The sequence below is a fragment of the Tenrec ecaudatus genome, chromosome 14 (genome assembly GCF_050624435.1).
Source record: "Tenrec ecaudatus isolate mTenEca1 chromosome 14, mTenEca1.hap1, whole genome shotgun sequence".
Classification (NCBI taxonomy): Eukaryota; Metazoa; Chordata; class Mammalia; order Afrosoricida; family Tenrecidae; genus Tenrec; species Tenrec ecaudatus.
Window position 1 is genome coordinate 861,232 of NC_134543.1, and position 71,578 is coordinate 932,809.

The following is a 71,578-nucleotide window of genomic DNA, read 5'->3' on the forward strand; positions in this document are numbered from 1 at the left end:
CTTGATGGTCGGACGAGGGTACAGCTGCCTTAGCCAGTTCCATGCTTCAGCTTGCAAGGTTCCCTCTCTGCAAGATATTCCAAAGGAGAAGCCACATGGACCTACCCTGATGTAGCCTTGGGTGCTGGAGCAGCTGTGTGGAGACCCCTGCCAGCGCTGAGATGCTTACATGTTCACTGACTCGGCTTTCTTCCTGCAGTCGGCATCATAGTGTGTTTTGTGAGATGGAGGAGGACTTTGTGGATTGGTGTTGGACATATGGGCTAATGTTGGACTTGTGGTCTTGGACAGCACTGGGTTGGGATGTTTTCTTGATGTGCACTTACCCTTTATATAAAACTCTCTTATACATATGAGTTTCTGTGGATTTGTTTCTCTAATGTACCCAGACTAACACAAAGGTGCGATCAGCCATCCAAACAGATGAGTTTGAAAGATGTTTCCAAGAGTGGAATCCCAGATTTGACAAATATATTAAGTGTAATGGAGAGGTGATAAGGTTGCTTTGTTGAAATATGTAAAGCCATATACCCACTGTTGTATCAATTCCGCTCCACAGTGACCTCACAGGACAGAGCAGAACCATTTTGTAGAGCATCTGAGGTTGTGGATCGTTATGGTCACAGATGGCCTCTCTTTCTCCTGTGAAGCAGCTGTTGGGTTTGAACCACCAACCTTTCCGCTTGCCACCCAGTGTATCACCCAGTGTTATGACAGCCATTTATCATTTCTTCTTGAAAATGCTGCTGTCGATAAAATACATCGTCCTTTCATTCTTAATATCAGCTATTCATTTCTCTCACCTTTTGACCAGGCTTGCCAGCACCACTGGGCTTTGTGAGTCCAACCAAAGTCTGGCATTATTGCCCCTTTTAGGGGGTATATTTGTTGTCTTTTCATGAATTCCCGCTTTCCTGTGATGGTATGTTAGTCCAGGTTGACTAGAGAAACAAATCCAAGAATACTCATATATGTGTAGAGAGTTTTATATCAAACAAAGGCCAATCGCATATTGAGAAGACATCCCAGTCTATTCCAGATCAAGCCCATAAGTCCAATATTAGTCCATATATCTGATACTAGTCCATAAATTCCTCTTGAGACTTACATAGCCACTCGCAATGATGCTGAATGCAGGAAGATCACAGGCTGGTGGATGAAAAGTCGTGTGGATCCAGTGGTGGTGGAAGCATCTCAGCACTGGTGTGGGCCTCCACATGGCTCCTCCAGCTCCAGAGTCTTGGCTGCCATCAGCATGGCTCCATGTGGCTTGTCAACAGGAATGTGCAGCAGAGAAGAATCTGTGTCCCACCTCTAGGGAGGAAGACAGGAGTTCCCACAATCCTCAGGAGAAGGTCATGCCCACACAGAGGCCTCATTGACTCTGACCTGATTGACAGGCTAGACTCCACCCTTTCACTCAAGTTGACAGGAGATTGTGCAACTGCCACAGCTGGTCCTTCCCTCTTTCTCTGTCTGCCTTCCTGAGCTGGAGGCCTGGCATGCCTGTCACCAGACTGCTTTTATAACAAAGCCTCGAAACCCAGAGCTATCCCCTGAGCACGCATCCAGCTGCATCCCCTGCTTTGACTACAAGTCCTTCTTAGCCCCTCCAGTTCGGAGCATCTGTTTCTGCGATGGGCTCACTTGGGTGGGTGGGCTGCTCTGTTTCTGGAAGCCTGGGTTTCTCCAGCCACCGTTTTCTCGCTGAGCTGCCTGTGGTTACAGATGGAGCAATGGTCTGACCAGGCACAGCCTAGCTGCATGCCTGCTCTGCTGGTGAGCCCTGTGGTAGCCTCTGCTTGGTCTCAACCCGGGTGCGGGCTCCGCACGAGCACAGGGAAGTGCCCAAGCACCCCACTCTCAGCACAGCCGGACGCCTTTGCAGGTCTGTGATGCACAAGCTAACACCTGCCTGGAGCCTGCGCAGTCTTTAGCCAGATCTACCTGATGTCAGCAACCATGGTCCTCTTCTGCGCCCCGCCGCCTCTGCCCTGCTACCTGGGGCAGTGTCCCTCTGACTGATGTCCTTCTCCAAGGGTTCTGCCTGCCTGTGGGACAGTGCTGTTGGAGGTGGAGTGAGGGGACGGGACGGGGGCGGGGAGACCCTGGGACCTTCCTGTGTGGAGGCGCCAAGCAGCCCTGAGCAGGGCGTCCCTGCACAGTGCAGGCCGTGAGTACAGCTCAGATTGACCGTCATCATGACGGCCCTGCAGTGCCCAGTGCCTCCGACAGCACCCACCTGACCCTCGTTAGCCTCAAATAGACACCCCCACCCCCGCTCTCCGAAGAGACCATGGGGTGGTGCAGGTCACCTTGCTCCTCACACTGGGCAGAGGGGCCGGGGCAGGCAGCCAGAGACCCTGGGGTTCCTGCCTTCAGAGCAGGGAGAAGGCTGGGGTGGGTGGGGGCGGGAGGGCAGACTGTCTTCCCAGTTGGCTATTTCTTGGGGGACAGGAGTCATGACTCAAAGGGAAAAGGCAGGGCACCGAGGGTGGGGCACTGGGCTGTGAGCCAGCCCGGGTGGGTTTCAAGAACTGTCTGGGGAGAAGCCACGGTCTCCCCACGCAGGGTGGACAGGAAAGGGGACGACTGCAGGTAGATGTGTTCCTGGGATTGTGCTGGCGAGGAGCGCTGGAGCGCGTGCCGCCAGCACAAATGGGTCAGACTCTGAGTGACGTGCCAGATGCCCCTTGGGCTTGAGGCTGAGCTTTCCTGGGCAGGACATGTCATCAGGAAGGACCAGCTGCTGGGAAAGGGCATCTGGTGGGCAGCATGCAGCGAGCACAAGGAACACCTGACCAGAGACTGTGACCATGGCGCTTGCTCGGTTGGCCACGAGGTCGCGGTGAGTCAGCTGGTACATTGACAACCACACCAGCTCAGACAGAAGAGGCGCCTGCCTCCGGGTGGTGGGATGGAGTGTCCCATCCGATTGCCTGTCCTGTCTCCCCTCACAGGCTGGTGTCCAACAACCGGCTCTCAGTTGACTTTGCAAGTCCTGTTTCGGGGGCTCTGCTGGAAGGGTCCTTGTGTGCCCATGGGTGAGTCAGATGACTGAGCTCTGCACTTGAAGTCCCAGTGTCTCTGAGTCAGCAGGGACATGCTGGCAGGAGCCACACACCAAAATGGGAATGTGTGTGTGTGTGTGTGTGTGTGTGTGTGGTGTCAGGGAGGCGATGATTGGGAGTTTGTGGGGCCTGTGCTGGCAGGTGAAGGGCGGGGAGGGAGGAAACTGGCCTGACCATGGCCTGACCTTTGAGGACCTGGGAAGGACCAATGGACATGGACACACAAGGCCTAACTGCATGTGACCTGCATGGGAACGGAGACCGTGAATTCTGTAAGTGGAGCCTGGGGTGTGAGCTCAGGAGGGACCCAGGACATGCCCACCCACCCACCATTGGCCACAGTGACAGTGTCTGAGGGATGGGATGTGTGGGAGGGGCTCACCTCTCTCCTCTTCCCAGGGGGCTGTTCCCAGGACCCCCATAGCCGCAAAGTTTCCATGGAGCAGACTGCATGGCCGAAGGCAGACCTGCCCCGGCAGAGCCCCTGGAACACCAGCTGTGCCATGGCTCCACAGCTGGCAGGTCCCAGAGGACTGGGCATGATTAGGAAAGCCGATCATTCTGGGCTGGACATGGCACAGAGGTCCCCGCAGATCCATATCATTCTGTAGCCGGACATGGGAGCCTGTGGCCACAGGTCACATGAACTCACTGAGTCCACCCTCCCCTGGCGTGAAGTCAAATCCGCTATCCCTCCCCTGCCCCCCTGCCTCTGCCGATGGCGATGGCGCTGCTGGGAGCCCTTCCTTGGAGTTAACCTCCGAGTGGGCTGGGGGCGGCAGTGGGATGATCTGAGTGCAGGCTCAGGACCAGCACCTCAAGGACCCCAGGTGGCACACAGTTGGGCTGTGGGTTCCCTGACGCCCTACTCTTTGCTTGGCAAGCAGACAGGAGCCTCCATGTGGCTGAGGAGGAGAGCTCTGGGGAGGAGAGCTGTGTACACAGCCCAGGGGTGGCATGTGGGGGCGAACACCAGGACTCAGGCCCCTCCCTAATTTCTACCTGCCTTCTGGGACCCCCAGCTGGGAGCACAGGGACAGCATGGCCCATTGGCTCACCAATGGGGCGCACCAAGGGCCACTGGGGCACTCACCCCAGCACGCGCTCGTTAGACAGCGAGCCACCAGCTCCGTGGGCCCAGTGCATGGTCACTGGCAGCCTAACTGCCTGCTAATTGGAGCGGGCGGCCCAGGCTAATCCCCCAGGGCCCCTTGCCTGAGCTCTGCCAGCAGACCGGCCCATGGGTTCGCGCTGGCCATTTCTCTGTGTGTGTGCATGGTGTGTGTGTGTGTGTACATATGTATATATGTGTATGCATGCATGTTTGTGTGTTATGCCAGCCCCTCACCACCATCTTGGGGGGCACAGGCCAACCCTTGCTGAAGGACCTCTCCCTTGCCAAGAAAAAGGCCCCCATCTCCCCCCAGCCTGCTTGGAAGGGCAAGGTTGGCACCAGTGGGAGGGACAGCCCCCAGGTGGACTTGACAGGGAGGGGGCTACAAGCGGGAAAATGCGTACATGGTTTCCAAGGCTGTCATCCGAGCGGATGCCTCATCGCTCTCCTGTGGAACAGCTGGGGGTGGGGGTGGGGGTGCACTACTGATCTTTTAGGTAACAGCTGAGAGCTTAGCCACTTGGTCGCTGGGCTCCTTGGACAGGCCATGTGTTGGGGCCACTGCGTTGGGGTGGCGGCTTCCTTATAGGCTGAGGGAGTGAGGAGGGGAGGCATGAGCTCCTGCTGGCTTGGCTCTGGGTCCAGGGCAGGGGCAGGAGACAGGCCCCTGGAGGCAGTGATCCCGGAGGGCCCCAGCCCGGAGCACAGAGGGAGCATTCCAGCTGAGACTTTTCAGAACAAGCACTCCCTGTCCCGTCCCCAGAGACCCAGTGCACCCCTGCGGTCCAAGGATCCAGTGCGCTCCCCCACCTTGGCCTCTTCAAACATGGCCTCCCCCTGGCCTGGAACAGACACCGCAGCTCTGACAGTGCCCTGGAAGTGTCCCCAGGCAGCCTTAGTGGGGGGAGTCAACCCTAACTGGACGGAGTGGTCAGTTCATTAAATGACTGCTGGCCAGGTCATTAGACTCTCTTTACAGTGGTGCCGACATGGCTCTCTGGGAATGCCTGGGCCTCCTCTCATGAGGCCCGCAGCTCCTTCAGGTCTGGACGCTGGTCCCCAGGGAGGGTGGGCTGGGGGCCCTCACCACTAGGTGCTGAGTGCCGGTGTCCAGCCCAAGGCTCCAGGCGCACCTCCTGACCACAGGTGGCACTGCAGGAATCCCCTCCCTGCCTCGAGGGCCACGCCAGCTTCTGCCCTCAGCCTCGCTGGTCTTATTCTCTCCTCCCCTCCTCTCCATCCCTCTCTTTATATCCTTGATTTGAATTGAGCGCTTTTCACTCCTGATATTTCATTTTTATTGGGTTGGACGTTATTTGCCATCTTTTAGTGGTCATCCCTTAATTTTGAAAACAGTGGTAAATCACATGCATGTTTGTAAAGGCTGCTGTCTGAACATCTCTACATCTCTCCCCAGCTGCCTGTCCACCTCACCTGGGAGCCGCCCAGAGCCCAGCCGACCAGGAATGAGGGGAGACCTTGCTGCTGGCAGCTGACTTGTGTCTGGATCAGTGATCCCGACCGCAGTCCTGGTAGTGATTCGGATTGACACGCGTGCCCAGCACATTCAGCATTGGGATACGACATCGCAAAGTCACATTGTGCCGACAGGCCAAGCACGCTCTGTTCAAAGGGCAGGATTTAAATGCCCCTTCCAAGAGCAGCGCATGCCTGGGGGTGGGGGAGGCAGGGAGACCAGGGTGGGAGACGATGGAAGGAGACCTGAGAAGCCACAAGACTGGCCGTCAGCTGATCCCAGGAGAGCTAAGGGGCCAAGGATCCTCTGTGGGGAGCTTCCCAAACCGATTTGAAATGCAAACAGGAGAGGGGACGTCAAGGTGAGAGGGATAGGCCTGAAGAGGAGGAGGATGCCAGCAGACATGAGCCGAGAGTCAGGCTTAAAGGCGTCAAGATCAGAGGGCGGAGGCCACCCAGTGTGAGAAGGGCGTGGGAGAGGCCGGGCCACAGGCGCCCCACACTGAGCCTGTCCCTGCCTCTGCTCACGTCATGGCGACGCTGCACACCCGGGCACCCGGGCAGCTGCATTTTCTACACACGGAAGGCTGTGGCGGCACATGGTCCAGCACCACCTCCAGGGCCATTCTCCCAGCGCGTGGTCACTCCGTGTCACTCACACGCTGGCCTTTCTCACGCTGTTTCAGACGTTTCTGGTGCACAACTAAGCCCACAGAAGGGCGTGCACAGCACTGGTGTGCACTGGGAAGCGTGAAGACGTCCGTGACCTCCTTATGGCCACCATGGTCTGGCTCTGAGGCCTTGGTCCCTGAGGCCACAGCTGACGCCACTGCCACCACCACTGGCAGGAGGGGGACTTTCACGAGCAGACATTGACCTTCCCACAGTGTCTGAGGCCGGGAGTCCAAAGCTCCAGCGGAAGATCTCTCTCTACTGGCTCTGGGAGAGGGCCCTGGCCCTTCCTGCTGGTTTCCTGGGTCCTTGGCCGGCTCTGTGTGACCTGCCATGTCTCCTCCCACCGCCAGCCCCACCTCTGCTTTCTGTCTTGTAAGAAAATTGTGTAAGGCACACTCTCTGCTCCTCTCTAATGAATGTAACAGAGACAGCTGATTCCCTACTGAGATTGTATCCACTGAGGTTAGGCTTGACAGCACCCATTTTAGGGTGAGGAGCCCGGTTACTAACTACAAGGTCAGCAGTTTGAAACCACCAACCGCTCCCCGGGAGCACGATGAGGCTTTCTACTCCCCTAAAGAGTTACCATCTCAGAGACCGACGTGGGCAGTTCTAGTCTGCCCTAGAGGGTCACTGTGAGTTGAAACGGACCCAGTGGCGGTGAGTTTTCTTTCAGGGTGAGATGGGTGCTGCCGAAAAGCAAAGGTGGCGGCCTGCAGCGTGGGTTACAGCTCGGAGTCAAGAAAGCCCAGTCCTCCCAGCTGGCCCGCAATGGATGGAAGAAAGAGGATTCCATCCTGCACGGAGCCGCAGTCAGTGCTCATGGGAGCAGCAGTCGGGAGCTCTGGGTAAGCCAGTGGTACAAGACCTTTAAAGTGAAAACAACGGATGTCCATTTGCGGACTCGGTGCGCCTTCCCCGAGCCAGGGTATTTTCCAGTGCCTCGTGTGCATGTGAAAGTTGAGCATTGAATAAGGAAGCCTGAAGAAAAATGGATACATTGAAGCATGGTTGCTGGAAAAGAATACTGAAGGGACCGCGGACCGCCAAGAGAGCCAACACATTGCCTGGAAGACGCGCGGCCAGGGTGCTGAGACCCTCTCACGTACGTTTGCGGGGTTTTCGGGAGAGTCCAGTCGCTGGAGGAAGCTAGTGCGCTTGGTAGAGTCATGGGCAGTGACAAAGAGGAAGGCTCGGCAGGGTGCATGGACACACTGGCCGCGGTAATGGGCTCAAGCACACGAACAATCAGGAGGATGGTGCGGACCGGGCAGTGGTTCATTCTGCTGTGTGTGTGGTCTCTCGAGGCACGCTACGACAACACCGCCGAGAGATGACGACAGATCCTCAGCAGACGACAGTGAGACGCTCACCTGCTAGTGGAACTCAGCCAATGACTGACGGCAGAGCAGGCGGCCACATCGGTGTGAAAGGAACAAGGTGCTTTGTAAAGGACAACCTGTCTACTCTTATAAAAACACTGAGAGGGAATCCTTACCTCACGCCATACTTGGAAACAAGCCCCCAGGGATTAGAGGTGTAAAAAAACCACAAAACCAAAACTGCAGGAAAGAAAAGGGTTTCTCAAACAAGAGAAGAGCAAGCCTTAGAGGAGAAGTCAGGACAGGCTCCACCTCCTGACAGTGAAGAAATTCAGTCACTAAGGAATCATACATCACCGACTGCCCCAGAAAGAGTACTGGCCCGTTGTGGGTAGAGTGAGCGAAACGGTGGAACTGAACTCACAAGGACGGAGACTGTGGGGACCCCAGACTATGACCCTTACCTTCAAGTCTGAAACTGAGCTCACCCCATGTTAGAATCACCCCAGCCTTTTATGATCACAAGGGCAATATCTGCCCCAGGCTGAAGTTGAGAGGGTGAGGGAAGCAGGAGGCAGGAGGCAGGAAACAGGGAGGACGTGGGGTGAGGGAGGATGCCCGGAGGGGAACATGGCCCGGAGGAGTCCGAGCGTGTGTAAAAGTGCGGCCTGATCCATGAACTGTCACCTAACTCCCAATGACAAAGGTAGAAGTCAGGAAAGGGAACCATGAAACAAGTGAAAGGCCACGTCGGGCTGGAGAACCACTGCTTGAGGTTGGGCAGCAAACAAGGGTCACCGAGCAGATGTGCCGAGAGCGCCCACAGGCGGGTCCAGAAACAGGCAAACCCCACTGCCCAAAGGCGGCTCTGGCTCACAGGGACCCTCAGTGGGCTCTCCAAGGCTGCCAGTCATCACAGGCACAGGCAGCCTCATCTGTCTCCCGCAGAGCAGCTGGTGGATTTGAACCACCGACCTTCTGGTTGATAGTCTAATGCTTACCAGACAGCACCACTTTGCATGGGGCTTCTGTCTCTCTGTGCAACAGGCCAAGGGCGCTTGCGGCCACTGCTGGGCCCTTTCCAGAGGGTCCCCGTGGAACATTGAGAACACAGGAGAGGTCAGGTGAGACGCTGAGGGGCAGCCAATCCCGTGGACAGTGGAGTTCCTGCTGATCAACAAAACCAAGACCCAATGCTGCCCCCAAGGCACAAGGTGAAAGCGATTATAAATTTCATTCCACTTTTCAATAAGCATTCTTCCCTGAAGCCACGCGCCTTGGCCTCATATGGCCCCAGTTAACGCAGGTGGCCTCACTGACTGCTGGCGATTGACTTTGGGACAGCCCATCTATGGCGTCCAGCTACATGGAGTCCGGCGTCCAGTTACCCAGAGCCCAGCAGTCCAGATACGTGGGGCTCGGTGTCCAGCCACACGGAGCCCAGCGTCCAGTATCCCACCACACTGCAGCCCGCAGAGCCCAGTGGTTACATGACATGGTACAGCCCACAGAGCCTGGGGCTGACCCAGTTGGCCTGCGAAGTAATGGTGAGGATAGTGCTGTCTAAAAGCAGTGCTGGCTGAGGCTCTGTGCCTGATCCCCCTTAAAATGAGGGGTCTGGAAGGGACAGCCGCTACCTGGGCTGTCCCACCACCTGCCAAGTGCCACAGGTGCCTGGGTCATGTCCCACCATGGACTGAGGGGAGGATGGAGGCAGTCTGGCTAGACCCAGCCTGGTAAGCACAACAGAGCCCCCTGTCCATCGCCCGGGCCTGAGCAGCCCCCTTGGCCACAAGCCCTCACAATCGTTAGGTGCCGCTGAGAAGGTACCTGCTCCCAGTGACCTGGTGCACAACAGGACAGAGCCACCCCCACCAGCGCTGCAGCCACGGTGTCCCCCCTCCTCACGGGAGCTGCCTCGGTGTTCCCAAGTTTGATGTCCTCCTCCAGGGGCTGGCCCTTCTGACCAGTCCCACCCCAAGTACACAAGATGAAGTCTCACCCTGCTCTCCTCTGAGAGTGTCTGGCTGTGGCTCTTTGGCTTCTCCCCGCCACACGTCATTCAGAGGCCTCGGCCTTTCCCTGGTCTCTGTCTCAGCGTCCAGCTCTCACACACACGTGAGGTGGTGGAAACTTCCGCGGCTGGGGTCAGGTCTAAGTGGCATCTTTGCTTTTTGAGTTTTTGCCTAATCACTCAGTCAGGGAGGTTATGGAGCAGACTGGTGCCCCGCTCACCAACTTACACAGGCTTCGTTTCAACATGTGAATCGAAGCCCCTCGTGTCCCACCTCCTGCCTTTTCCTGACCCATTGGAGGCCTGTCCTGGGGTCAGTGCTGCCCTTTGATCTCCAAACCAAACATCCACACTCACTGCCATGGAGTCGAAGCCGGCTCACAGCGACCCTGTAGGACAATGGAGGTTGTGGGTCTCCGGGACGGTGACCCTGTTCAGGAGTTGAAGGCCTCGTCTTTTTCCGGTGCAGCGGTGGGTGGTTTTGCACCGCTGACCTTGCAGCCAGCAGCCTGGTGCATAACTGCTCAGCCACCAGGGGCGCCGATCTTGGGTGGCTTTTGGATCTCCCGGCGACATCCTGTCTCCATAAGGCTTTAAGCCGGCCCTCAGCAGTTCTGCCCGTCTGGGATTGTGGATCCAAGTGAGAAATGGACATGTTGGGGTTGCCTTGAATCTGCGTCTATCTGTGCTTCAAAGACTAGTCCCAGGGGGTGGTGGGGGTGGGGGGAGACAGCTGGGCCCAACTGAGGAGCACACTCACCCCCTCCCTTCATGGGGCCTCTGGGATCAGGTAGGATGCCTTCCCAGTGTCAGGAGCCTTGTCCTAACTGTAGACTGACCACTCCAGTGCCCCACCCCCAGTCCCACTGCAGCGATCGAGCATCACCTGGGGAGGGAGTGGGGGCTGCTCTGGTCTCAGCCCAACCAAGTCTGATGCTGGACACCAGAGCCCTGGGAGCCCGATGGGCCAGCAGTGGGAGGCATGCATTCAGGGTTCAGCCCGCTGCTGGGGCTCAGACACACTCTAATACATGCACACACACATGCCGGGAGCAGCATCCATGGGCAAGCACGCACACACACACACACACACACACACACACACTCCTGGTAAGAGTTGCAGCTAAGAGTCCCAGCTCTGCCGGGCACTGGAAGGTGAGGACCGGGCTGAGAGCAGTCTGACAGAGGAGGTAAGAGAAAGGAGCTGGGAATCAAACACTGGGAATTAACAGCCCCTCGCCTCCCTTACAGTAAAACTCCCTCTTGAAGTGCATTGGGAAGGACATTCTAATTCAAGTTCAGGCAAGCACATCTTTCTGAACAAGCAGGGTCATCAGACAAGCAACAGAGCCTGCGACCTCAGGGAGCAGCAGACCCCAGCTGCCACCCATCCCAGTGAGCCAGGCCCTAGTCCAATTGCCAAATTCATCGTAGCCAACCTGTGATCACCTCCTGTGACCTGCCACTTAGCTGGCGGAGGGTCTATACCTTGCTTGTTCTCTCAGCTTGGAGGCAGCAAACCCTCCGCTGCCTCGTGCAGAACAAACTTGGAATTTCTCCAGCCAACCTGGCCTCTGGCCTCGGCTGAGACAGCACCCGTTCCGGCCTGGGCAGGGTATGTTGCACCTCCAGTCAGGTAAGAAGAGGGGTGCCTTTGGAGGGGTCACACGGATGTGGGGAACCATGAGGTCACCTCGAGGCATGTGGGGAGGGGCATGGTGAGCAGCTCCAGGGTGGGGCCATGAGGAAGAGCCCCTAAGGGGCCACATGGAAGGACTAAGGTGTGGGGGGGGGGGCCACATGGGGCCCATGGGGGTGGGTCACAGGGCAGTGGGGGGGACCATAGGTGTGGTCCACGGGGAGGGTGCCGATCCTCAGGGTGCAGCTGCAGCCTGAGCTATAACAGTGGGGTCCAGTGAGGGGGGGGTCACTGGGACAGCACATGTGCATGAGAGGAGGGTCCCTGGGGTAACCCAGGGCTCCCAGTTCGGTGCAGACTCCCAGCTCGGTGCAGACCCCTAGCAATGTCATCTCCCATAGAAAACCAGGGCATCCGGTGGTTGCTTAGCAGCCAATCTCTGAAAGGGCAGAGTCAGAAGCAGCAGTGCTGGGCTCAGACGCCAGGACCTCCCCTCAAAACCTGCTGCTCTCTCAGTCCTGGCAATGCTCAGTCTCCTGCCTTGCCCCCGCACCCCTCGCTGTCCCTGACCCCTGTCCCCAGGTCTTGCCTGACTCCTGGGCCCTCCCTCGGGAGTCCCACAGGTCACCACTGGAGTCTGCTCAGATTTCGCTGTGTCGGCCATGAAGAACCGGTTTGAACTGGCTCAAACCCTACTCTAATGGCTGTTCCACTATGTAATGTAATATAATCGCATTCTGTAATGCAATAATCTAATATCATTAAACAATCAGTCAGCTAGAGGGGAGGGTCTGGGTGGGGCCTGCCTTCAGGTCAGAAATAAGTGTTCTGGTTGTCTCTCCTGCCCCTTCTCCATCTTCCTCCCTCCCCTCCCCTCCCCCCGCTCCACTCTGCATGATCTCATCACCTGACCTAGGGATGTGGGGACCCAGGCTTGCAGAAACCCCAGTCCAATACCTGACCTACCTGTTACTTACCTGCGAGTCCCACAACTTCCTGAACCAGTTCCTCTCTCTATGCATCTATTGTATCTTAACAATTGATCTACAGACAGAGGGAGGGAGCTATTGTATCTTTCACTGTAGATGAATAGCCTGGCCACCACCCCACCACACCCGGGCAGGGGGACAATTGTGAGGCTAGCACAGGACTGTTGTGTTCTGTTGTCACTACGGGTCAGCACTGACTCAATGGCACCTAACAACAAACAACGTCTCTGTCCGACAGGGACATATATATACACATTATATATATACATACATATACACATTATATATATGGAAACAGTATATCTGTCTCTCTGACTCTGTATTTTGTCTTTGCCTGTGTGTCTCTCTTCTCTGTCTTTCCATCCACATATGGAGGTGAAGAGAGAGGGAGAGAGAGACAGCAGGGGAGAGAGAGAGACAGCAGGGGCAGCGAGGGAGAGAGCTGTCTTTGTGTGTGTCCAGAGATGTCTGACGGATTTAAATACAAAGCAATGAGCTTGGACCAATGGTGCAGCGGAGTCCAGAAAGGGGTGGGAGTGCTCTCAGTCACCACTGTCCTCTTGTGCTCTGACACCCCTGCACCTCCATTGTCCTCTTCCCTGACCCCCTTCCCCAGGATGGACCCTGAGCCCTATCTCCTGGCAGGATGAGCCCAGTTGGTCCCCCTCTGGGCCTGAAGAGAGTGACCAGGAGCCTCGGGTGTGCCCACCGTGATGCCCACAGGGATGGCCAGGGACTAGAATGCAGCGGGGACCCTGGGGGGCTGTCTGAGCCAAGGCACAGGCTGTGCCAGGGTTGACAGCGCAGCTCCCGCTGATTTAGCGGCAGTATCATAAAGCGCAAACCTGGTTGCTATGTAATTAACTCGAAATGTAATGAGCAATAAAAGTACAATTAAGCTCCTGTAATACATTAAAACCCCTGCTTCCTCCATTCACTTAAACAGCCTTGCAAGTGCCCGGGAGGCGGCTCTCTGTAAACACAGCCCTGGGGCAGGACCACCTCACCTGCCGGTCCTCTTGGTCCCCACAACAGGGACTGAGCCTGGCTCACACAGGGAGCTGGCCTCCAGGAGTGGCCCGAGGGCCTGACCCCTGTCAGGAGAGAGCTCTCCTGAGGGGTTCCATGGGGTCTCCCAAGTGGAATCCCCCAGTTGACAAAGAGGTGGCCAGCTGTGTGCTCAGCAGTCTAATCAGATAAACATCCAGAAACCCGGGACCAGCCACGTCCATTCTGACACATACCACCCCATGGGCAGAGTGGACGCCCCGTGGCTCTCCTGGCTCAAGTGGGCAGAGTGGATGCCCTGTGGGTGTCCTGGTTGCTGGCTCACATGGCCACACTCCATGATGTCCTTCTCCATGGACGTGCAAAGAATGTGAGACAAAGTCTCTCCATCCCTGCTCCGGGGGAGCCCTGTTTCTTCCATGACTGGCTCGTCTGTCCTGTCCTTTCTGGACTCTTCGCTGGCACCCTCGTCCAAATGCGTTGATTCTCCATCCGTCTTGTTATTCATTGTTCTCTCTCTCTCTCTCTCTCTCTCTCTCTCTCTCTCTCTCTCTCTCTCTCTCTCTCTTTCTGACACACACACACACACACACACACACACACACACACACACACAGCGACCCCCTGTGGGTTTCTGCGGTGGTAAACCTTCACAGGAGTACAAAGCCATGGCCGGGCTGCCGTGAACTCGCACCAGGGTTCCTGAGGAGCAGCATGGCACAGCCCCCACCCCCCACCCCAGAGGACTCTAGGCAGGCAGTGGGCTGGGACTGGTACCCAGGCAGGCTCAGCCCTCCCTCCAAGGTCACTGAGTCCTGTGGCTTTACAGCTGGGGTGGGAGGGTTCATTATTGCATTTTAAGAGGTGTTATTACCGCTGCAGCAGACACTGCAGAAACACTCCGAGAAGTCCCAGGGCAGCTGTGCCGGCCGCGCCCCCAGGACGGGGGCTGCAGGATGGGCTGGGGGCGGAGGCGGTGGAATGCTTAGTGCCCTTGGGACAAGGGCCTGCTCGACTTGGACCCCGCAGGTTGGGGGGATGCTCAGCGTGGACCCCCAGAAGGGTACTGCACCCTCCGGCCTCCCAGGTATGCCCAGCCTGTCCCTGTCCCCCAGGACAGAGAACATGCCGGGGTCACACCTCCTCATCTGCCTGCATACCTCTGTGGCACCATGGCACTAGCCTACCTGTGATGCCCCCCGACCAAGGGTCAGCCAGCCTGTCCCTGCCCAGGCCGGACTCTATTCCTGCTGGGCAAGACCAGCCCTGTGCCTACAGCCTGGGTGGGGCGCCCAGCCTGGCCCTAGGAGACACAGGGTGGGGGCACTGCAGCCTGCATGAGGAGGCGAGAGCCAGTGACAGGATGCATGGAGCCACAGGGGATGGTGACAAGCTGTGCCCTGTCAGACCTCCCTCCAAGCACCTGGCTTCCAGAGAGTTTTTCTCTTATATTTTATTTGCAATTAAAGATTATCCTTGACAAATGTCCCCAGTAAAAAGGCTCCACTAATTTAAAAATCGCTCCTGTCTCCGTGTGCAGAGAGAGGGGGAGTTATGAGGCAGTGGGGGGTGGATGGGGGCTGGGGGCTGCCTGCTTGCTCAGGGAACGTAACTGGCACAGGGGTCCCAGAGACAGGGAATGTCGTGCCCTCGTCCCCCAGCCCCCACCCACTCTCGGGATTGTCTGGAGTAAATCTGAGCCCGAAGGTAGAGTTGGCACTGGGACCAGGCTGGGACTGAGGGGGGCCACCTGCTGACCGCCCAGCCTTTTTGGGTCTGGAGACAGGTTGGGAGAGGGGCGGGCACACTGCATGCCCAGGGAAAGCCAGCACCCTGCTGGGCATGGCCCTGCTGAGCTGCTCCCTGCAGATGAAGAGATGGACAGACAGACGATGGACGGAGGGCCCCCCCCCGCCCCCGCCCCCGCCCCCGCCCCCACTCACTGGGCACGTACCCAGGGACCTGCATGTGTGTCCACAGACCTCTGCCCTTGGACACACAAGCTCTGTCGCCCATGGGTTCTACCCGGCCCTGAAGACCACTCCCCACAGCTGCTAAACGCAGGCCAGGTCGGGGTTTGGGGCAGCTCTGTGAGTCTGAGGGTCAAAAGGCAAAGTGGGTGAGGGCAGGGGTCTCCTTGTCTGGGACCCCAGGGTGGGCAGGCCTTCTCTACTTCCATCACTGCCCTCCAGGCTATGGCTGGGCCTCCCAGAGCTCTGGCCATGGAAGCTTCTGGAATTCCTGGGTGGGGGAAGTCCACGGCTTGGTCCTCTCCCCCAGCAGCCCCCACCCCTGCTAAGGTAGCTTTGTGTCCCTGGTCGCTGAGGATGAGGTGTCCTTGGCAGCAGGCAGTAGGTTCCACTCCACCAGCCCCCACCCCCACCCCTGGCCACCCCTCCACCTGTCAGGTCTCAGTACCTAACCCGGCCAGCATTGGGCCCGTTGCCCCTCCACCTGTGCTGTGGGGCAGCCTGACTCAGCAGAGGTCCGCTGGGGTGTGGTCGCAGGGACCACCTATAGACGGATGTCAAAAAGCCCAACCTATGGGGAGAGCAGGCCCGCAGGCCCGCAGCCCCAGGAGAGACACGCCAGGGTGCCCACAGTCAGGGCCTGGGTGTCAGCAGCCAGGGTCACCGGGGACCTAGACCTAGTAGCTCACTGAGCTCCCCTCCCCACCACAGGTGCCTGAAGGACACGACTCCTCTCTCTGTGGGGGCTCTCAGGTCACGTGGGCTTTGCCTCCTCAGCTCTGGGGGTCTCCGTGCTCCCAGCCAGTCTGCATCTGCCCCCCACACGGAGGCCCCACCCGTATCTGCTCCACTGTTACGCAAGGCTCCCAGGGAGCGGGCAGGATAGAGTCCACCCACATCCCACAGAACCCAGATTCACCAGCAGAGGCACAGTCACGGACGGGGGGAACCCACGTGCCTTTGGTGGGGTGGGGAACACAATTCCATCCACAGCACCCCTGGGAGAGGGGGTGGCAAGGGCTTGTCCAGGCAGAAAGAGAAACAAAGTAACCAAACCCACTGCTGCTCACAGCGCCCCCTACAGGACAGAGGGAACAGCTGCTGTGGGGTCCCAGACTGGAGCTCTGACCTGTCTCCCTACACGCGGCTGGTGGTTTTGAGCAAATGAGACGCTGAACCCATTCTGTGTCCTGGGTCTCCTCGTGGATGGGAAAGACCACAGAGCTGGGGCCCCTCACCACAGCCCCCAACCCCACGGAGGCCGAGCAGTGGCCCCAGGCCTGCTCAAGAGGCACCGCTCACCCCAGAAAGCCTCGCTGTGTGAGCAGTGGACAGAGGCCCCAGGACTGGGAGGTCCAGGCCTGAGCCGCTGTCCGCTGGGATGGGAGTGGTGATCTCAGGGCCATGGCTGAGAGTCTGTCTGTGGGTACTATTTTTTTTAATTTTTTAACATTTTATTAGGGACTCATACAACTCTTATCATAATCCATACATACACATACATCAATTGTATAAAGCACATCTGTACATTCTTTGCCCTAATCATTTTCAAAGCATTTGCTCTCCACTTAAGCCCTTTGCATCAAGTCATCTTTTTCCCCCTCTCTCCCCTCTCCCCACTCCCTCATAAGCCCTAGATAATTTATAAATTATTATTTTGTCATATCTTGCCCTATCCGGCGTCTCCCTTCACCCCTTTTCTGTTGTCGGTCCCGCAGGGAGGAGGTCACATGTAGATCCTTGTAATCGGTTTCCCCTTTCCAACCCACTCACCCTCTACCCTCCCAGTATCGCCCCTCACGCCCCTGGTTCTGAAGGTATCATCCAGTGGGTACTATTCTTGCATGGAGGTCCTGCTGGGTCCAGCAGCTCCCCGCCAGGCGTCCCCGGAGCACCTGCTCCTGCAGAGGCCCAGGGGCTATGACAAAGGACCAGCCCAGCCCAGGCCCGTGGCTACGCTGCATCCCCCAGTGTCACGCAGAAAGGCCTCCCTGTCCCTCCCGTCCTTTCTCCCTGGCCCCCTGGCAGCCACTGGTCTTCTCAGCACGATGGACCTCAGGCCCCCCGGAAGAAGGAAGTCATCTGTCCTGGAGGAAGCGCCCCAGATGTGGTTCCTCAGAGGTGAGCAGGTGAGGCTTGGTGTGTTCATCTGGGTAGACCAGCGAGAGAAGACCAGAGACACTCACGGGTATAAGAAACCTTTATGTGAAGAGTAATTGTATATTAAGAAAACATTCCAACCCAGTCCAATAGAGGTCATAAGTCTGATACCAGTCTATAATTTCCACTTCAGACTCACACAACCATGCGATGATACTGAATGCAGGAAGATCACAGGCCAGTGGGTGGAAAGTCTGTGGATCCAGTGGCAGTGGAAGCATCTCAGCGCTGGTGTGGGTCTCGACGTGGCTCCTCCAGCTCCAAAGGCTGGCTCCATCAGCGCAGCTCCATGTGGCTTGTCAGTGGGAATGTCAAGCAGAGTCTGGGTCTGGCCTCCAGTGAGCTAGTCATCTCCTTAGCACCTCCTAATGATGTCCTCGAACTGTGACCTGATTGGCAGGCTAGGCTCCACCCCTTCACAAATCTACAGGAAATGATGCAATGGCCACACCTGGTCCCATGCACCTTGGACAAGTCCTCAGGAGGGACCAGTCCTTGAGAAGGACATAGTGATGGTAAAGTGGAGGGGCGGCGACCAAGAGGATGACCAGCCTTGGTGAGATGGACGGACATGGTGGCCACAACAATGGGCTCAGACTCAGGAGCCGTGGTGAGGATGGCGCAGGACCGGCGGTGTTTCCTTCTGCCGTGCACGGGTCGCTGTGGGTCTGCATGGCTTGATGGCATGTCCCGCACGCACCGTCCTCATGGTCATCGGCTGCAGCTGCTGTCCACTGGGCGGGTCCTCCAGCCCAGGGCCTTGCACAGAAAGGGCTTTGTGGCATGTGGCCTTCATGCTGGAAACAAGTCATCAAGCCTTTCCTCCTGGTCCCCTTCAGTGGACGCTCTGCTGAAACTTGCCAGGCCTGGGTGACCCTGCGGTATTTGAACTTGCAGTGGCAGAGCTTCCACCATGTTGGCCACCGCAGTGTGACACGTGGAAGGACAGATGGACAGACGCAGGCCAACTCTGCCCCCCTGCATCCCCCAGCATTTCGGAGAGCTGGGACTGCAGCACAGGGTGGCTTTGACGCCTTCATGACACACGTGTCACGGAGCCACGGAGCCCGCCCACCAATATCGGGAGTCAGACCCTCCAGAAGATGAGGCTGCTGCTCCTGTGAAGACGCGCAGCCTGGGGACCCCGGGGCGGGGCAGGGCAGGCCTGTCCCAGGCAGCGGGGTGGCTCGGGACGCAGTGGGGGACAGGCTGCAGGGACTGGGGGCTCTGCTTAACAGCTAGAGCAACCTGTTTGCCTCCGTTTCCCAGAGCTGCCGCTACCACAGACAGAGAATGCGGGGTGGTGTCTCAAAGATCAGAAATGGGTTTCCTGGACACTGGGGCCGGAAGTCCCAGGGCGGGCTTCCTTGATGCCCGGAGGCCCAATTCCTGCCTCTGTCCCTTTGTCTCTCTCTCTCTCTCTCTCAATCACTAGCTCTCTATCCTTGTCTGCCTCTCACGTGTCTCTGTGTCTCCCCACTTCTCTCCTTGTCTCTCTGTCTCACTGCTTCACTTGCCTGGGCAGCTCCATGCGGCATTTGTCTCCGTCAGTCACTCAGTTCCTTATACCACTGAGACACCCTTAGGACTCACACGCACCCTGCAGTGGAGTGGCCTCACCCACAGGGCCCCTCCCCACTGGTCCCCGACAGGGTGGGGGTTCCCAACACCTTCAGCCAAGACAGCTTCCCAGAGCAGCCAACGCTGAGGGCTGGGCACCCTGTCGAGTCCTAAGCTTGGAAAACAAGCCCCAGACAGTGCCAAGCGCGCCGGGCACTCGGGCCTGTGGTGGAGGGCCCTTCTCCTCCGAGGGTCCAGCCTTCCCCTGGCCCTGCCCCCCAACCCCCAGCCAGATGAGGGATCAGAGGGGGCGGCAGATCGCAGGGCCCTCTCAGGCAGCGCAGGTTGGCGGCATCTTCTCTGCTCCTCAGAGAGCCTCCTCCTTGGCTTATAATTTGCTTTGCAAATAACCTTGAATTAAAAACCATATACATCTATTTTTAAAAACCCAGTCCTTTACTTCCTTAATTAAATTTCCACAAGATATTTTTCCCTAGGAAAATTCAATTAGGTTTTAATTTTAGTCATCAAAGAGGCACTGGTGCTTTGAGTATTTGATTTTTAATTTAAGCCCCTGACAGGGCATTCCAATTAAAACCTCCGGGCACCACTGGACCGTGACCAGTGCCGTGCACAGCTGCTGAAGACCCCTTGGCCGGTGGCAGACGGCAGGGCCCAGGGCCGGCCTTCTGTTCCACAGCTCTGACCACACTATCCCTGTTAGATCCTCAGCTCAGTGTCCAGGATGAGACCCCCACTCAGTGTGTGTGGGGGCTCATGAAGCCAGATGGTGAGTGCCCAGAGGCCCAGCCCACTGGCCTCTGCCCAGCACTCCCGTTCCCACCCAGCCAGACACCTAGTCCCCCCTGCAAGCGGGCTGAGGCTGAAGCACGGGTCTGCGGTGAGGCCAGCTTAGCTGGGGAGGGAGTCCTGGGCCTGGCCCAATCTCGGGGCCTCTCTCCACCCCCAGCAGAAGACCACCTACAGGCAGAGAGTGGACAGGCAGTGGTGTGACCTTGAGAAATGCACTGTGTCCTGTCTCGAGCCGGGACACCGGAGTCCACCCCTTGCAAGGCAGACAGGAGCAGCCCTGGGCACTGGGAGTGCAACTGAGGAAGCCCAGCCTGTCAGAAGGACTGGAGGCGCTGTGGCCAGTGCCCGGGGCCCCACGGGGCAGGCTGGGCCTGAGCTCCTGGGATTGTCTGTGTCTGAGCTTTGTTCCCCATGCTTTTCCTCTGAGTTGCCTGCGGGGACTTGAACCCACAACCTCTGTTTGCAGACGGGCCGTCCCAACTGCACCATGCAGGGCTGCCCGGCAATGAGGCCACACTCCCTCCCTTTCTGCTGCCCCCACCCCCACCCCACCATTGGGCAGAGGGAGGGCAGGGAAAAGGGGTGGGGGGCCTCAGGGAGCAATCCAGCTTGGGGCGGGGGAAGGGTCTTTGTTAGTTGTTTCTATTGCTTTACTTTTGATTAATTGCTCCTCGTATGTGAGCACCATTAAAGGTCAACAGGCCCCAGGGGACAGCAGGCAGCCCCTGTCCCCATGTCCCCATGTCCCCGCCCTGCACGAGTGAACACTGATGGAGAGCCGTCCATCTATGACAGGTCCCCTGGGGTCACCCTTCTGTAGCCCCCTACTCCCTCCTGTCTCTGCCTCTGCAGCCCCCCAAGAGTGGGTACCCCAATGGAACCCGCAGCTCCATCCAGAATTCAGCCCAAGAAACCCCTCCAGGCGGCAGGCTGTTGACCACAGCTCTGGCTCACTTCCTTCATCACATTGACAGGAAGGAGCAGTGGCTGGAGTGGAGTTCTAGAGGGTCCTTGAACTTGAGGGGAGCTCAGGGAGATGGACTGACAGCAACCCCAAGATGAGCCCAGACCACACAGCAGTTGTAAAGATGGCCCAAGGCCAGGCGGGCTGTCACTGTTACACTGCAGGCTGAGTGGGGGCAGGGCCACCTCAATGGGAGCTAATGACCTCAGGCCATCTTTGTCTGGGCCACTGTGGCTATGCAGCTCTCACCCTTCGCACACTGGCCCGGCTGCCTATTGTGCCGTGTGTCACTGTGATGCCGGAAGCCAGGCCATCAGGCTGCTGAAGACCAGGGACACCCAGGGCGGGGACAAGAACTGTCCAGGAAGAAGGACACGTGACCGATTGCTACAGAAACCGGCCAGTGGGACCCTCGGGAGCAGCATCCGAACACCGCCTGGTACAGATGCCAAATCAGAACTCCTTCCAGGTGGACGGCGATCACAAAAAGACTGGGGTAGAGCCGCCCCCTTGAAGGAGAGTCGGCCTTAAGGATGTGGGCCCCGGCCTTTTACAGGATGCTGCCCAGGAACTTACCAGCCACTGTCAGGAGAGCTGAACCCGAAACCCAGCCTCACTGCCATCAGCTGGACGCCGACTCATTGTGACCTGGTGGCCTCGTGGTACAACCTCAAGATCAGTAGTTCAAAACCACCAGCCGCTCCTCGGGAGAAAGATGAAGCTCTCCAGTCCCATGAAGAGTTAGTCTCAGAAACCCCCAAGGGCAGTCTGCCATGTCCCATGGGGTCACTCTGAGCCACAGAACTAAGAGCCACTTTGAAACGTGCAGGCAGCGTCGGAGGAAGACTGCCCGTCCCCAAACCTGGGAACAAGACTTCCTGCGTCCCAGCCGGACCCGAAGAAAGAGTTGGAGCTTGGACTCCTAACCACGGCTTCTTCTTCCTCGCATGCCGGTCGGCCTCTTCCCTGTGAAAGCCCGGTTAAGTCTTCCACTTTTCTAACAGTTCCTTCTGAGGCTTGGAGGGGAAAATGCAGTTATTAAATTAACCCAGTCAGTAACTAATGCCAGCAATTATCGCTCTAGCTTTCCTTTTAATTACCAACACCCCCCGCTGCTCCTGAATAAACAGCCCTGTGTACAAAGAGCCGTCAGGAGGCTGCTCAGTGGCATTCTCTTCCCCATGACTCCTCATGCAGCCGGGGATGCAGAAGCCGTAGATCCTGGCGCAGAGAGGCTTTGCAACTAGGTGCTCACGACTCACGGCCCTGGGAACAAGCATGGCCATAATCAACCATTGCTTGAAATGTAAAACGATGTCGTGCTGCAAGCCAGACGCAGTGCAGTGGCGTTGATTCGGGCTGGAAGCCACCCTGTAGGACAGAGCAGGACTGTCCTGGGGGGCTTGCTGAGGCTGTGGATTTTCACAGGAGCAGAAAGCCTCTGCTTTCTCCCCTAGAGCAGTTGGTAGGTTTGAACTGGTGGCTTTGCACTTAGTAGCTCCTTGCATAACCCATTACACCAAAGCAAAAGACCAATTCAATGCCTATGAAGAGAATTACGTACGTAGATGAGGCCCATTTCCCAAATGGGCTGGGGCTCACGACCTGAGCCAACCTCTCACACCGTCCAGCTGTGCCTCGAACTTGCCATCACCCCACACAGACCCCTCATCTCAGATCACGCGGCTGCATGCTGGGTGGGTGGTATCAGGGCAGCCCAGCTGCGTGCCGGGCGGTATCAGACGGTGCCAACCCCTAAGTTAAACAGTGATGCCAAGGATCTTAAAGGCTTATCTAAGAAAGAAACCATTCCTGGGGTGGTGTTTCGTCATCTCAAGCCCCAAAGAAGAAAGGATTCACATATGAGTGATCAGCAGATGGTAATACATCCTTTACCAAAAGGAGGGAATGTGCCAGAGTTCCAAAGGTGAGAGACCCTGACTTATATCAAAATGATCGGCATGATCTGAACCTCAGACTCATCTTAGTGTTGGCTTATTGCTCTTCCAACCATCAAACCCTGGGCGGACTTAACTATATAAGAAAGTTTCGATAAGCCTTTCATTTTAACAGCTGTGGGTTCTCACGCGCTGACAATGACTGCCGTCGTCGGAGGAGACAGCCAATGAGCTGTCACTGTCGCCATCCTCATGAGCGCCGTCCTCATGAGGACGTAGTGGGTGGGTTGTCACTGGGTGGGCAATTCTGAGTCTGCCCACTGTGACCCTGTCCAGGACCACTAAGACAGAGAGCCAGGTGGGGTGCAGAGGGCGCTCTCATTTCACGTCACAGGAACGAAACCGTGGGGTGGATTGCCTTCCACAACTGCTCGCCGAGGCCTGGTGGGGCCTTTACCGGGAGGAGACAGGCAACGAGCATCGCAGCGGCGGCTCGGGCACAAGTCAGACAGCAGAGCTGACGCATATTTTAGGGTGACGTTTCAGCACCCCTTTAAGGAGGAAGTTAGCCATATTCCTTCAAGGGCTGGTTGGGCCTCCTCCTGCAGGCGGAGAATTAAATCTGCATGAAGGACATGATGAAGCTAAGGTCACACAGCAATTCAGGTTCTGGGTGGTTCTTTCTGCTGGTGCAGGCTGGGTGTCAGCTGTCCTGGAAGTGGTTTTAAAACTGTTATGGGGATGCTAAGGTTAGAAAACCAACCTTGGACAGACATGCTCAGCGTATATAAAATGGACAGAAGTAAAGAAAAAAACCCAAGCCTTGAGTTGCAACATTGAAAGACTCTGTGGGCAAAAATATTGAGGGATCAGAGAAGCGTCCAAAGAAGATGGAAAGAGTACACAGAGTCACTGGAGCAAAAAGAACAAGCTGACATTCAACTGCTTCAAGAGATAACACGTGAGCAAGAACCAATGGAGCTGAAGAAGCTCACGCTGCACTGAAAGCGTTAGCCAAAAACAAAGCTCCAGAAGTTGCTGGAATCCCAATGGAAATGTCTCAACAAGCTGGCGAAGCATGGGGAGCCAGGAAATTTGAAAGTTAAATAGTCCACTGGCTAGAAGGGATCCCTATTTGTGCCCATTCCAAAGAAAGGTGACCCAATAAAATGCTTAAACTGTAGAACGGCATCATTGATGTCACATGCAAATAAAACTTTGCTGAAGATCATCCCACAACAGTTGGAGCAGTGCGTGGGCAGGGAGCAGCCAGAGACTCAGGACGGCAGCAGACGAGGACGTGGAAGAACAGATATCATTGCTGGTGTCAGATGGCTCTTGGCTGAAAGCAGAGAATCTCAGGGAGGTTTCCTGGGGTCTCGCTGACTAGGTAGATCATACCCCCTGTGCATAGCCTTGAGAAGGATGGCAGCCCCAGGCCGCCCCGTGAGCTCCTGCAGAACCTGTCCGTGGAGCAAGCGGCAGCTGTGCAAACAGAACAGGGGGGTGCTGCCTGGTTTAAAGCCAGGAAGGGTGGGCGGCGTCAGGCCTGAATCCTCCGCCATACTTGTTCAACGTGTCTGCAGAGCAACCCCTCAGAGAAGCTGGATTGTGGGAAGAAGAATGGGCCTCGGGATTGGAGGAGGGCTTATTAACCCCCTGCCATATGCAGAGGACACAGCCTTGCTTGTGAGAGTGAGGAGGACTTGAGGCGCTTGCTGATGAGGATCGAGGATGGACACTTTCACTATGGCTGACGACTCAATGTCAAGACCAAACTCCGCCCCACTGGACCCATGGTGATGTCATAAGACATTGAGAAGAGATTGACATTGCCGAGCATTTCGTCTTGCTTGGATCTCAAGGGTGCTCTTGGGAGCAACGGCGAGAGATGGAGCAGCACAGTGCAGTGGGTCAGTCACTGACACGCAAGGCCGTTGCATGAAGACGAAGGTGCCCTGGCCAGGCCAAGGTCTTTTCAGTCGCCTCATCTGCATGTGAAAGGTGGACGCTGACTCAGGAAGAAGGAGCGAAGACCCGTGCATTGGGACCACAGTGCTGGCAAAGGGCACTGAAAGTACCCTGGGCGCCAGAGAAGGGCAGACCTGCTTGGAAAGCAGTATGGCTGGAAGGCCCTTTAGAGGCGTGATGGCCAGACTTGGTCGCACGTGCTTTGGACATGTTGTCAGAAGGGACTGGCTTCCGGACAAGGACATCGTGCTTGGTAAAGGGGAGGGGCAGCGAAGAGGCCAGATGGATGGATGGATGCCTGGGTTCAAATGTAACAACTGTGAGGATGTCACAGGACGGGTGGCGTTTCGCTGTGGCATCCAGGGTGGCTATGCAACACAGCAACAAGGGGAGCTGTTTTTCTGCCACATCTCGACCGTCACCGCCCCTGTCAGCACCATCAGAGAAGGCTGGGCTCCAGCCAAGACCTGCCTTCGCCACTGAGCCCCTTACACATGTCCACTCTGTCCTCCCAGCCTCTGGACTCGGCGTGGGCAGCCTCCTGGTCAGCCCGAGGCAAGCTTAGAGGGAGTAAGGGGACCGGCCTGCAGGGCGAGTCCCCGCCAGCCATCCACACTGATGCACATCTCCGTGGGCGACAGTCAACATTTGCCATTTAAATTTCATCTCTGCAGAAACCAGCACCCCAGCTGAGCTGCCCCCGGAGGCGCTGGGTCAGTAGTTAAAAGCAAAAGGTCACTGTGGCCTCTCAGTCGCTTTTTAATCAGACCAGGCGTCTTCCGGCTTCCCGCCATCACCAGGCAGGGCTGGGGGCCTCATTAATGTCGACGAGGGAGGGAGATGACATCATTTACATTTAATTGTCTTGTTTATCCACCGTATCTCCATGGTTGTTTTAATAAAGGGCAGAGACAGATAAAGGCTACATTTGCATCCTGGAAGGAGACCCAGTCAGGGATGTCTGTTTGTTGACATTTATTGTTTGCAAATGAGATAATCCAATAATGGGAGTTAGGAGGAGGGGAGGGTGCTCCCTGCCAAGGGCTCCGAATACAGGCGGAGCCCACCAGGTTCACTGGCAGGAGGCGGGGTGATCAGGGCATGGTGAGGGTGCCCTTTAACCAGGCCCTCTCAGTGGTGGGTGCTGGGCTGACGCACCTCAGTCCCTCTGTTGGGCACTTGTCTGAAGAGTTATGGGGCAGGGGACCAGGGATGGAGAGATGGGTGGAGGGATGGAAGGAGAGATGGGCAGAGGGATAGATGGATGGGTGGGTCGGTGGACGAATGGACAGGTGGATGAGTGGATGGAAAGAGGGAGGGAGGGAGGGAGGGAGAGAGGGAGGGTGGCGACGGGTGAGTGGGTAGGTGAATGAGTGAATGTAAAGATGGGTGGATAGACAGAGGGAGGGATGGGGAGATGAGTGGATGAAAGGGTAGAGGGAGAGATAGGATTGATGGCAGGAGTGAGAGATGGAGAGAGATGAGCGAGGGGTGGGTGGATGGAGGGTGGAGGGATGGAGAGAGGAGAAGGGAGGGAGGAGTGGACAGACAGAGGGGTGGCGTCCTCCAGGGTTTTATTGGACACGAAGTTGAGAAAGGCCCAGGGCTGGCCCATGAGCTCATTCAGTTGATTGCAGTGCCCGCGGGGAGAGGCGCCCAAGGAGGACGTCAGGACATTCCTTCAGCACTAGACAGTCAGAATTAATGGTTCCAATTGCAATGCTGCTCCGATAGCCAGAGGCTAGGTCTTTAGACTTCGGGAGGTTACCTGCCACCAGTGGTCTTGAGAGGAAGGTTTGTCCACAACCTGATCTCAGTGGAGGCCTCTGAAAGCTGGGCTCTGAGGTCACTAGGGGCGGGTCTGGGGTGGGTGGGGCAGCGTCAGCAAATCCCTTTGTCTCTGCTCCCTCCCAGAGGATGAACGGAAGACTGGGCTCACCTGTGATGGTCTCACCTTGGCCCCAACAATGAGGACCTGTGTGCCGTCAAAGACACTTCTGCCCAAGACACCTGTTATATCTGCTGTGCCGGCCTGGGGTCAGGGAGGCCCGGTACACCTGACCCATGTCCCAAGGCTGCCTGAGCGAGATCAGTCAGCTCTGTGTTCTAGTCTTTCATGACCGCAGGAAGGGGCAACCTCAACTTCAAGGTCATGGTTTTCCCGGTTTTCCCACCCTTCGACCTTCCTGGATCTGAAGTTGGGAATTGCCTTCTGGCAGTTGCAGTTGTCTAATGACCAAGAGGGGGCTGTGGGATGGAAACGTGTACTGCTGTGGTGTATACAGTGTGGAACCCAGACAGGTGGGAAGATGGGTGGATGAGTGGCCTTGGAGCAGAGGTGGGTGAGGATCTTCGAACACAGCCATCAGCTGGCTCCATCCACCCACACTTGTCAGCGGCCGTCCGTCTGGGTCCTGGTGCTCCCACTGCATACAAGACACAGAAGGTGCCTGGCCTTGCACCAGCCCCCAGATACTGACCAGACCAAGTGTGGGGCCTCATAGGGCATTCACTGGCTGGTCTTCAGCTGACCACTGTGGTAGTTAGATAGTCTGTTGTCAATTTGAGACTTAAGAATGAAGGGGCAGAGGTTAGCCTGTCAATCAGGTCGCAGCTTGATGACCTCATTTGGAGGCGCTAAGGAGATCAATAGATCGCTGGAGGCAGGACACACGTTCATTCTCTTCAAGACATTACGGCGATCCTGATAGAGCCACGCTGATGCAGCCAGAGCTCTGGAGCCGGAGGAGCCATGTGCAGACCCCTGCCAGCGCCCCGTGGATGGATGGGTGGATGGTTGGGTGGAGGGTGGGAGGAATGGGAATAGATGGAGAGATGGATGTAGGGATGGGTGGATGGATGATGGATGGACAGATAGGTCTATGGCCAAGTGGGTGGTAGACAGACAGACAAGTGGTCTCTAGCCACCGCCGCTCGTCAGTCTTCAGTACTGGGTCTGGGTGCTTAGAAGACTCCTGAACAAGGAGGCCACACCCCTTTAGCTGGCAGAGGATAGGAGTGGAGAAGCCCAGGGCAGCAGTGCCACACAAGGACGCAGCCTCCGTCCTTGAGCTGGCTTCCGTCCCAGGCCGGGGCTCTGGGCAAACACTGGGGCCTGGGCTTCCTTACTCCTGCCTGGCTCCTCTTCCCCGAGTGCCCTGTGGGACCCCATCCAGCCGTGCCATTACTGAGCCCAGACTGGCCAGGCCTGGGGCATTGCCAGGGAGCTGGGTTTCCACCCCAGCTTGCCTGGTTCTGCTGATGACAGGCAGGAGCCAGACAGGGCAGGGCAGCCCAGGGTGCGGTGCCGGAAGGCTGGGGTCAGGCTGGACCCTCGTCCCTGCAGGGCGTCTGCCTAGCGCTATCCAGTCCTGAGGCCCCAGCCAGGGGTCTCCACATACCACTCCAAAGATCCCCCGCCCCCAAAGCCCCCACCCTTCTGGAAGAGAAAGCATTTCTTCCAGACGGGCGTCCTTCATGGAAGATGAGGAGCAAGGGCTGGCCAAGGCTGGGACCAGCAAGGAGACGCCCCCCTGCCACAGCCCATCCCCCAGTCTCCCTGTCCCACCTGGAGTGACAGGGGCAGAAGGTGGGGGTGGCCCCTGAGCGGGGTTGCTGCAAAGACCTCCATCCCCAGAGATCCCCCTAAAGACTGGGTCGACAGAGACTCGATTCCCTCCTGGCCTCCCTCTTCAGCCTCCGGCTGGCCCCGCCTTCCCGAGAGCGTAACACAGTACCCTGGGGCCTGAGGTCCAGGTGTTCAGCTGGCCCTGCTGTCCTCCTGGCACTGTGGGTCCCACCTCCGAGTGTCCCAGACCCCCAAGCCCAGTCATATGTCTGTGAGATGATTCTGACCCCCCATCTGTGTGGGGGCAGATGAGGCTGTGGGTGGACACGTTCCCAGAATGCTCCAAGGCTAAATAAAGGCCACCTGTCCTCCCGCCCAGGTCAGGCCCTCCACACGCCCCCACCCCGGCCAGCCTGCCCACCCCCGCCGGACACGATGACTCCACATCTCCCTGAGACGGCCCATTTCCCCTCGGAAGGGGCAACTAATTCCTCCAAGGCCAAGAATTAGTCATGGGCCAAATGAGATTAAATGCCCTCAAAATGGAATTAAAGTGACGTCACCAGGCAGCCAAGCAGAGCCTCCTGCTTTAACCCCTTCCTGCTCAGAGCGAGGGCGCTGATCCATCCTCTCTTGCCCCCACCTAAGACATGGAGGCTGCCAGGGGGAACCTCCTGAATACCCCTCCTGTGGGGAAGGGCCACAGCTGTGTCCGGGGCAGAGGCAAGGACCTGGGTCCTGGGTCACCAGCCTCATGGTGGCCTCAGAGCTGGAGTGGGAAGAGCCAGGGGAGCTGGATCCGATGGCCATGTGCTGACTGCCAGCTGACTGCTCAGGCCTGTGGGTTGACTGCTGGTTACATGCTCCTTCATCTTGGTCACCAGGGGCCAAGGACTCACCTGTACTTCCCCGAGCCCCTCCCTTCACAGGGGCGGGTGACCGAAGGGAGATGGCCACAGTGACGCTTCACCCACACTCGCCTCCCAGCCGGCCATCCCCTCCCCAGGCTGGGAGCAGGAGCTCTGTCCAGATGGGCCCCTGGGCTCTGGGCATCTCAGGGCCACTTGGGAACAGGAGCAGGCAGGGACTTGATGGGCTGCAGGGCCAGGGCAAGAGGCCGGGGCCCCATGGGGAGGTGGCAGTGGACTCCCTCGGCCCCCCACAGAGACCAGTGCGGTGGAAGGAGGTGAGTCCCTGAGCTGTCACTCAGCACAGCGGCACGCTGCTGCCGGCGGCGTGGCTGTAGCTGAGGAGATTTATGAGGGAGAGCTGAAGCTAGTTGAGCAGGGTGTGGGGGAGGTAGGTGGGGGACTCTCTCTGTGCCAGAGGAGGAGGACAGGTGGGGACCAGAGGACAGGGAGAGGGACAGGAGGCCCGGGGAGGGAGGATTGGGGCCCCCACCCCAGAAGCCAGCTTTGAACCCATTGAGTCTTGGGGGCCAGCTTCCAGCCATCAGCCCCCCACCACCTGTGGAGCCAGGATGCTGCCTGGTTGGGCTCCAGGTGTGGGCCTTCAGCCCAATCACCTTGGGCCTGGGGGCTGTGGACAGATCCCGAGGCTAGGCTGCCTCAAAGCTGCACACACTCGGCCAGAGTTGGACTGGGCAGTGAGGAGGGGCGCTCAGGCCAGCCTCTGCCCAGGACTGCCAGATTCAGGGCCCCCGCACCCTCAGACCTGCTACTGAGGAGTTGGGGGCTTTTGGTGATGTGCCCCTCCTTGCCAAGGGTGTCTTTGTCCAGCCAGGTCCCATAAGAAGGAGTCAGACTGGGTCCCTCTGATGCAGAGAGGTCTCAGAGGCTCCCAGGGGTCCTGAGCCCATGTCCCTCCTGGTATCTCTGCTCCCTTAGCCCCGTGATGCCAGGCCTGGAGGGAGGGGGTGGTCCTGTGTCCCCCATCAGAGGCCACTCTGCTCTCCAGGTCCTGGGTCTCACTGTGTGTAGGGGGTCTCTCTGTGTTAAGGGCACTGTGCACAGGGGTGTGGGGGGACACTGTGTGTCCAGGGAACCCCTGACACCTCTTAGTGACCACACTGACGGGTTCTGTAGTCAAGGAGGCCAATGACAGAGAGGTGAAGACCCCTGGACAGGCAGGGAAGAGGCCAGCCAATCCCCAGGGCTCAGACCACCCCTGGACTGCCTCTGCTGGGTCACCAAACCTGGGTCTGTGGCGCTAGGGTGTGGGTGGGGTGGAGGCTGCTGCCTCAGACAGCAGCTGCACTCAGATTAGGAGGCAGTGCCCTTGTCTGACAGCCCCTCTCACATCGGGGGGGTGGGGGGGTTCAGGCACCCCTCCCCCATGACAGTACAACAGGGGACCTATATCCAGCGGCCACACTAAGCCCTGTCAATAGTGGCCCCCCCTTGGTCCCCACTGAGCACAGCCACTTGGCCCTCCCTGAGACCCTCCTTCCCCGAGTGGGCCAATGGCTCCCCCGGGCCTCCAGGGGCCACTGCTGCCGCTTGCAGTGACCGCTCCTCTGAGGAGCCAGGACGCTGAGCGGCTGGTGGAGCCGCAGACAATGGCCGGGGGAGCGGAGCAACAAAGGAGGCCGCTGCTTTGCTGTTTCTGGCAGATTGCTTTCTCAACGAGCCTCTCACAGGACACCTTGTCCCAGCCAGGAGCCCACCCACCCACCACCCACCACCCAGAACGACAGCCCTGCCTGAAGCTGTTGCAGTGTCCCCAAGTGGGTGATGGAGGCAGGGCACCCCTGCCCTGACGCCCCCTTCCTGCAGGCAGCCTCTCTGGAGGCCGGCAGGTCTGCTGCCCATGCCAGCCCCATTGGCGGCACACCTTGGCACCTGGAGGGAGCACAGGGGAGGCGGGGAGAGCAACACATCGACTAGGGGCCAGACCCCAGGTTAGGTGACCAGTCAGAGAGGGGCCGTGAGTGACTGATGGCGAAGCGTGGCCTCTTGTAGCTCCCTGGGCCTGGTCACCATGTCCGTCCAGGCTGTCTCTCTGACACTCAGATCCTGTCCGTCGGAGCCCGGAGAGCCAGCACCTGCTTCCAGGTTTACGAGCCCTGCAAGGCCTCCCGCCCAGACTCAGGCGCACACCACTTGTGGACCCCACTTAAAGCCCACCAAGAAGCCGCCCCGCTGGCTGCACAAGGGGACCCACTCTCAACCTGGAGACCTGGCCCACTGCCCAACTTGCTGCCCACCACGCTGCTCACTGCCTGACGGCCTGCCAGCTGCTGGGCCTTCACAGAATCGAGTTTCTCTGATGATTTTCTCAGCCTGCAGATGGAATCAGTATGGTGACCGGGTACAACCTGACCCACACCTTCCCTGATTTTACGCCACGCAGCACTCCCCTGTTCCGTTGCCGCTGGATCCACGACGGGCTGTTGGGGAATTTCCGTTCTGCTCAAGGCGGTCCGTATTTCACAGTCTATTGCCTTTGCACTGTCGATAAAACACAAGCGGACATCGTTCTAGCAGTCTCTGCTTGCAGCCAGGCTCCATCTGATGTTGGCAATGATAGCTAGCCCTTGTTCCACATCCTCTTCTGAATCCGGCCTGACCGTCTGGCAGCTCCCTGTCCACATGCTGCTGCTGCACCGTCCTTGGATGGCGTGACCGTTGGAAGCAGGCCCTTACTCACATCCGATATCCCTGAGATGGTTAAACACATCCCCGTCCTGCGGGCCCACAAACGCGGCTCTCTCCCAGTCGGATGGCCCAGTAGTTCCTTCTGAATTTCCTGGCGTAGACAGGTGAGTGCTTCCTGAGCTGCCTGAAGCATTTTGGTTAGTTTCCCATCAATTCCTGGGCCTTCCTGCTCTCTGCCACCTCCTGACATGGTGAGGTGCTGGCCGGTTCTTTGTGGTTCCGTGACTCTGCTGCTCATCCCAGCTTCTCTTGAAGCTGCCTGCATCGTTCAATATTGCCCAGGGAAGCTTTCGATATTGCAACTTGAGTGTTTTCTTCAATTCTTTCAGCAAATTCATCCTTTATGACACTTAACCCCGGGCCTCTGCCCCTTTCTCTATAATTTCCTAGCTTGTCTTCTCAAATATTAACATTTCCAGTTTGGCTCTTTGACTACATCACGCCTTTGGTTTGCCTTCACCGTTCGATGCTCAAGAGCATGTTTGCAACACCCAGTTCGTGTGGGATGGTCTTGATGTCACCCCACAGCATGTCAGGTCTCCTGCCGTTCGAGTTCCGCGCGTCTTCTGATGGTCTCCAAATTCAAGCAGGATGTATTCAAGGTTGTATTTCGGCTCTAGGGGACGGATTTTCATTTCTTTCCACTTCAACTTGAACTTTCTGTGAGCACTTAATAGCCTGCTCCGCAGGCCGCCCCTGACCTTGTGCTGGCTGCTAATATTGAGTTTCTCCATCGCACCTGACAAGGCCCTGGTGTTGAGTCTCCGTGTATGTTGTTAAAGTGTATTTGCCGTGAAGAAGTCATTGGTCTTGCAACACTCTATCACGTGACCTCGGGCTCCATTTCCCATCACCACCCTCCCCTCCCCTCAACTTGAGTTTCCAGTCACTCGGGATTCTCATCTTGACCGCTGTGTGTCCATTTCAGACGGGAGAACTGGGTAAAACCCTGGCATTTCTTTACCATGAATTGGCTTTAGTGGCTAGTGCATAAATTTGAGTACACCTTGTGGGTGTACAAATATTAGCCTATCACAGGCATCATAAAAGAGTTCTCATATAACCTAAGAAAAACTATATTTAATCTGTTTAAAACGATATGTTGATCACATATTGTCCTGTGATTAAAATTGGTGATACACATGACTGCAGGAGCAGGCCGGTTGATAGGGATGAGGACGGTGACCCAGGAGTTAATGGAATGGGGTGACACCAAGCCCTGTCATGCCACTGCGAGTCCTGCCTGCAACCCTGTCCCTCACCATGCCCACTGGTGCCACAGCCCCTCCCTTGGCACACATCCCACCTCCAGGTCCTTGAGATGGGAACATCCGTATCTGGCTCCCTGAAGACTTCGCAGCTCGCTCCCTCTCCCTCTCTTTCTGCTCGCTGTCTGTCTCTTTCTTCATCTCTCTGTTGGTCCCTCTGTCTCTGTGTCGCTCCCTCTACCCTGCGGCCTCTCTCTCTGTCTTCTGTCTGTCTCTCTTTCCTCCTCTCCCTGTTCCTCTGTCTGTCTTGTCTCTTTTCCCCTCTCTCCTCACCCGTCTCTCTCTCTCCAACAAGCCAAGCATCTTTCTTCCACTAATTATTGGAGAACATATTTTCCCCCCAAAAAAATAATTAGGCAATTTAAATCATGCGCTCTTTCCTGGAGAACTATATTTAACCCCGATTTGAATGCAATTTACACATCGCAGCTCCCTTAAGCGGTTCTGGAAGCCAAAACATGGATCAAATATTTCTTCGGTGTCAGGCGCTGCTTAATTGTGGATTGCACTGAGTTTGTTTGTACAGAGAAGCGTTTGATCTCCTACTTCCCTCTCCTTCCAAAGCAATTTTTCCTTAATCAATATGACACCCCGGTTCTCTAGGCACTGGGGGCTAATGTCATACAGGAGAGTCTCTGAAATTTGTGAAGTATTTTAAAAGATGAATATTCAGATTGAAGTAGAAAAGACAGACCAAAAAGGTGTGGGGTGAGACTGCCCTGCCTGCTGGTCCCAGAACTGCTGACCATTCCCCACACTGCATGACCACCTCTGGGCCCCCAGACAGCCACCCACCAGCCAGCCAGGTCTGCTGCAGTGCCCGTGGCCCTCTCCCTTCTCCATCAGAAAGGGGTTGCGTCGCCGTTGCTCCATTCTGGTCCACTGCAACCCTGTAAGGTGGGCTGGCCTTTGGAAGTTGGACCTTGAATAGGGAAGGTCGAAGGCCAAGTGAGGCGTTTTCATTCTGGGGCTAGAGAAGAATATTGACAGTGTCACTGACGGCTGGAAGGACAAATGGATCTGTGTTGGAAGAAGTAAGGCCAGAATGCTCCTTAGAGGCGAGGATGGCAAGACTTTGCCTCACATCCTTGGGACATGTTGTCAGGAGAGACCAGTCCCTGGAGAAGGACATTGTGCTGGGTAAAGGGGAGGGGCAGCCAAAAAGAGGAAGGCTTCTAACGAAATGGACGGACACAGTGGCTGCCACCAGGGCCGAGGGTTAGGAACCATTGTGAGGCTGGCGCAGGTCATGGGCATGTCATCCTGTTGTACACGGGGTCGCCATGGGTCAGAGCTGACCCAAGGGCACCTAACAACATCACAGAGTAGAGCTGCCCCGTGGGCCTTCTGTGCTGGGCTCCTGTCCAGACGGGAAGTCAGCAGTTCGATCCCACCAGCTGCTCCGTGGGAGAAAGTGAGGCTGCCGCCTGCATAGAGCCTGGGAAACGCTGGGCACAGTTCGACTCTGGCCTGCAAGGTCACTATGAGTTGGGCTCAGCTAGGTGGCAGTGGGTCTTAGTCTTCACAGGAGCAGCTCACCGAATCTTTTCTCCCAAGGAGTGGCTGAAGGGTGCAAGAACCAACCTTTCCATTAGCAGCCAGGGGCCCACAGACGGGGGTGCCTCACAGCCCTGACCCAATACTAGCCGCGCTGTTCCTTCTGAGAGCTCTGCCAGGGCTTCCCAGCTCCCGGGCTCCAGGTGCCCTCTGACTGCAGCTGCAGCAGCACAGCCTCCTTCCTCTGAGCCCTGTCTCCATGTCTCAGCTCCGCTAATAGACAGGGGATGGATGGATGGATGGATGGTTAATTATGGATGATAGATAGATGAGAAGAAAGAAATGAAGGAAAGAAGAAGAAGAGAGGTAAAAGATGGATGGGTGTGTGGGTGATGGATGGCTCGATAGAGAGAGAGACAGACAGACTGAGGATGCATGGACGGCAGACAGACTGAGAGCTGTCATTGAGTCAATTCTGCCTGGTGGCACTTTTGGATGGGATCAAATGAGTGAGAGACAAAGAAGTCAATTCGCCATGACCTCTTGCAGAGGATGGAAACAGTGGGGAGAGTCCCTACCTTATTTTATGAAGCTGACATCACCTGAACACCCAAACCAGGAGAGACAATGGTGGTGGTGGTGGTGGTGGTGGTGGTGGTGGTGGTGGTGGTGGTGGTGGTGGTGGTAGTGGTAGTGGTGGTGGTGGTAGTGGTGGTGGTGGTGGTGATGGTGGTGGTGGTCATGGTGGTGGTGGTCATGGTGGTGGTGGTGGTGGTCATGGTGGTGGTGGTCATGGTGATGGTGGTCATGGTGGTGGTGGTAGTGGTGATGGTGGTGGTGGTCATGGTGGTGGTGATAGTGGTGATGGTGGTGGTGGTCATGGTGATGGTGGTGGTGGTGGTCATGGTGGTGGTGGTAGTGGTGATGGTGGTGGTGGTCATGGTGGTGGTGATAGTGGTGATGGTGGTGGTGGTCATGGTGATGGTGGTGGTGGTGGTCATGGTGGTGGTGGTGGTGATGGTGGTCATGGTGGTCATGGTGGTGGTCATGGTGGTGGTGGTGGTGATGTTGGTGGTGGTGGTCATGGTGGTGGTGGTGGTCATGGTGGTGGTGGTGGTCATGGTGGTGGTGGTGGTGATGTTGGTGGTGGTGGTGATGTTGGTGGTGGTGGTCATGGTGGTGGTGGTGGTCATGGTGGTGGTGGTGGTCATGGTGGTGGTGGTGGTCATAGTGGTGGTGGTGGTGATGTTGGTAGTGGTGGTCATGGTGGTGGTGGTGGTGATGTTGGTGGTGGTGGTCATGGTGATGGTGGTGGTGATGTTGGTGGTGGTGGTCATGGTGGTGGTGGTGGTGGTCATGGTGGTGGTGGTGGTCGTGGTAGTGGTGGTAGTGGTGATGGTGGTGGTGGTCATGGTGGTGGTGATAGTGGTGATGGTGGTGGTGGTCATGGTGATGGTGGTGGTGGTGGTCATGGTGGTGGTGGTGGTGATGGTGGTCATGGTGGTCATGGTGGTGGTGGTGGTCATGGTGGTGGTGGTGGTGATGTTGGTGGTGGTGGTCATGGTGGTGGTGGTGGTCATGGTGGTGGTGGTGGTCATGGTGGTGGTGGTGGTCATGGTGGTGGTGGTGGTCATGGTGGTGGTGGTGATGATGTTGGTGGTGGTGGTGATGTTGGTGGTGGTGGTCATGGTGGTGGTGGTGGTCATGGTGGTGGTGGTGGTCATGGTGGTGGTGGTGGTCATGGTGGTGGTGGTGGTCATGGTGGTGGTGGTGGTGGTGATGTTGGTAGTGGTGGTCATGGTGGTGGTGGTGGTGATGTTGGTGGTGGTGGTCATGGTGATGGTGGTGGTGATGTTGGTGGTGGTGGTCATGGTGGTGGTGGTGGTGGTCATGGTGGTGGTGGTGGTCGTGGTGGTGGTAGTGGTGGTGGTCATGGTGGTCATGGCGGTGATGGTGGTCATGGTGGTGGTGGTGGTCATGGTGGTGGTGGTGGTGGTGGTGGTGGTCATGGTGGTGGTGGTGGTAGTGGTGGTGGTGATGTTGGTGGTGGTGGTCATGGTGGTCATGGTGGTGGTGGTCATGGTGGTGGTGGTCATAGTGGTGGTGATGGTGATGTTGGTGGTGGTGGTCATGGTGGTAATGTTGGTCATGGTGGTGGTGGTGGTGATGTTGGTGGTGGTGGTCATGGTGGTGGTGGTGGGTTATGAGGCACAAACACAGATGAGCTTGGAGCATCCTGCAGCGGCAGCCAGGCAGAAGTGCTCAGAACCCAGCTACGTCACGAGGAGGAGGTCAAAGGACAAAAGGACACTCAGCAGTGTTTCGAGAGTCTAAGCCCACGTGTAAAACGCACACCTGCTCTCCTGCTGACACAATTGAGTGAGTGAATCAATGAGAAGGTGTGAGCGCCCTCCGTGCAGAAGTCCAAGGAGCAGGTGTGGACTATCAGAGTGACTCTCCCCGCCCCTCGCCCCAGAGGACAGGACAGGACATTGGCAGGATAAAGAGTCCCTCCCTTCAGGGCAGAGAAGTCTGGCAAACTTTTCTTCAATTGAGTGCCCAGGTCTCCTACGACTGTGATGCATGGCGCTGACGGCAGGCACCTCTTCCATCTCCGGCATGAGCAATGAGAGCATCAGTCTCTGAGGCCCTCCTTGAGAGCCAGGGCTCAGCCAGCCCTCCTCCAAATGGTCATCAGCGAGGACCGAGGACCGCCACAGCCAAGCGGAGGCGGTGGAGATCGGAACTCAGGGTAAAGCATGGCCCTGCCAGTGATGGGGCACTGGGGGGAAGTTAGGCAGTTGGAGGGAAGCATGGGATGCAGCTAACGGGTCAGGAGGGGCCAGGGGCCGCATGCTCACGCACTGGCCCCGCTTTGCAAGTGTCCCATAAATCTTAGCTAGCTTTCCGAGAAAGGAACTCGGGTTGCTGCTCCCACTCAGACCTCAGCACAATAGGTTTTCTCGGTCTGGGGAGTGTGATTTCCCTGCTCTGCATCTGGGACTGAGAGCGAGGAAAGTGACACAGGAATCCTCCCTGAGGCTGAGGGCGTGGCTCGGGAGGAGACCCTTAGGGAGTGGTGGGGAAACTGAGGCAGGGAGACACAGAGAACACACAGGCAGAGATAAGGGCAACTCAGCCTCCCTGCCCCCAACCTTCCCCATGGGGGGGGGGGGGAGATGGCCCTGGAGTGAAAGACGGTGAATCAGGGAGATGCCCAGGCTGCGGCAGCCCCACATCCCATATGTCCAGCAGACCTGGCGTGCAGGCCTCATCCCCGGGAGCTGGTTTCCACGGAGGGAGCGGAGCTAGAAGTGCCCAGCACCGGGGGCTGCAGACTGTGTGCCTGACATGGTGACAATATGCAGCCTCTCCGAGAGTGCCGCCTATCACATGAGTGGCCTGAGGCCGGGCAGGGTGGACACGGAGTTGGTGCAGCCCCTGTCCCTCCAAAACACTTGGCGTTAAGTGTAATGGGTTTTAGGGAATTTATTTTGCCAATTTTAGAACCCACCATAAAGAAGAAATATGAAAGGGTTTTATGAGGTGTACTGTATATCTTTAATACTCGTATTTTTTTCTCGAAATGCTGAGAATATCAATTACATTTATGGCTACATGAGGAGCTACTGCAGCCCCCGGGGGAAATGCAGGGTAGCAGAAGTTAATCGGTAGTGGGTGCAGGGAACCCCAAGGGGCCTGGGGCCTGGGATGTGTGGGCACATCTGACCGTGTCAGATGCTTCAGGTTTGGGGAGGGCATGCATGCATGTGTGTGAGTGTGTGCGTGTTTTGTGTGCATGATTGTGTATGTATGTATTTGTATGCATGATGTGCCTGTGTGTCTTTGGGTACATGGGGGGGGGTTGTGTGTGTGTGCACGCATACACATTTGGGACGCTACCTGAGTGTGTGTATCTGTGTAAGTATGGGGGCATGTTGTGAGCGTGTGCACACACATGTATCTTTCTTTCTAAGCAGGGCTGTTCTGGGGGAGAAATGAGGAAAACCACACACAGCAGCAGTAGGTCCCACCCACCCTGCCCCTGGGAACTTGGAAAGGATACCCCGACCCCTGTGCTCACCCACAGGGCCTCCTGCATCTGCCCTCCAAGGCCAGTCTCCCTGCAGGGGCTGAGACTGCAGACCCAGGTCACATGCCCTGAGGACAGACAGCTGTCCTGGGCTCAGAATGGGCTCCACCCCTCCCCCTCCAGCAACTTAACAGGGGTCCCAGACCTGCTATGAACTCTCTTCTGAGGGTCTTGTCAGCCCACACACATGCACACATTCCCACATACCTACACAGGAGCCGGTTCGACATATTCACACACCAATGCATATGTTCTAAACACAGATTTGCAAGCATGTTCACACCTATGCGCATGCACCATGCACAAATACACATGTGCACAATCACTCACACTCATTAACACATACACATGTCTGCGAACACACATACATGCAGGCATACACAGACATATGCACATGTACACTCGCATGCATATATATGTACACTCAAATATGCACACGGGCACACACGATACACATGTGCGTGTACACACATGCACACACATGCCCATGCATGCACCTATGCACGTGTGTGCACTCACACATACATGCACACACCCATGCACGTATGCACACAGACACCCATGCGAACACACTCATACAGTCTGTATGCACACTCGTACAGACATGCACACACCCATGCATGAATGCATGTGGACACACATGCCCATTGCGGTGAGAAAGAAGCCCTGAGGACAAGCCTTGGCTGGGCCTGCATGAGGCAATGGGGCTCTCGCAGCCCTGAAATCCAGTCCCTTCTTGGGGCGACTGCACCTACATGGAGAAGCCTGAAGCCCCGAAGCCCAAACTGGGCCCTTCCAGAGACAGCCGCGCCTGCACGGGGCCACCCAGACCTGCTGCCCGGGCCCTTCCCAGGCCGGCAGGCCGTGGTGGCCTCAAGACTAGGTGTAGGCCGTCTCAGCACTGCTTAGCCTGATTTATAGCCAGAGCGTGTGTGTTTAAAGCCGGCTACAGGACCCGTCCTCTGCTGCTTACTGGGCCATCATCAGCTGCCACAACCGCACTGTGATTTATGAGGACACAGCCGCCGGGGCAGCGAGAGAACATTACATTCTTCACCTACAAGGGGCCCACCAGCTGCTGACATGCATGGCCTCTCTGTCAAGGGTTTGTCCTGAAGGACCCCAGCACGGCCAAGGTCAGCCTCTCTCTGCTTCCTGGGTACCTGTGGGCCAGCTCAGGATCAGCATGGAAGCCTGGCCCTCCCCAGACCCATTGCCAACTTGCTCTGTGACCAAAGACATGTCCTTTCCCTCTTGGGACCTCAGTATACTCCTGGTGGCACGAGGACCCCTCTGGGCCTCAGTTTACCCTTTGACCACAGGGAGAAGCATCCAGATGGGCTCGAGGGGCTGTGTGAACACAAAGCAAGTGGGAGGTGACAGCCTACCCCCACGTGGGACCTTGTCTCCTGTCCGTGGACCCAGCCTGGCCCTCACGCAGCACCTGTGGGTCCCATGCCTGCCTGTTTAGGGGACTCCTCACTGTCCACTGACCTCCCTCTGTCCCAGAGAGAGCCATGGTGGTCATCCCATAATCTGGTGTCAATTTATAAAGGGGTGGGGTCTAGTCTGTCAATCAGGTCGCAGCTTGAAGACCTCTTTTGGAGGCGCTAGGAGATAAATAGCTCACTGGAGGAGGGACACACACACACTCCTGCGAGACGTTCCCGTTGAGAAGCCGCATAGAGCTGCACTGATGGCAGTCAGAGCTTTGGAGCTGGAGGCACCATGTGGAGACCCACGCCAGTGCTGAGATGCTTCCACTGCCACTGGATCCACAAGACTTCCCACCCACTGTCCTGTGATCTTCCTGCCTTCAGCATCATTGCATGTGTTGCATGAATCAGAAGAGGAATTTGCAGACTGGTACTGGACATAGGGGCTATATCAGACATGTAGACTTGATCTGGACTGGGCTGGGATGTTTTCTTATTGTACAATTGCTCTTTATATACAGCTCTTTCCTACACACATATGCAAGGTAATGAATCTGTTTCTCTAGTCTTCCCGGACTAACATAGCTATCCACTGGTGCTGCCTCAGGGAGCGGGGCATGGATGACAAGCCCTGGGTGTCCCCAGGAAGCTGCAAACACTGAGATTTGCCCAGAGGAAGAGGACGCACCTGTATGGAAACCCTGGGGGGAAAGGGGGTGACAGGAAGGGTGGGGGCAGGCACTTTGACTATGGGAGAAGCTCCATGATTGTCCATGACCTCCTGGTGGGTCTTCATCATGGCCCCGCCTTCCAGGAGTCCACTGGGACTGCCCCTGCCCAGTACAGGCCCAGGCACACATGATGGGCTCCACACAGACCGCTGACAGCTCCTGGCCAGCACCGTGTGTGTCCAGCGCATCCCCACAGCATCAGCTTCACTCCAAACCAGCCCGATGTCTGGGCTCCCCATCCAGAAACCAGCTGTGCCCACTACCCACGCCCAGCCCTGTCCACACGCTGGCCGACCTGATAGCAGGGACAGAGCCACCTGAGGTCAGCTCTCCCACCCTGCTCCAAAGCACACTCACATAGTGCATGTCTGCAAACATGCACACGCAGACACACACTCAAGCACATACCTGCACATGCTGGTATCTACTCACACACCTGCATGTACCCACTCACAGGCATACATCCACACCCTCACTCACACTGACATGTGCACCCACACCCACACACATGCTGTGCTCATGTGTGCATGTTCATGTACACACATTCACACACGTGGTCTTGTACACTTTCACACACTGACCTGTACGTGCATGCTCATGATATGTATTTGTGTGCATGCACATACATGCACATGCACACACTCAGGGCAGTGGAGCCGCACTCCCCAGCCTGCACACACGTTAATTCAAAGCTCGGACACCCTCACACATCCATGAGAGCACTCTCTCATACATACGTGGCATGCACTGAGTGCACACTCATACACACGGCATACACTCACATACCCTCACCTCCACTCACACAGCACATGCTCACACACAGCGCACACTCACCCACACAGTGCACACTCACAGAGACATACATACACATGTGCACACCCTCACACCCATTCACACAGCACACGCTCACACACAGCGCACACTCACCCACACAGTGCACACTCACAGAGACATACATACACATGTGCACACCCACACACTCACCTTTGTTCCCACTCACACAGCACATACACATACAGCAGACACTCACACCCACCCACACACATACACACATAGCACACACTCACACACACTGACACCCACTTACATGGAACCCACCCACATACATACACACAGGACACACACACTCACATAGTACACACTCACACACAGCACAGTAGCATACCTTTGCACCTACTCACATAGCACACACACACACCCTCAGATCCACGCACATGCACACAGCACACACTCACAGTACACACTCACACACATTCACCCTTATACCCACTCACACAACACAATCACATCCACTCACATACACGCAGCACACACTCACAAACTCACTCACACTGAGCCAGGCCTGTCCCTCCCAAGTTCCCCTCTCCCACTCAGGGAGACCAGGACCCTTGCTCCCATGAGCCCCCCGGGAAAAGACCACATTTGTAACCTCGAGACGGACTCTGTCACCCCACAGTGGCTAGGACTCCAGCGCATCTCTCTCAGGGACCCATCTCCCCACGACACTTTTAAGCCCCCAGTCGGGGAAGCCTGGGGTGGGGCAGGGCAGGGCAGGGCCGAGGGCAGGCACAAGAAGCAGGACACTCCCCGCCTCTAACCCACGGGCAAGGTTCTCCCAGGCTGGGCCTCAGTTTCTCTGCCTGGGCACCTGTCCTCTGAGTTCACCCTGCTCACAGTCAGGCTTCCTGCTGAGGTGGGGTCCCTTGAGGCCCCCGCCCAGAGCCCAGCCTGAAGCAATCCAAATGCCTGCCCCCTCCGACTCGCCTCCTCCGGAGCATAAATGAAAAATCAATACGTTGCAGGACTTCAGTGGAAACCACACATGCAATGATTTCCCGTTACAAAGAGAGTGGTTCTACACTCGCGGCAGCGGCTCCCCGCAGGAGCCAGCCCACGGGGGCTCGGAGGCAGCAGCCCCTGCCTGTCCACTCCAAGGGATGCCCCGGGCCTGGGGCCATCGAAGCGGGCTTCATCAAGCGTCCCTGGTACAGTGCGGTCGGCCCTACGGCGCCTGCCTCATAAATACTGCCACTTAATGAACAGTGCGAGAAGTTAATTAATTGTAAGCATAGTTGCACACGGCCACATTCCACCTGTCATAAAGCGCACCTGGGTGGACTTATTACATCAGCTCGGCCACACGCTCACACCTGGGCCCCCACTGCTTCCCGCTATCTGAGCCATTTGGCATTTATGGGTTTCAAAATGCCACCCATGGGACAGATGGGGCTGAGGAAGGAGAGGGCCATGGGGTCTTTCTAAATGCAGGACGAGGCAACGTTGGGGACTGGGCAGATGGATGGTCACCAGCTGAGGTTGAACACTAGGGCTCTGACTGTACACCATCTGCTCCCCCTCAGTCTCTGTGCCAGGTCCCAACATCACAGGTCACACTTACCTACAGGTGGGGTTGACCCTGGTCTTGTTGGCCCACACCCAGCCTGAGCTCAGCACTCACATCATGTCATGCCCACTGCAGATGCTCATCTGGACTCACCTGGTCCCTCCCTGTGGGGTGGGAGGCGTCCTCTCTGCTCTTTTGTCCCAAGAAGGGAAGTGTGGGTGATGCTACCTGCCAGCCCAGGCAGGACACCCTAGTTATCCCTGACCCTAGACCCGGGACACAGAAGTGGGAGCCCAGGAAGCATGAGGCTGCCTCAGTTTCCCTCCCAGAACCCAACACCCACCTGGCCGCCCACCAGTACCTGCCAGAGTCCCTCCCACCCCACCCGCTCTCTGACTAGAGCTCACAGGCTTTGTGTCCCACGTCACTGTCCAACAAAAGCTGCCAACGTGACCTACCAGGTTCCTGGTCATGGCGGCCACTCCCAACACCGTGGGGATGTGGTGCTGGAGATGCAGCTAGTGTGACTGAGGAGCTGGGTCTCTTATGTTGTCTGACGACTTGATCGAGGCACCGTGGACATGAATGCAGTAGCTGCAGGGAGTGGGCGGTCGTGCAGAAGCAGCCCTGACGCTCTCCCTGGGAGGCGCGTTCACAGGTGAACCCAGCGATGGCCCTCTGCAGAGGCAAGAGCTGAGGGTGCCAAGAAGACCCTGTCCACACAGCAGCCCAACCGGCGATTAACATCCATCCGTCTGTCAGAATGGAGCGTCGCACCAACCAGAAACCTAAGCAAATACACCAAGACCTAGAGCCGCTGTGGCCCACCCGATGGCAGCCCGAAGTGATTCCACCCGCATCTCAGCGAAGTCGCTCGTCACCCCCTCCCCCCAGCCCTGCCGGCCCTGGTCCCCAAGCAGAGGCCCATCTACTTTCTGTCAGAGAGATGAGTTGCATATTCTGGAATGTGATAGCACTTCCTTACGGAACCATAATGGCCTTCTCTGTTTGGTCTGGCTCGTTTCATTGGGCACACGGTTGGAGAGCCTTCCTGGCCGAGTGTGTGTCCATAGCACGTGGATTGGTACTGTCAATGGCCTTCCACTGGAGGGACATACCACACTTTATCCGCCCCACCCCCCACTGATGGTGGACACCTGCGTGGCTCCCTGTGTTGGGTCCTGTGAACACCTGTGTATAGGCCTCTGTGAGGGTGTGTGCGGGCCGCTCTCTTGGTGAACACCTGGGTGGGGAGAGATTCTGACGACCTGAGTGATTCCATCTGCTTCCCAGAAGCACCGTCGTGCTATTAGAACTTTTGGCCTCATCTGTTTTCCTCCTTTTCTGACCTCCTTTGGGTTATTTGAATGTTTCTTTCCATGTCCGCTGGTGTTCTTCTGTGGCTTCATGGCTGGGAGTCTTGGGGCCTTAGGGTTGTCCGAGGTGCCGTGGTGGAGCCTCTGCTGCGCTGGAGACAGGCTGGGCTTGCTGTGCTCTGGGCCGGTGCATGTTATGTGTTGGAGTCGATGCCACGCTGAGCAACAGCACAGAAGCAACGGTGTGCAGTCCTGCCTGCCTGCAGGAACACAGTCTCCTATTTCCCGTCCACATGGAGAAGAGGAAAATGGGAGGCGCTGGCTGGTGGAGATCAAGGATGGCAGCCCTCGGTGTGGACTGCGACTCAAGGTCAAGAAGACCCACATCCTCATCACTGGGCCCAGAGTTCACATCAAACAGAGAAAAAGGTCGACGCTGTCAAGGAGTTTGTCTTGCTTGGATCCACAGTTGATACTCCTGGAAGGAGCAAACAAGAGATCAGAAGACACCTTGCACTAGGTCAACTTGCTGCCCGGGCTGCGTTAAGCGTATTAGAGAGCAAGGATGTTCCTTTGAGGGCTAAGGTGCACCTGACCCAGCCATGGTGTTCCCACTGCATCATATGCATGTGAACGTGGGACACTGAGTAAGGAAGACGGAAGAAAACTCCCGCATTTGAGCCCTGGTGCTGGAGCAGAATGTTAACAGTACCTTGGACTGCTAAAAGGACAAGCAAATATGTCTTGGGAGGAGGATGGTCAGAGGGCTCCTTAGAGGCAAGGATGGCAAGACGTCTTCTTACATACTTTGGGCACGCTGTCAGGAGAGACCAGTCCCTGGAGAAGAACATCATTCTTGGTAAAGCGGAGGGGCAGCCAAAACCAGGAAGGCCCGTAACAGGATAGATTGACAAATGGCTGCAGCAATGGGCTCAGGCATGGGAACACTATGAGGATGGTGGAGGACTGTGCAGTGTCCTGTTGTGCACCGGTCACTATGGGGTGGAAGAGAGATTTGATGGCACCTAACAGCCATATGTCCAGTTCTCCTCCCTCGACCATTGGGCTGTGGTGGCCACTCAATTTTTGCATATGCCATAAACTCTTGGAAGAAATACAGCCAGGATCCCGCCTCTCTCTCACATCACTTCCTCTCCAGCCCTTGAGTAGCCAATAAGGAAACCTGGGTGCTACTGCAGCCCTCTTTTTCCCAGGCAGCGGAAAGAGGGCGGACATTCAGACTGAGCGTGCCTACCAAAAGCAGCCAACCATCTTCCAAAACAAGAAGTGAGGCCTGTTGGGAGAAACTGGCAAGGATAAACACCCCCATTACTACAAGAACATTGAACTGGGCTTCAAGATGCCCAAGGAGGACATTGAGGGCACCTACATTGACAAGAAATGCCCCTTCACGGGCAACGTCTCCATTCGAGGGCAGATTCTGTCCCTCGGGTGTGGTGGCCAAGAGGAAGATGCAAAGGACCATTGTCAGCTGCCAAGATGACCTGCAGTACATCCGCAAGCACAGCCCCTTTGAGAAGGGCCCCAAGAACATGTCCGTGCACCTGTCCCCCTGCTTCAGGGATGTCCAGATCAGCGACATCATCCTCATGGGAGAGTGCCGGCCCCTGAGCAAGACCGTGCCCTTCAACGGGCTCAAGGTCACCAAGGCTGCAAGCACCAAGAAGCAGCTTCAGAAGTTCTGAGTCTCCTGCCTCTCAGTGAAATAAAGTTAATTTTGGACCCACTCAAAAAGGAGGGCGGGGAACTTCCAGCAACATGGCGACCGAGTAACACATACCAGAGGGACTCTGCAGAAATCAGTGCAGGAGAACGACGGAGAGGGGAACTCCACTCTGCCAGGACACAGCAGGAGCATCAGAAAGATAAGTAGACACAGACCCACCAGGTTTTGAGGCGCTGTGGGCTTTGGGCTTACCACTGTGGAGGCTGGCTGAGCCATGCCACAGTCTCAGCCAGATCTGGGCTCCTTTGGCCAGCCCAAGGGCTTTACTTCAACACAACCACAGCTTGCCGCCGCCGCTGGGCAGGGTTTAAACCCCTGCGGCCCCACAGTCAGGCAGGTGATCAGGACTCAGTCAGACCTTTACTTTTGTTTCTCTCTCTTCTCTCTTTTCCCCCACAGTCTCAGTGGGCTCAGATTTTTTCCCTTCTTTTTCCTGTCACAGGCCACTGCTGGCCTCCAGGCCACTGCCCTTCGTCTAGGGCGATTACACCAGCCCTCCTCCCAGCTGGGGCAGCACCAGCGCTTTGCAGCATTACACGTGGCTGGGGAAACCCCGCCCACCTCTGCCACAGGGAAACTCTCGCCTACCCTCTAAGACCCTTTAAGTGGTCTGGGGAACTCCCACCCGCCCTTTGGGGTGCTCCACTTGGCTGGGGGAACCTCTGCCCACATTCCATGGTGCTCAACGTGGCTTGGGGAGGCCTGGCCCCTCCTCTGCAATCCCACCAGCCCTAGTGCTTCACATGGCCTAAGGCAGCTCTGTCAACCCTTCCCAGTGCTCCATGCTGCTTCAGGAGCCTCTGCCAGACCTATGCAGCGGTCTAGCCAACTAGGGAAATTCCACCCACCATCCATGGTGCTCTACACCACAGTGGGCACACCCACCTGCCCTTCATAGCCCTCCCATTGCAGCAGGCACCCCTGCACCCCACCTGAGGTGCCCCAAGTCAACATGAGTCACACCAGCACAGCTTCCTCTGAGATCATACAGTGCAGTGCCATCCTTGTGGGTACACAACCACCTAACCAGCATCCCCTGAGAGGACCATCCAACTTTCCCTCCAAATAACAGAATTCTGGTTGGCTAGGGAAAGAGTGAAGCCACAGGAAGATTAAGCTGTAGTCCAGCCCCACAGTGCAATTAGCTGCAGGCAGTTTGAAAAAGCATTCCTACAAGTCTCCCAAAAAGAGCCTAGTGCTCTTTGACTCTCTGGAAAGTGGTGTAGGTCTCCTCTAAAACAGCACAACGCAAACAGCAATCAGCCCCAACAACCTCAAGAACAACAACAGCACCCAAAAAAAAACCCCAGGAGAAATGAAAGGTAATGTCGGAAGAAGTCCTGAATCTAATGACGTGCATAGAAGAAGCATTGATCTGTCACAGAAAGAAATCTTCAGAATGCTGCTTGGAGTCATACAGGATATAAGGGAAGCTATACAGAAAACAGGAAGAAATGATAGAGGAGATAAAGGCCACGCACCAAAGGAAAATGCAAGACCTAAGACATGAGATAACAAAGACCAGTAGCAAATTCACAGACTTCACCAACAAATTTGAGGAGGTAGAAAATCGCACCAGTGACCTAGAGCAGGGGTCCTCAAGCTACAGCTCGCAGGACACATGCGGCCCACCAAAGACATTTATCTGACCCACAGGGTGTTTTTTCCCCATTTTGTTTTTTACTTCAAAATAAGACATGTGCTACTAACTCTCTGAACCTTCACTGGAGCCTGGGGGCAAAGAGCAGGATCCGCCTACTGATTGGCTAGCTGGAAAACCCCACAGGGCTCGGGGCTGGGGTCTATGATTCGACGGTGAATGTTGCTCACGGCCTATGATCAGTCGTCAGAAATAAGTTCCACGCAACCACTTGCTACCACCCAGACCAGACCGCCCTACCCACTGTACACACAAGCTCATGCGGGTCCCCAAACCAGTGTGCACAGGTGCCGAAGGGCCGCACAGCTGCCATTGCTCACTCCACTGCCAAGGGGAGCAGCTGTTACTGGAAGGCCACCGTCTTGTGGGGGAAGACCCTTGCCTGGGATCCATGGTCCAAGTCTTCCTCATCCACACCCTGCCGGCCCCGAATGACGAGAACACAGACTTTTCCCGAGTGCTCTACTCCTGTGTCTTTGGTGTCCAGAAGTCACCTTGTGACCCAAGGCCAAATGGGGCCAAGAGGGACAGAGTCCTCCGCAAGGAACAGATCTTGGCTATTGCCAGACAGGCAGAGTCTTATGTGCCAGCTGCAGTAGCAGGCGTCCTGCCATTCATGGGTGGATCTGCAGCCTCCGTCATCCTTAGATGAGCCAACGTCCCTGCATGATGCCCACATGGGGCATTCCACCTGGCAGCAGGGGACCCTTTCCGGGAGTCCCAGATGGTGGTGTGGCTGGGTGTGCTCTCCTTAGGCTTTGCGCTGGTCCTGGATGCCCATGAGAACCTGCTTCTGGCTGAGAGTACCCTTCGATAGCTAGCACATCTCCTCTCTGACCACCTTCACCTGCTGATCCCTGGCACCAACCTTCTGCTATGGGTGGACCATATTAAGGCCATCCTCACCCGCTTCTTGCACCATAGTCAGCTGCTCTTCCTTAATGACCAGTCCATCCAGGGCCTGGAGAAGGAGTTCAGCACTGCCTGGCCCCTCTGACCTCCCTAGAGAGAGGCTGCCCGAGAGGGTGGGGAGGAAGGACAGAGGCCTGGCACAGTCAGATGAAGCATGGCCTCTGCCTCCAATTCAGCCTGCACCCAGCTCTGATGTGCTGCCCCACACAGAACAAATGGACGGGACAGGGCTCCAGAGTCACAGTGCATCCTGGGCCCAGAGCAGGGACATGACTGATTCCGACCCGTGTCGAGCCCACCCAACTGCTCCACTCACCTCTCCCCTTTATGACCTGCCAACCAGCTCCCGACAGCGGCTGGGGCCAGGGCAGCGAGGGGGTTCTGCTCTGCACACTGCCCTCATCGCTTTCTCAAACCCATGGGCATGCCAGTGCGCCTGGGGGCACTGTGCCTCCCACATGGACAGGCTCTGACTTGGCACCCCCTGTGGCAACAGCAACGAGGACGGTTGTCAGCGAGGCCAGCTGGGCACCAGGTCCCGCCACATTTCAGAAGCATGTCTCTGTGGGAGGCTTTTGTTGTTTCTTAGGTTCTGACCCATGTCTCCAGAAAATCCTGGTTTCCCCCATCCAACACCCCCCACCCCCATTTGCGAGGAGAGAAGGCACCAGATGGGTGGGTGCAAGCACCCTGGCCTCGTGCTGTCAGCGGTCTCGTTTTGGATGAAAAGCTCGGCCTGTGTGATCTCACCCTGTTTCCACGAGTCTAAATAACGCAGGTCTAGAGAAGGATGAGGCAGTCTTCCCATACAGAGTGTCTCAGAACCTTATGTCGGGTCACAGTGAGTCTAAATGCACCCCTGGCATTGGGTTTGGTGTTGCTTTGTGAGTGAGCACCTCTTTGGATGGGGGTCTGAATAAACTCCTTGTTGCCTTCACCTCTCAAAAAAAATAAGATATGGGCAGTGTGCATAGGAATTTGTTCATAGCCCGGCCCTCCAACAGGTTTGAGGGACAGTGAACTGGCCCCCTGTTTAAAAAGTTTGAGGACCCCTGACCTAGAGGATAGCCAGGCTGACTTCAACAAATGGGAAATGTAGTTAAATAAGATAATCCAGGAAACTGAAGAAAACCTGAGGGCCACATCTGATGCTATGAAGAGGAGCAACATTAAAACAATTCAACTACCTGAACAAGACACAAGGAAGACGTTAATGGCAAAAATAGCAAGGGAATTGTTAGAGGAAACCTTCCCCAGCTTAATGAATGAAAACCAGGCAACCATTCAGGAGGTCAAAAGAACAGCAGCTAGACTGAATCCCAAGAAGTCGCCAAGACATATCATTGCTAAACTATCCAACTTAGGGGAAAAGAAGAAAAGTCATGAGAGCAGCGAGGGGGAAACAAGCAGTCCCCTATAAGGGACCCACATAAGAGCATGCTCAGACCTATCAGTGGACACCATGAGCACGAGGAGGGAGTGGAAGGACATATTCCAAAAACTGTAGGAAAACAATGCAAGCCCAAGAATACTCTGTCCAGCCAAATCATCTGTCAAGATAGATGGAGAAGTAATAGTCTTCCCAGACAAGGATAAACTCAAAGAATAGTTAGAAGAAACTCAGCCCTACAATAGATCCTTGCCAACCCAGTGTGGGCAGAAGAACAGCACTCACTGAGCACAGTAAAAGACTGTCACATAGAACAACCCCACACAGAGGGCAACAAAGAGAAGACAGCTCCTTGAGATAGCATTGGCTCAAGGATGGAGATAAGGCAAGAATGAAACACACACGCACATGCGCGCACACACACACATGCACACGCACAAAACACTGATCAGAAAGGGATGTAGGAAAACACCCAGCACAACAAGATGACATCACAGAGTCCAAGATGGGTGTAATGACCCCAAATATGAATGGACTGAACTTAGGCATTAAAAGGCAGGCTAGTAGACTGGCTTAGAAAACAAAATGTGGGGGTAGGTCAGATGCTCACAGGCATCCTCCCTGAGGGCGATCAGTAGCCAGACTGCAATGGGCCCCACTCCCTGCTGTTAAGGACAATGGACGCCTGCAGTCATCTATTTGGTTCCTGTAGGTGGGGTTTACACCCTACTCATAATGGTTCCTATGGAGATCCAGGGAACAAGTCAAAGTTAAGCTGCCATCCTAAATCTAGGATCTGCCCATCTTGTTACATGTATACCACAATCCCTCCTCTTCCTATTATAGCACAACCCCTTCCTGTGATGTATGTCTTCATCTGTAATTAGGGGGCTTGTATGTCCCCAGAGAATATAAAAGCCTAAGTCAGCATTAAAGATTCTCTCTCTCTCTCCCTCCACGTGGACCACCAAGAGGGGCTGAGGTGAGCATGCTACCATGAATTGAGTCTGACTCCATTTATTTCAATACTTCTCTTCTATCTCTCATGCTCTGTATAACTTTACTATGATCTTTACTTATTATCGCTGTACAATTTCTCCTACCAGACCCGTAATGATGTGTTAGGGGCTGGCTTCCCCTGACAACAAAACCCATCGATCTGCTGCCTACAGGAGACAGAATTGACAGACCGCTGGCAAACCTAATCAAATAAATGAAGGAATAAATTTCAATAGCAAGGATGAGGGATGAAACAGGGGACATTATAACAGACCCTAATGAAATTAAAAAGATAATTATACAGTACTAGGAGGGCCGTACTCTAATGAATTCAATACTTGGAAAACATGGACAAATACTTGTAAAAACAATCCCTCCCTAGGCTGTCCAAATGGACGTCAAGAATCTCAGCAGACCCATAGCAATGGAATAGAAAAGGTTATCAAGGGATTACCAACAAAAAAATCCTCCGGACCAGATGGCTTCACAGGAGAATTCTACCAAGCACACAGGGAAGAACCGACACCAATCCGACACAAACTCTTCCAGAGCATAGACAAAGATGGGAAACGCCAAAACCCATTCTATGAACCTAGTATAACTCTGATACCAAAACCGGGAAAGGATCCCTCAAGAATCGAGAACCACAGACCAATATCTCTAATGAACATCGATGCAAAAATCCTTAACAAAATACTGGCCAATAGAATACAAAAGTATATAAAACAAATAATCCACAATGACCAAGTGGGGTTAATACAGGAATGATTCAACATACAAAAGACCATGAGTATCATTCACCACATTGACATGAAAAATTATAAGATCCACATGATAATATCGATAGATGTGGGGAAAGCATTCGAAACAGCCAACACCCATTCCTGTTTAAGACACTCAAGATAGGAATGGAAGGGAAATTCCTTAAGCTAATATAAGCTATATATTTGAAAAACCAACAGCCAACGAGGTGGTCAGTGGAGAAAAGACTAACACAATCCCACTGAAAAGGGGGGCCAGACAAGGATGTCCCTTGTCCCCACTCCTATTTAACATCATACCGGAGGTCCTAGTTAACAATAGAAGGCAAAAAAAGACATCAGAGGTATTCGCCTGGGGAAGGAAGAGGTGAAACTATCATTATTTGAAGATGATACGATTTTATACATCGAAAATCCCAAAAGCTCCACCAGGGGAGTACTGGAAGCAATAGAGGAGTTTGGCAGAGTGGCAGGACACAAGATCAACAAACAGAAGTCCATATGACTGCTATACACATCAGATAAGACCACAGAAGAGGATATCAAAAAGGTGATACCCTTCACAATAGTCAAGCACAACTTGAAATATCTAGAGATATACCTGACTAAAAGAACAAAAGATCTGTATGAGGAAAACTACAGAGCACTATTACAAGAAACCAAGAGTGACCTCAACAAATGGAAGAATATCCCATGCTCGTGGATTGGAAGACTCAATATAGTAAAGATGTCAGTTCTGCCTAAGGCACTATATAAGTTTAATGCAACCTGATACAAATACCATCATCTTTCTTCAAAGAAAGGGAAAAACTGATTGCCAACTTCATATGGAGAGGGAAGAAGCTCAGAATTGGCAGAGAACTTCTAAAGAAAAAGGACAGAGTGGAGGGCTTGCTTTTCCTGACTTATCACCTATTATACAGCCACAGTGGTCAAAACCACATGGTATTGATTTAATGACAGATACTCAAACCAATAAAAAATAACTGAATACCCAGAAATAAAATCATCAGCATACAGCCAACTGTTCTTTGATAAGGGCCCCCCAAAAAATCAAATGGGAAGCAGATGCCCTTTCAACAAGTGGTGCTGGAAAATATGAATATCTACCTGCAGAAAAATGAAGCAAGACCCTTACCTCATTCCATGCACAAGAATAAACTCAAGGTGGATCACAGACCTTGATGTAAATCCCAAACGATTAGGACCATCAATGAGGGAATTGGGACAAACCTGAGAACATTGGCTCAGGGAATATATAGGCTATCAGAAATAGGGAAGGACACAAATACAGATGAGGCACAAATTGACAAGTGGGATATGCTGAAGATAAATTACCTGTGTATATCCTAAGAATTCACCAAGAGAGTAATCAGAGAGCCCACGGACTGGGGAAGCATCTTTAGCAATGACACATCAGACAAAAGCCTTATTACTAAAATCTACAGTACTCTGCTAGCTTCCAAAAAGAAAACAAATAATTGCCCACTGAGGAGGTGGGCAAAGGACCTGAACAGAAGTTTCACAAGGGCATAAATCTGAATGGTCAATAAACATATGAGAAAATGTTCTCGATCATTATCCATAAGAGAAATACAAGTTAAAACTATAAGATACCAACCAACACCCTCAAAGATAGCCCAATTCAAAAAATCAGAAAATAACAAGTGTTTGTTGGAGGGACTGGGGTGAGATAGGAACTCTCGTCCACTGCTGATGGACCTATAGGTAATTACAGGCACAATGGAAATCAATTTCGTAGTATCTGAAACAGATGGAAATCGAGCTACCATATGACCCAGCAATCCCCCTACTGGGCATATACCCAAGAAGAGGCAAGAAACAAACCACGGCCAGACATCTGTGCCCCAATGTTCATTGTGGCACAGGTCACAGTTGCAAGGAGTTGAAAACAACCCTAATTTCCATCAACGGATGAATAGATTAAAAACTGTGATACATACATGCAATGGAGTACTACGCATCGCTAAAAAGCAATGATGAACACATGAAGCACATCGCTGCATGGGAAGAACTGGAGGAAATTATGCTAAGCGAAGTAAGCCAGCACAAAAGAACAAGTACAATATGAGTCTGCTAAGGTTAGCTTAAAACTACAAAAGGAGCATAGGGGAAAGGCTACTATACATACATTCCCCGAGAGAAGTCCAGGTACTATGGCAGGGGCCAGACCCAACCCAGGGATACATAGGGTAGCCAACTAAAAAGGACGGGGGGAAATACATAGATACTTGGGGAACAGGGCACTAATCCACCTAATGGGAGGGTGTTGCTTATATCTCCACAGTAGAGGGAGAGAGGGGACCAGACTTTAATCCGGTACACCAAGACATGAATGCAAATACAGGCTTGAAGTAGGGAACCAATAGAGAATGTGTGGCTGGCCCCAGTCCCAAATACGTGGACACCCCACCACCACCACCCACCATCCGCCCAGAAGAATTCACTTCAGAGGACAGCACTGAAGCCACAGCTCAGAGAGAGGGGTCCGTCTGATCAGAGCACACATGAGCAAATGAAGAGGCAAGGAGGGAGAGTAGAACACATCCTGGCCCACCAAGCCCCACGGATGGACGATACTCCTGCTCGGAGCAGCCAATTCACAGAAAGGACCATAGGGCCAGCCCCACCACAAGACAAGACGTCCCTCACTGATCACATGCTATGAGGAACAACACTGGAGGCCCAGTGTAGCAGCTGTGCCCTATCTGACCCCACCACACCGTGGTGAAACGCTAAGGGCATGCAGCAGAGCAGCAATGGGAGCAAAGCAATGATGTCCCCGGGGAATACCAAAAATAGGCTTTGGGGCCGGGGCATGGCATCCCATCAGACGCGACCAGAAAACACTCCTAAAGACCAACAAACAGAACTGGGATTACTTATAGGCTTTTCTTTTTTTGAAATTGCTTGTTGCTGTTTGGTTTTTTGGCTTTCTTTTCTTGTTTTGTTTTGCTCTGTCTTGTTTTTGTGCTTATTATTGTCTCTGAATGTCTATCTAGATAAGATAGAGGGGATAAACAATCCAGAGGGGGGAAGGAAGTGAGTGTTAACAAACCCAAGTACAAGGGAACAACAAGTGATCTAAAATCGATGGTGAGGAGGATGCCGAGTAGGGCTTGATCCAGAGTAATGTAACCGAGAGGAATTACTGAAACCCAAATGAAGGCTGAACATGATCACGGGACAAGAGGAAAGTAAAAGGAAATAGAGGAAAGAACTCGGAGGCAAAGGGCATTTATAGAGGGCTAAATATAGGCATTTACATATGCAAATATATTTTATATAATGATAGGAAATAGATCTATGTACATATATTTATATGTTAAGTATTAAGGTAGCAGGTGGACATTGGGCCTCTACTGAAGTATTCCCTCGATGAAAGAACACTTTGTTCTAATAACCTGGCATTCCGTGATGCTTACCTTCCTGACACAATCACTGAAGACAAATGGGTGCATAAGCAAATGTGAAGAAAGCTGATGGTGCCTGGCTATCAAAAGATATAGTATCTGGGGTCTTAAAGACTTGAAGATAAATAAGTGACCATCTAGGTGAGAAGCAACAAAGCCCACATGGAAGAAGCACACCAGCCTGTGTGATCATGAGCTGTTAAAGGGATCAGGTACCAGAACAAAAAATCATCAGTGTAATGAGGGGGAGTGCAGAGTGGAGACTCAAAGATCATCTGTAAACAATTGGACATCCATCCCCTTACAGAAGGGTCACAGGAAGAGACAAGCCAGTCAGGATGCAGTGTAGCAATGATGAAACATACAACTTTCCTCTAGTTCTTGAATGATTCCTCCTCCCCACTATCATGACCCCATTTCTACCTTACAAATTCAGCTAGACCAGAGCATGTACACTGATACAGATAAGAGATGGAAACACGGGGAATGCAGGACAGATCAACCCCTCAGGACCAATAATGAGAGTAGTGATACCAGGAGGGGAAGGGGAAGGTGGGGGAGAAAGGGGAAACTGATCACAATAACCCCCTCCCAGGAAGATGTACAACAGAAAAGTGGGTGGAGGGAGACATCGGTCAGTGTAAGACATGAAAAAAATCATAATAATTTATAAATTATCCAGGGTTCATGAGGGAGGGAGGGTGGAGGAGGGAGGGGAAAATGAGGAACTGATACCAACAGCTCAAGTAGAACAAAAACATTTTGAATATAATAATTACAACCTATGTACAAAAGCGCTTGACACTTGGATGGATGGGTGGATTGTGATAAGAGCTGTACGAGCCTCCAATAACATGATCTTTAAATTTATTTTAATTAAGAAATAAAATATTGCCAAGAACATTTGGTAATATTCTGCATTAAAAAAAAAAAAGTACAGCCAGAGTGCTCCTTAGAGGCAAGGCTTATGAGACTTCATCTCACGTACTTTGGACATGGTGACTGGAGACACTAGCTCCCGGGACATCACACTTGGTAAAGCAGATAAAGGGAGGCCCTCATTGAGATGGGCTGGCGTGGTGGCTGAAACAATGGTGACGATGACACACACCTGGCGGTGTTTCACTCTGGTGTGGGGTCACTGTGCATCAGAGCCAACTCGATGGCACCTGACAAGAACAAGAACGTAAACTCCACACTACATCCAAGTGCCTCACGTGCACACGGAAGTGGGACATGGCATGAAGAAGACCAAAGAAGAAGGAGCTGGCACATTTCTCTCTCTTTGTTCCCAACAGTTTCGTTGGCATTTAACTCACATATCACACAATCCAAGAGTTAAGAGTTGTACAATCATCACCACAATCCGTTTGGGAACAATTTCTTCATTCTTGCTGACTCCCCATTTCCCCCCAACCTCCCCTGCCATCTCTCCAAGAAACCAGCAACCTGCCTCTATAGATTTACTTATACTAGATTCCATATACAGAAACCACTAAAAACAAACGAACACCTAAAAGCTGATACCAAGGGCTCAAGTCAAAAGAAAATGTTTTGGAAATGATGGTGGCAATATATGTACAAATGCGGTGAGCACAATGGAGGTATGGATTGCTATAAGAGCCCCCAATAAAATGATTTATTTTTTTAAAAACTAACAAGAATTAAAAGGACAATAGATAAAACCTCAATTGAAAAGCAGAACATATTAAAAACTAGAACAAACTTAAATGGATCACAAGGGAAACCAAATGATAGGCTGCTAATGGGTCAAAAAGGGGATCAAATTATAAGATAGGATATTTTGACCTGTGTCTGCCATAATTGAATTTGCAGCGCTCTCAGAGAGTCTGATAATAGGGCCATTCAGGTCCCTCGACCGTGATCAGACTCTTCCCCAGAGGCTCGATCCATGGGTGGACCCTGCAAGAACAGGCACGTTCCAGCTGTGGTGCCGGAGCAGAAAGAGCACACGGATCTGCCTGGAAACAAGTACAGCTGGTGCTCCTGGAAAGGAAGATGGCAAGACTCCACCTCATGTCCATGGACGTGTTCTCCGGAGAGACCAGTCCCTGGGGAAGGACACTGCGTGCTTGGTAAAGTGGAGGGGCGGTGAGAGAGAGGAGGGCCCGTTGTGGCATGAACTTGCCCGGGGCTGCAACACTGGGCTCAGGGATGGTCATTGTGAGGATGGCGCAGGACTGGGCAGTGCTTGTTCTGTGTGTTCAGAGTCCCTGGGAGGCGGACTTGATGGAGCCAAGTTACAACAGCACCTTGTTACTGCGCTTGTTTGACTACGTCTGCGTAGGTCATCTGTCATCTTATGAGGAGAGAGGATGAGTAAAACATCTTTGGGGGGACGAAAAACCGAAACATGGGCGAAGGGGGACAGCCGACGGTGTAAGATACGAAAATAATCATTTATCATTTATCAGGGAACCACGAGGGTAGGGGGGTGGGCGTGGGGGTGGGGAAGAGGAACTGATACCAAGGGCTCAAGTGGAAAGCAATGATGTTGTGAAAACAATGATGTACGAATGTATTTGATATACTGGATTGTCACAAGAGCTGGAAGAGCTCCCAATAAAGGTATTTATTAATTTAAAATATTAAATAAATAAGACATCTCTGGCATTTGCCTGTGGAAATATCAATTCCAGTGTTTTTCGTGCCCTTGTGAAGCTCCATGTGTCCTTCTGCCTGAAGGACCTCACTTAGCATGCTGGCAGTGCATCTCTCCTGATGAGACTCTCTCTCGGCTTTGTAAGTCGGGGGGGGGGGGTGCAGGTGGAGAGAGACTATTTTGCTTTTGTTTCTTATGTATGTTTCTGCTAGACACAGAATCCTAGACTGACCCCCACCGCCAGCCCCACCTCCCCTTCGACACGTCCAAGATGCTGCTCCACCATCTCCTGACTGGCATAGTTCCCCATAAGAAATCAGCTGTCCTCCTGCATTCTATTCCACTGCACTTGTGGGTTCTTTCTGCACCCCTCACTGATTTTAAGATTGTTCCTTTACCATTAGTTTTGAACTAATTTCACCACGCTCTGCCTGAGGGCAGGCCTGGGCTGTCCTTTGATTTTTCCTGGCCCCCATGTGCGAGCTTGGTTGGGCTTTTGGAATCTGTGGGCTTGTAGTTGTCCTGTTCTGTGGAGACTACTTGTCCATTATTTCTTCTCTCCCCTCTGGGGTGTGGGTACTGCAGGCAAACATGTGAGGCCCCTGGAAGTTGTCCCGTACCTCACTGATACTCTTGGGGCATGTTTCATGGTTAGTTTCTATGACTGTCTTCAGGCCTGCGAATCATTTCTTCAGAGTGCTCTAACCTGCCATTCAGGACACTGTTCACCGGTCACGTTGCAGGTTTTCTCTCTAGGAATTTGACTGGGGTCTTCCATGTCTCTATTTAACTTTAAGAACATATGGGACACAGTTGTAACGACTGCTTTCATGTCTTTTGTCGGCCAATTCTAACATCTGTGTCAGCCCTGGGCTGGCTCTGATGATTTATTGCTTCACTGTAGGTCGTGTTTTCCTGCTTCCTTGCCTGCCACTTAAGTTTTTATTGGATTTCAGACATTGCGTATTTTACCTGGTTGCGTGTTGAATTTTTTTATTCCTGGATGTGTTGCTAAATTTTGTGTTCAGACACTGTTTGACCCACCTGGCTGTAGATTCGGAGACTTGCTGGTGTTCAGTCTGAGGTTACTTCTCCCACTGCAGCAGCAGGGCCCTGGATGAGCTCCAGCGATGGCCGGGCAGCAGGAGGCCCTTGGCTGACAGCTGGGACAGGCATCCCCAGGCCCTGCATAAGCACCAGGCTTCTTACTTCTGGTCTCTCTAATGCTTCCCTCCTCACTGCAGGTGGTCTCTTCACATCCATCTGCTGATCAGTCCCCCACAAGGAGTTCACCATGGGCAGTTCCGCCCCTCCAGTCCCTGAGCCCCCTCCTCCTTCCTGCTCCACAGCCTGGAAATGCCCTCCAACAGGACATTGGGAAAGCCCTGTGCCCTGAGCTTCTAGGACTGGCTTTTGTGTCCATCGCATTCTGGCAGGGTGCAGACAGGTCACCTTGGCTGGAGGCAGAAATCCAAATGTTTTTTTCGATTTTAATTCATTTGCATTCAAACAGGGACAGGTGAGTAGTGCTTTCCAGCTGAGTGGCCCAGGGCTCCATAGGACCAGGTGGGCTGGCTCCTCGAAGCTGCTCAGCCTCTGGCCCCCCAGGGGTCTGTTCTCTGGCCCCCAGAGTATCTGTCGAGTGAACAGCTAGCGGAACAAGTATCATCAGCACAACTCTAGGGGAGCTCCGGAAGCCTGGCCCCCAAGTGCCCCCAAACCAAACACTGCCAAGACGTCACGATGCCATATTCCATTCCCTCAGGTGGGTCACCTACATGCCCTGGGAGCCCCCTGAACCTGGGCTTGCCTGTGGTCCCTGGTAGCCATGGTTCCTCAGCACCCTCTCCTGTGCCTGTGCTCTCCGGGCCTCCTCAGGGCCCTGACCATCCTTGGACTGAGAGCATCTTGTTTCGCCCTGCACCACGTAAGCCCAAAGCAGAGAGTCACCAGCAGCTGTGGTCCAATCCGGAAGAACAGACAGCAGAGGACTGCAGGGGCTGATGCCCTGCCTGTGAGCTCCAGTCTCTGCCCAGTCCAGAGCTGAGCAGGTTCTGGGCTGCCAGTCAAGGAGCTGTCTCTAGCTCTGAGATGGTCACAAGAAGGGAACGGCTGCTCACCCCTCCTTATGAATCTCACTCAGTGCTGGCTAAGGCTAAGTGTCTTCCAAGAAGCACAAACATGGCAGATTGAGCAGCTGTCCCGGGGCTCCGAGCACCGAGTGCCCATATTTCAGTGCAGTAAAGAGGGGTGGGGGGAGAACCAGAAGGCTGTGAGTGTGTCATGGCCCTGTGATGCCCAGGTTGGAGGGATACAAGGTCTGGGGACACAAACAAAGGGGCAAAGGGGCTGTGGACAGGACCTGGCTCCTCCGCATCTCGCAGGCTGGGGGGAGGGGTCCTTTCCTCCACAGCTGGATGAAGCTGGCTTTTACTGAAATGAACCATCTGTGCCCACACTCACCACACCCACTTTCTCCTGTCTCCAGCTCTGCCCTGCCTCAGTTTCCCTCCTGCACCAAGGGTGACTGTGCTCCCTGGAGGTCCTGAATCCTGACCACTCACCTGCCCCCAGCATCTCCCCTACCCTTCAGCAAGGCCGGGCTGTACCCTTGAGGGCTCAGGTTGGCCAGGACCTGGAGCCCACAGACCCCTGTCCACTGCTGACAGGGTTGCTAGAGGGTTACACCCATAACACCCATCACACACACACACACACACCCATGACACTCATCATACACACACCCATCACACACACTGGGACCTGGGGACAGTAGAACTCACTCACCCTTAATGAGGCTGGCAGAGCGCACGCATGCACACTCATACACAGATACACACACACGCACCACACATATAAACATACACACACAGATCACACACACCCATCATACACATAAACATATTCCTCACACGTGCACACATGCACACGCAGCCCCTCCAGCAAGCCCAGACCTTGCAGACCAGCAGCACTAGCCCCTCCCTGTCTGGGGACGCGGGGTCCTGCTAAGCCTGCAGCAGGATGTGCAGGCACATCGGAGCTGCTCCTGCTGATGGCTCAGCACCTCTGGACCCCCAGGGACTGCGGGATTAAGCCACAGATTGCATGTCTGCCAAGGAGCCTTCTTCAGGGGCCCAGGCCTCCAAGCACCCGGCGAGGGGGCTTTAAAATAAACAAATGCAGAGCCTTGGAGTCTAATCAGACCCACAGGCCATCTGCAGAAGAGGCCTGCCCACAGAGCCCCAACGCTGCTGTCTGTACAGAGGCTGAGGGTGACGGTGTGGTTGGGGGCTGAACCACTGACCTCTGGTCAGCAGATGAGCTACCTTGAGGGTTGGAGGTGGGGTCCTGTGTAACAGCCATAGGGCGGTGAGCCTAGTGTGGAGCCCAGGTTGTTCTGGGAGGCTGTGCCCCCTCCAGTCCCTTGGGCTCAGGGTCTAGGCAGGGGCACCTGGAAGCTGAAGGAGTCCTCTCTGCACCTCCCGGACAGAAGCCTCAGAGGAGTCCCTGCTCCCCAGCCTCCTCCTCTTCATCTGTGTGACCACACAGAGGGCAAGAGCAAAGGGCCATGATCATCACCATCCTCATGGAGGGCAGGGAGCAGGGAGAGGCCCCCAGGATGGGGTCAGACTTAAGGTGTGGAGGGGGCGGAGCTTGAGAGAAGAAAGGACTGCAGGCACCACTGCCGTACAGAGAGAAGCTTGAAGGGGTCAAGGGTTTCGTCTTGCTTGGATCCACAACCATGCTCCTGGAGCAGCCGTCAGGACTTCAGTGACACCTGGCATCGGGCAAATCTTCTAAGGCCTCCCCTTCAAGTTGAAGCTCAGGGAAGTCACTCCGAGGATGCTGTGCCCCTGACCCAAGCCATGGTGTTCATATGGCCTCACATGCACATGGAAGTTGGACCATGAATAAGGAAGGGAGCACCGGAAGGGATGCCTTTGAACATGGTGTTACGGAAGAACGCGGAAAGCAGTGGACTACTAGGAGAACAAACCTGTCCTTTCCGCCAGAGGATGCCTTAAAGGCAAGGAGGGTAGACTTCATCTCACGCACGTTGGACGTGCTACCAAGAGAGATTAGTCCCTAGAGAAGGGCGTCGTGCTCAGCAGAGTAGAGGGGCAGTGACGGAGAGAAAGGCCTGAAGAGGTGGATGGACACAGAGCACGGGATGAGCTCAGACGTCAGAACAAGGGTGAGGACGTGCGGGACTGGGCGGGGATTTGCCCCATCGTGCCTGGGCTTGCTCAGAGTCTTTCCCTGTCAGCAACAAGCCTGCAGACAGAGCTCCATTTGGGAACAGGGCTTTCTTTGTTACGTTTATGACCCGACGTCAGTGTAGGGTGTGCCCAAGCCTAACCTCCTCTGCTTACCGCCACAAGCCGACTCAGCAGAGCAAGCCCTAAATGGGATAGGGGTGGGGCAGACCTTGAAGGGAGGTACTACCTACGGGAGGGAGGTAAAAGAGACTAGGTCCTAGTCAGGAAGGAGGAAGAAGGAGCCCTGGTGGTCTAGGGACTATCCATTGAGCCATGAGGTCAGCAGCTCAAACCCAGGAGCCGCTCCCCCTGGGAGAAAAAAGAGGCTATCTACTCCAGCAGGGACTTACAGCCTCAGGAACCCTAGCTGGCTCTGCTTGGGGTCAGCGCTGACTCAATAGTGCTGGATTGTTTGTGTGGGGAAAAGGGGGGTGGGCAGGGGTTAATGGATGGATGGATGGATGGGTGGGTGAGTGGATGGATGGATGGGTGAATGGGTGGATAGATGGATGTGCTAGGCAGGGTTCTCTGGAGAAACAAACCAAGACACATGATTATATATAATCATAGATAGATAGATAGATAGATAGATAGATAGATAGATAGATAGATAGATAGATAGATAGATAGATAGATTTATACAGCAAGAAGGGCTATAACAGCCAATTAGTCCACACAGCAGTACAGAGGGCTCAGTTCAACTCACTTTCATGGAACAGCTAACATACTAGAAGTTCTTCAGCTCACGTGGGCTGCCAGGTGTAAAGTCAAGGAAGCAGACAGTGGAGTCCTCCCTTGGGCAAGGCAGGCAGAGGCTGCCCACAGGCAGCAGGCAGCAAGGTGGGTCAGCAATAGTCAGTAGCTCGGGAACTTAGTGAAGCAGGCCCACACGGGACCTCCATCTCAAGCACTGTGACAGGATCCGTCAGCCTGAAGCTCAAACGACGTACACACCAGCAGCCTGGCAAAGCAGGTCTCACAGGAGCCTCAAGCTCTAGCCACACGATCCACAGGTTCATTTGGACCACAGGTAATGTAGCACACAAGTTGAGGCAGAAAACTAGCGAAAGCAGCAGCATGCTGGTCCGATCACCAGGGAGCAGGAGAGATCACCCACATGTTCCTTTTGGCCTAGTTGGCACAATGAACTTAACTATCACAATGGATGGATGGATGGATGGATGGATGGATGGATGGATGGATGGATGGAGAAAACACCTTCCCCTATATCTGGCCCAGAGTTCACTGCTGGCCTCCTGAATTGAGAGAAAGCAGTCTTGGGAGACAAAGAAAACCCCTCCTTCCAGAAGGGTGACATCACAGGTGCAGGGGAAGGACCGCCATATTGCTTTGGGAACACAGTTCTACCCATAACTCCAAGTCAGGGCCCAGAGCAGCTTCCCAGCCCCCTCCCCACCCTGGGGCCTCTGCTGGCCCACCTGCCAGCCTTGTCTTCACAGACCACCTGCGGCACCCCAACTCTTCACCACTCCCACCAAGAGGGCCTCAGGGGTCAGCGCAGTGGGGCCCATTCACTGTAATGCCCCTGGGCGCCCTCTCCCTCCTCCAGAGGTCAAAGTGCTCGGGAGACTCCCTGCTGCTTCCCTGGGGTCCCCTGAGCCAAATGGTCAGGTGTGCAGGGCGTGGCTGCGATGGGAAGCAGCAGGGCTAGCAGTGGCCTGGTGTGCCTACATGCAGGGGCATTGGGAGCTTCACCTCAAGAGCTCCCCACTGTCCACCACAGGCAGAGGGCAGCAGCCTAGGTCTCTGTCCCTGCACAGTGTCCTTCCACCGTGACAGCAGCAAGGTACTGTCTGTGGTCCGGAACAGGTCTTCAGTGCCCCCACCCACCCGGAGGCTCGGACTGTTGGACCTTGTTCCAGCCCTGCACCTGTGGGTGCGGCCTGGCTCACAGCCAGAGGCTCTCCGCTCGTGTTACATGAACTCAACCTCAACAGAGTGTGCCTACTGACCGCAGCCCCGGTGACTGCCATCCACCCAAGAGAAGGGCAAGAGCGGGTCCATGCAATGTTAACAGCAAGCAGAGCTCAGGGCGGGGGACGGGGGTCCTTCCCCAGGATAGGGTGGGTGGCCCTCCCCCAGGGCAGCAGGGGAAACGCCCCCAGCACCTTTGGAGGGAGCCTGCCTGGATACCCTGGATTCAAACTCCCAGCCTCAAAGAGAGAGAAGGAAGCCATCTCCGCTCTTTCAAGCCACCCAGTATGGGGTCAGGGGCTTAAGTCAGACTCAGACTCCCCACTTGGAGGGCCCACCTCCATACAGGAGAGTAAGAGCCCCTGCCTTAGCACAGAGCCCAGCCCCAGCCCAGGCAGCTCCCTGGCCCTCCCTCTTTGTCCCTGTCCCTTCCAGGCCCCTCTCAGCCCTGGGCTTCCCCACCTGCTGTGTCCCCTGGAGAGCTATTCTGCAGGCTATTCTGGGCAGACATCTGGGGGGTCAGTAACCAGGGCAGCTGGGCGCAGGGAGGAATGTGCCCACAGAGACACATCAGCCTGCCAGAATGAACGGGCTCTCTGGCATTTCCAAGGCTCCCGCCCCTCACAGGCCCGGTTCCGATCCCTGAAGGCCAACAGCCTGCCAGTGAGCCCGCTGGTCCCCAGGAGGGATGGTGTGCATTTGCTCTGAGGAGAAGCACTTACATGCCCACCATTGCCACAGCCACCAACCCGACGCAGTGCAGAGGAAGCAGGGGCAAGCGAGGCAGAAAGGAATGCACACTGGCCCAAGCTGTCTGTCCCCAGGACCTGACCTGGACCACACCAGCTCTCTCCACCTGTCCACACATCTGTCTCCACGCCTCGCACAGTCTGGGCCCAGGTCCACTAGGCATTATGTCCATCAGTGGGCGGTAGGTGACCACAGGGGCTGCGTCCACCCACGGAATCTGCAGGAGTCCCTGTGCAGCCACAGAGCGGCTGCGCATTGAAAACACGCTGCTGAACAAGAAGACAGAGTCAGCGGCTCCAAACCGCTCGCAGGACTGGAAAGATTGTGGAAGTTGCCCCAGATTTCTTTGAAGCCCCCCTGGCCTGAGGAACCCCAATGGTGTCACAGTTACACGTCGGGCTGCTGTCCGCGAGGTCAGCAGTTTGAAACCACTGGCTGCTCCAAGGGAGAAAGATGAGGCTCTCTACTCCCATAGACAGTGACAGTCGGGAAACTCAGGGTGGTTCACCCTGTCCCACAGGTGGCTGTGAGCCAGCATCGACTCAATGGCAGAGTGGGTCTGGGAACATGGGATAAACACAGGCACAGCTGGACTGCGACGCGGACAGGCGGGGAAGGGATGGTGCACTGATGATGGGGCTGGTGAGGAACGGCAAAGGACCCAGGGCTGTAGAAGACACGTGGCCAAGTGCTCCTGATCAGGGAGGTGTCAAGAGTCCACCGCAGTCATGGACGTGGAGGCTCTCTCTCTCTCTCTCTCTCTCTCTCTCTCGGAGGCCCAATGGCTGTCGCATAAGCACTGGGCTGCTAATGTTAAAACTCTGTAAGAGAAAGACGAAACTCCGTGCTCCAGTACGCGTCCCGGCCAGGGAAACCCAGAGCAGGACCAGGAGGAGCCAGGAAGATTGCAAGGACCACAGCCACCAGAGAACAAACACATGCGTCTTGATAGAAGCGCGGCCAGAGTGCTCCTTAGATCAAGAATGGTGAGACTTCCTCGCACATACTTTGGACATGTGGTCAGGAGAGACCAGTCCCTGGAGCAGGACATCATCCTTGGTGAAGCAGAGGGGCAGTGAAAAGAGGAGAGCCGTGGACAGGACACATGGACGCAGTGACAATGGTGAGGGGGGCAGGACCGGGCGGCGGTGACCGCTCTGTTGTACATCGAGGGTGCTGGACAGCAGCATGAAGAAGCCAGAGACTAGCACTGGTGACCGGGGGTCGAAATGATGGTGGCCCAGAGGGGGAAGGGCTTAGCTGGCAGGATGGCCTGGGAGGGAGGAGGGTGAGACAGGGTGTGGGGCCAGAGGGTGTGACTGCTGCCTCTGGGCTGTCCCCGTGGAGACGGCTGAGACAGCATGAGTGTGGACCTGCCAGTGTGCATCTCCTCACCATGATGATGATAATAATGGGATTGGGCGTGGGGGAGGGAGGGAAAATGAAGAGCTGATACCAAGGGCTCAAGTAGAAAGAAAATGTTTTGAAAAGGATGATGGCAATATACGTATGAATGTGCTTGACACAATGGATGTAGATGGTTACAAAAGCTGTAAGAGCCCCTAATAAAATGATTAATAATAATAATAAAACAGTTGAAGGGAAATTCCCCTAAATGCCGCAATGTTCTCAGTGGGCGGCTGTGCTGGGGCGGGAGGCATGGGTGGGGGTGCTCCTTTTCTGTCTTCCCCACTCCTTCCCACGACGGCCTCCTGTTCTCCTTTCACAGAAGTCAGGAAGCCTTGGGGCCAGGACCCGAGGTGGGGGCGGGGGACACGAACCCACCCCCCTTCTGAAGACGGCTGGACAAGCTGAAGCATCAAGAGCAGATCAGATGGCGGGAAGCGAACCAGGTGGCCCCACCCTCAGGGAAGACCCAGCCCCAGTAAGGGAGGCCCTAAGCAGAGGCCCAGACCGTGGAGGACTTGGCCATCTGATGGGGGCTGCCCCAAGCACTGCCCCCTCAGAGCAGCGGGCGAGGGGCAGCTGGAGGGACTGGGTGCCTAGGGCTGCCAGTGTGGTCCCTGGGAGCCCTACGCAGTCAGCCACGCCCAGGGGCCGTCAGAGAGGGCGTGTACACTGTGGCCCTGGGCCGTGCTACAGGTCAGAACCCGTGCTGCATGTTTCCAGACATGATGCTGGGACTGTCAGGGTTGGGGTGGGGGGTTTGGGAGAGTCTGGCCTGTGTCCCTGTAAGATCCGAGAAATCATCAAGACTGGCTAACATCACCTGCCTGGCCAGTGAGAAGCAGTTCCGGGTATCACTTCAGGGGTGAATTGGTCTAATGTTTGACCAGGACGGCCAAGGATGATGTCATTCATATCCCCACGGTCATGCTCTGCAGAGTCCAGGCCCAGAGCTGGCCGGAGCTAAGCATGCTCCAGGAGAAGGGGCAGAGTTAATGGGCAGTAAGCCAGTCCTTGAGTGGGCAGGCAGTTCCTGATGGTGACCATCGTGGTCCAGGGAATCACAAGACTTGAACTTTGACCTACGTGCTCCCAGGCCAAGAGCATCCCCCCCCCAGGCACCTAGAGCAAGCAGGTCAGTTACCTCCAAGAAGGGACCATCTTCCTGCCAACGCCCAGGTGGCACAGCACAGTTGGGACACCCGAGCGGCTCCTCAGGAGGCAGACGGATGGTCTGTGCCGAAGCGGGGGGGGGGGGGGGGGGGGCTTGTCCACGGGGCTGGTCTGAGCCAGCATTGGCACTGTGGCAGAGAGTTTGGTGATCATCCTACTCGTTCCCCTAGGTGAATTCCAGCCGGGGCCCCCCAAGTTGCTGAGAAGAGCCCTGCCCCAGGGCTCCAGGACTGTGACCCTCCAGCCAGGCCTTTCTGCGGTGGGGCCTCTGAGCGAGTTGGCCGGCCAACATTATGGGTAGTGGCCCAGAGCTCACCATCTGTGCCTCCCAGGACATCCACAAAGTCCTCCCAGGGCTCAGCGTGTTCCCACAAGAACATTCTCAAGTGGCACCCCAGCACACCGAACCAGCCAGGCACGCGGTCCAGCAGCCGAGGGCACTGGACAAGCACGGGCTGCAAGAGGGAAGGGAGCTTCCACCACATGGAAAGGATCAGACCCCGCTCAGAGAGGTCTGCGAGAAACCGGAAGCTGTCACTCATGCCTGAGCAGACTAGCCAAAGAGCCCAAGGGGACGGATCACATGTTAGGACCTGCTGGCCAGGCTCAGCAGTAGCTAGCTGTTGGCAGCGAAGGCAAGAATGCGTGCCGGTCAGTGTCGCATTCCTGTGACGTCTGTTCCTGTGGCTCTTTGCCTCGTGCACGGTGGTGCCACTGCGTGCTGTGCCGCCGCCACGTGGGATTGGCTGAGGTCCTCACTGCCTCGCCAGCCCCCAAGACAAACAAGGGTGGGCGTAAGGGGGATGCCGATGACTCAGGCAACAACAGTGAGAGCTGGAAGGAAATCGATGGGACAGCAGCTGACATCAGGACAGACTGGCACCGGAAGCTAATCCTGAGGACGGTGCGATCCGGAGCCAGGAGCAGCAAAGCCAGGTTCCCCTCCACACGGCCACACAAGGGGGGCGTGCGCTGTGGAGGCAGCAGAGAGCCCCGCTCAGAGAAGCCGAACTCCGTGGAGAAGCATGCGGCCTTGGGATTGGAGGAAGGCTTCTTACAGCCCGGAAAAGCAGATCTCACAACCTGGCTTGCTGAAAGTGACGAGGACTTGAAACGCCGGCTGATGAAGATCAAGGGTGGGCCTTCAGTAGGGTTCCACCTGAGCTGACGAGCTTGGCCAACAGACAGCCTTGCCATCAGGGGAGACAAGATCCAAGGCCCTGTCGAGGCCTTCCCGTCACCTGTGGGGGACGCGCCCTCGACACCCCGACCGTCTTGGTTCCTCTTGGTATAAACCCCGACTTGGAGCATACCTGATGGGTGTGCAGAGGGAGCATGGGGGACACTGGTGTCACCCATATGAGGGCATCAATGAGTGTACCGACAAAGGCTCAAGAAAGCCAATCTGTATCCACTGTAGTGAGAGGCTTGATTAGCCGATTTAGCGAAATTGGGCACCCAAGCCTCATATGACCCAATAAGGGGTCCCGCCCGCCCCACGCTGGTTCCGGAGAGTTCTACATTCAGTCCCTAGGTGGGAGTCCTTCTCCTGGCTTCTTATTGACTGAGGACTATGGGGTTAGAACCTTCCTGGCCGGCCACCTACTTCATGTAAGGTTCCTACCTTGGGGCAGATTCTCAGCCTCCCTCCCTTGACTCATTGCGGTCACAGGTTCTGACCCCAGGTGCCTGTGCTCTTGCAATGATCCCATCAGCAATCAGCTGTGCTCCGGCAACTTAGGAACTTTGTGGCCTTTTGTGCCCTTAATGCAGTGGTCCTCAGCCTTCCTCGTGCCACGACCCTTCCATACAGCTCCTCATGTGGTGGTGACCCCCAGCCATAAAATCATTTTTGTTGCTACCTCATCACTGTAATTTTGCTATTGTTATGAATCAGGCAATCCCTGTGAAAGGGTAGTTCGACCCCTAAAGGGGTCGCGACCCACAGGTTGAGAATGGCTGCCTTAAAGACTGACGATGGGCCCGTTGGGGATTTATTCTTCACACTTGATCCACAGTCCACGTTTGTGGAAGCAGCAGGTCAGAGAGCCAGTGGTATACACATTCCTTGTCAACGTGCTCCAGAGCAAAGATGTCCCTGAGGACTCGGGTGTCTTCTGTGACCACGCGTGCCCCTGACGGCTGGCAGTGACAAAGGAAGAGCAGGGGGATCGCTGTCGGGGTGAAGAATGTGAGCAAATCTGCCTTGGAAGAAACGTGGGCAGAGTGCTCCATAGACGTGAGGATGCCTCCGGTCTCACCTGCTGCGGGCCTGTCTCCAGGGGGACCTGGCCCCGGGCAGGGGAGGGAGAGTGAGGGATACATAACACAAGAAATGAACTGTTAAGTTATAAACAGATAGATAGGTATATAAGACAAGCAATGAACAGTTAAATTATGAAGCAGTACAAATGGCTCAGTGCGACTCACTCCCGGGAGAGAGTTGTGAGACACTGGCAGTCCTTCAAGTCCTGAGGACTGCCAGGAAGTCCTCTGTAGAGAGACTAGGCTATCCCGGCACAGGCAGCAAACAGCAAGGCAGGTCACCAACCATCAGTCCCCAGCTCCAGAGATGAACATTCCAATCGTGTGGTCTTAAAGGGACCTCAACTTACAGCGACACAGTTCACAGGCTAGGCATCCCACAGGCAGTGTAGCCTGTAAATTGAGGCACAGAACAAGCAAGGCAGCCGCACACTGGTCCGATGATTAAAGAGCGAGAGACAAGAAAGGCGAGGCTCACCGAGCCATTTATCTCTCCGCCCTTCAATTAATCCCACATGTGTTTATCAGCTAGCCTGGCACAATAAACTATCTCACGGCCCGAGACGAACTCCGGGGGCCAGGGCACACTGGCGGTGCCCCACCTCACGGGCGATGGTGAAGGGGCAGGATGCAACCACAGTTAGGAGGGGCCTGGTGGCGCGGGTGTTAAGTGCCAGGCTGCTAGCCTAGAGGTCTGCAGTCGAATGCACCAGCCGTACCTGTGGAGAAAGCCAGCAGTCTGCTTCCGCAGAGGTGACAGTCTTGGGCACCCGTGCGGCACTTCTGACTGTCCTATAGGTCAGAGGTCACAGTAGCTCTGTTGCTGGGCGTTGGAATTGACTTTGGGCAGTGCGTTCTTGAGGCACTGTCTGACACCCATCATCTTTACCACGATGTCAGGTCTGGGTGCAGAGATGGGGAGCCTGGTAGCCGGCACCATGGCGTGGCTGCATGAGCGTGCAGAGTGGGAGACAGACCCTGGGCCCCTGCGGGCCTGCTCCTGCCCAAGCTCTGTGCAGCAGTTACCACTGGGCAGCCCAGACACACAGCCTCCAGCAAATGGACCTGTTCTCCCGCCTCCCACCTGGGAGCCTGCCAGTCTCAACACTAGGAGGATGCTCTCTGTCTCCGTCTCTGTCTCCCCACCACCCCTCTCTCTCCCTCCCACTGTCTCCACCCCCACCCCCTACCCCTTCTGCATCTCTCTCCCTGTGGGACCTGGAGGAAGGTTCTTACTCCCCACCCCCCACCCCTCATTGGGAGGCTCTCAGCCAGCACCCTGCACATGCATGTCCTATGAGCTTCGGTACACGAGACACTTCTCACGGCCTTAGACACAAGAAGCATAGACATGGTCTTGTTATCCGGCGCATTCCGCCTCACCTCGGCCAAATCTCCAGCTCCAGCCCCACTCAGGGCTCCCTTATGTTTCTGAGCCAGGGGACTGATTGGCCATCAGCCATGGGCCCTGATGCAGCTCCCAGCCCGTCTCCCAGGCTGGGACCCCTCTCTGCCACCCTGAGCTTCCCTCTCAGCAACAGAGGGCCACAAGCCAGCCTCACAGTGGCACTCCCGGCTTCCCCCTAACATGGCCCCACTGACCTCCAACTCCGCAGCTGTCCAGGCAGGCAGGTGGCTGGCAAACCCATCTGCTGCCTCTCCCTCTCCCCAGCATGCCAACACCCTGGCTCTCCCCCTCACTCCTTCCTTCCCCAAGCTCCTCAGGCCTCCCACTTCCCAGCTCGGCTC

General features: G+C 55.2%; 2 pseudogenes; both read left to right on the forward strand.

Moving 5' to 3' along the window:
- Positions 1 to 17,326: 17,326 nt before the first annotated feature.
- On the forward strand, positions 17,327 to 46,220 carry LOC142426137 (small ribosomal subunit protein uS17-like; annotated as a pseudogene).
- Positions 46,221 to 48,306: 2,086 nt separating this feature from the next.
- On the forward strand, positions 48,307 to 48,918 carry LOC142425656 (AP-5 complex subunit sigma-1 pseudogene; annotated as a pseudogene).
- Positions 48,919 to 71,578: the final 22,660 nt, after the last annotated feature.